Genomic DNA, 72,089 nt, shown 5'->3' with positions numbered 1-72,089 from the left:
CTGCATGATTCTACCTTATGCCCCACTGGTCATAGCGATAGATGAGATCTAACATGTTATTAGATTTATCTTTATTAAACGGTTAAATTGTGTTGAATTGTTTCTTTATATAAAAAGGGGTTTGGTTACTTGTAATCATTGGCTCAGCATAAACCGATCATTGTTGACATCTTATTGCCACTGATTAACATCTGTTTAAATAATGACATTTATCCTAAATGATAACCGATTCTTCTTATACAACCCAATGAGCTTTAACTGATTTATTCTCATGAATATGCTGGAATTGACTATTTAGTCGATCTCCTTTTATATCGGCTCGCATAGCCACACATTCGGGACTGTCTGGCAACACCGGCAAGTTCCGCCCTTAATTACTTATGAACTTTCTCTCCTTGTCAATTATAGGGTCAAATTGACTGGCATGTCTTGGAAGGAGTGCGTAGGATCAACCATCCCTGTGCTGAAGCTAGGCGGATCTATAGCTCCATCGAGCAGACCCTTCCGACTTGTTGCGTGTGTCCTCGGCATGGGATGAAAATTCTAGTGTCGACACATATTTCTAGCATGCTCGGTGGGACCCCACAATCGTCATGGCGGTTCACAACAACAACGACATCCTTATGCTGCATTATGAAGATCTACCTGATGGGGATAAGGATGTCATTAGCAAAGCTATAGAAGAGTTTCAGAACAAATGTTTGTTGTCCTACACCAAAACTCGTGACAACACAATTGTTCAGAAATTTCTACTACCAAGAGTTCTATTACACTGGGCAGATAGAGACAACTGAAGCTGAAGATAGGCATTTCTTTAAGGAAGTTGTAGACAAATCTATTCAGTGATGCCATATCAAGCCATAATGAAGCTTTCGTAGACATATTCCACAAAGCCGTGAGAGAGACGATTCATGGGTTTCCAGTTGGTCAAGGTGGGCCGGCTTATTACAACATTCCAGATCTGTCGACCCAAGGGGCCAATCAAGTCGGTACCAGCCATCAAAAAGCAGCACCAGCTAGTAGTGGTGATGTCCAGACAGTTTAGGGTTCATCTAAACAAACTCAAGGAACTACTGCAAATCAGACATGGTATAATCCTGGACCATCAGTACAGCATGTGCAATAGCTGGCGGGGCAAAGTCAGAACCAGGTGATCAATTTTGGCACATCAGGCCACATACCGTCGTCGGCTCAAAAAATAGCACCATCAATTCAAAGGATCCATAGAGATATAGATCCTTATGTCTATAATTAGAGACTTTAAGCAGCTAGCCAGCAAAGGACCCCGTAGATTGAGATTCCATAAGGGTATCACTATGGCATGGATTATAACACCCTTCACATGATGCCAAATCTAGGATATCAAGGCACACAAGATTTCAATCTACAGATGAGTCAGCAGGTACAGGGAATTCCAAATCCGCAAGCTGATGAATTATTGCTGAGGGTGACCGAGATGATGAAAAATCAGTTCGGTCTGAAGCCAAAAGGACTGACCTTTCCATACAAACGCCCATATCTAGAATGGTATGATTTGGTTGCTCTTCCCACAAATTACAGGCTCCCAGAATTCGCTAAATTCACTGGCCAATACAGTACAAGCACGATAGAACATATCAGTCGGTATCTTACTCAATTGGACGAAGCGTCGGTTGAGGATGCCCATCATGTTCGTTTCTTCTCTCTGTCCTTATCAGGGCCAGCTTTCACTTGGTTTTCATCATTGCCAGTCAATTCCATTGCCAATTAGGGCTGACCTAGAGAAGAAGTTTCATACATATTTTTATACTGGGAATGGAGAAAAGAAGATTACCGATCTGACAACTATAAGATAGAAGACTAATGAATTGGGCACTGAATTTCTTCAGAGGTTCTGAGAAACCAAGAACTTGTGCTTCTTCCTTAAACTTGGCCGATGATCAACTAGCTGCTTTAGCTATTCAAGGAATGATGTCGATGTGGAAAGAAGAGCTGCTAGGGACAAGAATTTGACAACTTGGGACAATTGGCTCAATGAGTAGCAGTGCTCAATAGCCAATTCTAGAGTATGCGCAGAGATACCCGGTTCCAGAAGAGTACCACAGTAGCTGAAGCTTATGGTCCATGCTTAGTCGATGACGGCTATGAAGATGAAGAAGAAGTGGTTGCTACGGCTGAATGGAATTGGGGCAAGAAGACAGTGATGGTGCCAAATCCTGTGGGGAAGTGGAGTTGAGGAGAGCTATGACTTCGATATCACCAAATCAGATAAGCACTTCAATTTCTTGCTAGGAGCAAGGGCAGATCAAGTTGACCGATGGTCATGTCATGTTGCCCCCTGATCAGTTGAAGAATAAGAAGTTATGCAAGTTCCATAATGCTACTTCTCATTCCACTAATGAATGCAGAATCTTCAGGCAACATATACAGAGAGCTATTCAGCAGGGGAGGCTCAAATTTGATACGCCTCGGAACATGAAAGTTGATGATAATCCTTTCCTAGGAGGTCAAAACATGGTTGATGCTGGGCTATTCAAAGGAAAAACTAAGGTCCTAACATCAACCAAATCAAAAAAAGTTGGAACAGTCGATCCCAAGATGCAAATATCGGCTTGACGAGTACAGAGAGATTAGAAGACGTTGTGCCGAGCAAAAGAGCCGATACGAGTAGGGAAAGACGTCAAAAGCAGAGACGACAAAGCCGTGGGTCACATCTTGGATTCTATTGAATAAATGGCAGCGGCAAAAGAAAAAGGATTATCAGCGTTGGTTGAAAGATCAAGCGTACTAGCATCAACTGAAAGAAGAGAGGTATGAAAGGAAACAAGTCGAATCACATTGGAATTGTCCTTTCTTCAGACATTGCTGGAATGAAGATTTGAAGTTGCCTACCAGACATGACTGTCCAGAATGCAGCAATCAATATCGGGAGTATAGACAGTCTCAAACCAACCGCCGGTCTATCCATGCTCAAGATGCATATCATCATAATAACATGGATCGGCGCTTAAAAAATAAAAGTGTTTATGATCGGCTTGGAAAAAGAGTCGTTGATCAGGACTGGGCTGATCATGAAGAGGAAGGCAATGAAAGAAGATATGTGTGGCAGGAAGGCCAGTGGTGCCCAGGAGGTTTAATAAGAAGCCAGAAGAGAAGGGTGCAACACCTAAGGAATAAAGAGATGGAACAGGCTCAGGCATCCGGTAAAACTCAAGTGTGGCGCACCAAGCAAATAGCCGATAGGAAGCAACCATCGGCTAATATCCAAATGGCTTTTTTTGTTGCCATCAGAATTCAGAGCTCCAGCAGATCAAGAAATTTATTCGGATTTCGATGAATCAGATTATGAGGGGATAGTTGCCAAGTTAATAGTTGTACAGCAAGCAATATTTGACAAGCCAGTCAAACATTCGGCACTTAAAAGCTTTATATATGAAAGGTCTTGTTGATGGGAAGCCGATGGACAAGATGTTGGTGGACGGAGGTGCTTCTGTCAATCTTATGCCTTACACTACTTTTCGTAAACTTGGCAATGGACCAGAAGATCTGATGGAGACTGACATGATGCTTAAGGACTTTGGGGGTAATACATCTAAGACCCTGGGGGGCAATAAACGTCGAGCTGACAATCGGAAGCAAGACTCTGCTCACCATATTCTTCGTCATCGATGGAAAAGGGCTGTACAGTTTGCTCCTCGGTCGTGATTGGATTCATGCGAATTGCTGTATACCATCGACCATGCATCAGTGTTTGATTCAATGGCATGGTAGATGATGTCGAACCTGGTTCATGCTGATGAGTCCATAAGTATTGCAACAACCGATCCAGTCTTTTGGGAACTAGGAGACTTCGAATGTTTTTCTAGGCAAATCATGGGAAGGAGGCTTCATTAAAATCAGCAATGAAAGCCAACAGCCGATGCAAGCGATCGGCTTTGAGAGTTTGTTTTAGTAGAAAAAATCAAGGCTTCACATCGGCTATTGGATTAAAGGAAAAATAAGCATTGAGTCTTGGAGATGGGTTTAGGCCGACGTATGTGAATGCTGAGTCAAAGTGTGAGTGCGATTCAGAGTTAATGGATTTCTTAAAGAAGTTTTATTTCGCTTAATAGGACGCTTGACCTGGGTTGATTGATCATTTGACCTTTGATATGAAAAAGTTATGCAGGGAGTTATCCTAACTTTGATCAACACTTGATAGCCGATTCATTCTCGGCTCTAATAGCCGGTACCAGGAGGGTATTGCCTCTAGTTCAAAAAATGAAAATCTTCAAAGACAATAAAAGCCGATACGATATGTATCCCCTATAGAGCAAAAACGAAAGATAAAAACAGTCATACACAGGAGCATTGTACTAAGGTGCATTCATGGAAAGAACAGGAGTCTTTGTTCATCAGATTACACTAAGTACAAACTAATCAAAGATCTTGTTGACCACATCCTGAACGGATGTGATGTCTACTATGGCCTCCGCTGCCATGGCGAATTTTTTCGAGCAGGTCCTCATACTCCTCAAGGCCATCGCCCATTGAGAAACCAGTCTCCATGATGTGGAGCTCGTACCCAGTTCGGACTTGTGCCACGGTTCGCGACACCGCCGCACCATGATGAACACTATGGAGGGCAATCTCCTAAATGTGGACCGGGTTGTCTTGGAAACGAGCGTCGATGGGGGAACCCCATGCATTGACGGCATCCGTGGCCATGTTCGCTTGCCAGTTGGAGAGACTCCAACTGCATCGTCAGGGCTGACAGACACAGGAACAAAAGGCTATCAAGATAAAGATAATGGAAATTGGAATGAGGCATTGCTGGAATCTATCTTACCTACCACCATGGCATCAGACTCGGCTAGCTACGCTCGAATGGTGCTGGCCACCTCCTCAGCCGCGTGAAGAGCGGCCTAAGAGACCCTAAGGCGAATCTACAGTTGGCTGTTCTCCCAAGTCGCCTTGGAATAGTGATTCTGAGCCATCCTCCACTCATGAAGGTAGCGCTGGGCGTTGTCGCCATTGTAGGAGTCGGAAGAATCCGATGACGAGGTCGGCACAGAAGATGCGGCGTTAGAAGGCCCACCGGCCCTAGGAAGAGGACGAAGACTGTCATTCACAACTAACCTATAGGCGAGTCAGAACTGTTCATCATCATAAACAAGAAATGCCAATCTCACCTCATGCGTCGGAGATGCTAGTTCATCGACATATTCTCTTCCGGGATTTCCTCCGCCGCGCGCTTGCCTCAGTTGTCTTTGCCAGCCATGAAGGATGATTGGATCTATGAAAGGGAGAAGGAAAATTGCTATAGGACTTTGGCAGGCGGAGAAGAGCAAAGGAACAGTTGCGGGTGGAGATGTGTTTGAGACCGAAACCACCGACTAGTATTTGAAGACCCAAAGCGAAGAGGCGGACGCCTCAGGATGTGGAAAAGGCAACTGCAATTAATGGAAGGCGAAGCGCCACTTCACTAATGCCGACGGGAGTACGACATTGAGCAACTAAAGGTAGGAAACCGAAGGGTTCTCTTAATAAAAGCCGTGTTTTCAGACTTGATTGGATTAGAAGTCTGAGATCAGGCTGTATCAAATCGGCTCCTTAGCTGAAAAAAGAAGCGTAATTAAGTAATAGAGAGTATGATCAATTCTACACAAGATACGCGTTGACATGCAGATCTCAAGTTTGGAATATCATGGGTCGCTCTCAATATTTCTAACCAAATAAGCATCAGCTCCCGTGACCTATTTGACTTCTTTGGCTAGGTCTAGGGATGCTCTCGAAGACGTACTTATGATGGCCAAAAGTGAGATAGCCGGTATGGTCACCTAATCAGGAGAAACCTTATCGGATCAAGTGTTGTGCACTTGGTACATCTTGGAAACACTAAGAGGAGAAGAAGGATTCGGCAGAGCAATCGAAATGGGGAATATTTGAGGGAACATTACCCTAACAGTTTGGATTAATACTTGACGACCAATTTGCTCGGTTAACCGATACCGGAAGGGTATCGCTTCTGGTGCGAAAATAAACCTAGAAGGGTAAAAGCCGGTACTAATGTGTATCGCCCACAGGAGCAAAGCAAACATGGACAGAGTGATGCATATAGTATGAAGTACGAAATAAAAGGAAAAATCACTCAAGACAGAGGAATTGTTTGCTAATATCACCTATTACAAACTACGGGCTGAAAAACACTTTGGCTATTATATCATCGGCCTAGGACATAAAGGTTGTAGAGTTGGCGGCAGTCGGAGAAATCCTCGACCAGGCGCTCATAATCTCCAGGGTATCCGGTGACTAGAGCTCCACGAGGAAGAAGCCGAAGATCGTAGTCGGAGTGAACTTGCGCGGCAACCAACGCCATGGTAGCACCATGACGAACGCCATGAAGAGCAACTTCTCTAACGTGGTTTGGGATGTCATGCAAACGAGCCACCGAAACGGCGCCCCTGGCATTGATGTATCCTGCCGCATGGTCCTGTAGCCAAACAAAGTCTTTCCAGCTGAGCCGATAGATCTAAAGGATTTGAATAAGAGGTGAGCAGGATCTTGGAGAATAAAATTTGAAGAAGAAATAGAAAATTATGGTAAATGTCTCACCAGCAATTCTGGCTTCAGCCTTGGCCAGCCTCTCCCGCACTGGGTTGGCCTTAGGAGGTGATCGGCCTAGAACTATGGCCAGAGCTGACTCCGCAATAGAGAGGTAGTCGGCAAGTTTCTCGCCGGTTCGGTCAATGGAAGCGATCAGGTCATCGTTATCTCTCGGCCTTCTTGGATAGCAGGGGAGCTGGCGACAAATTGGTGCTGAGGATGACCCCAAAGGCTGAGTAGAGTCAGCCCTCTGCTATGGGACGATAGGAGCATCGCAAGTTGCACCCTCTTGACGGTGGATGTGCTGGCACAATGATGCAGATACATCGAGGGCCTCCTCAGCAGACCTCTTGCTGTCCTCCATGATCTCAAACCTACAAAAAAGCAAAAGCTATACTAAGGGTGCAGAAAGTTTGAGACAAAGCAGGGTTGTTGTTCGATCCATGGCCGTGGCTCGTATATATATAGTCCAGGAAGGCGAGAAGATAGATTTCGCCAGGGGTGTGGATTTGGAATCGAAAACTGGAAGCGGAATGACACTCTGAGAATTCAGGGGACGGATAACGAAGAGATAACAGATTCGAACTTATTGCTTCCCCAAATTACAAAATATCATGAAACTGGATTCAAAGATTTTACATTGACCAGAGATCAACCTATCACGGCTTCTTTGGATTGAAGGGAGTCTAGGGCCCCCACAAGGCCGAAGGTCATCGTGAAATGAATCGACATTGGCCCATTGATAAAATTGTGCCCGGGAACATGAATCCAAGTGCCCGTGAAGCAGTGACGCTCTTATAAAAAGTTTTGAGGCATAGGCTCATGAGTGGACTGTAAGTGGCGACAAATAGTGGACCCCAGATCAAGGTTCTCCACCCATGATTGTGGACCAATCAGGGATACGGACATGATAATTTTGGAATAAAATTACTTTTATCCCAAAATTGGGGGGGCATGTGTTTACACCAAAATTTGGAAGAAGAGTCGTCAGGGACTCGAAAGCTCCCAAGATCATGTCATCAAGGAATCAATTGCTGTGCAGATCAGAACCTAGCTGATTCAGATGTAAAAATTGGAATCGGCTTTCTTCAGATAGTGCCAGCGGATAACGACAAAGGCTACGTTCGGTGCCAGGACGAAACATGTTGGACTCTACAAAAAGGGAAAGATTAGAGTCCAAGATTACCTTAAATTAGGAATGTTTTCTCTAGGGATCAAAATTGTGACGAGTCGTGCTTAGACAGGAGTCATGCGCAGGTCGCGGGTATAAATATCAAGCCCCGGCTATTGTAAAAGAACAACAATCAATCCAATATACAAGTTATTTACTTTTTTGGCTCCGGCCACCCCTTAGGAGTAGGAGTAGAGTAGATCTCAGTGAGTTCTTCAGCAAGTATGGCCTGCATCGATCTGGTCGACCTCCACTACTTGTTGTAAGTACCATCATGGTTTATACCTCTGTTCGTACGGCTGTATCGATCCGGTCGACCTCCACTGCTGACTCTTGTATAAGTTAGTTATCGATTCTTGCCTAGTTCAAGTATGGCTGCATCGATCCGGTCGACCCCCACTGCATGAACTAGATCAAGGTCAAGTTATCGGCTCTACCTTAGAATGGCAGTCTTTGGTAGATTCATTAAGTTACCGATATTGCTTATTGCTTTCATTATTTATCTAATTACAGCAATATCAATCTGCCTAATTGGGATTGATCTAGATCGGCCTTATATCTTGTTTAGCCCATCGTTTGTTAATCTAAAACTGATCTAATCTACACATTAAACGATGAGTTACGTTTTATCGGCTGTTTTACGTCAATCCTGATCGTGCATAGCGTGTGGTTAAAGCATGTTGTGTCTTGAGTAGATTTATTGGCTAGCGAGAACCGTTCCATGGCCCGTTATCATGGCCTATATGATTCTACCTCATACCCCACTATTAGCACCATGGAGTGGGGATCGTTATTTGATAGATCTATTCTGAATAAGGCATGACTTTAACTGTGCGCTATGCCCGAATCAGGCTATTTTAGCCGATATCGAAGTGCTTTCACGAACAGTTCGCATCACGAGACCATTGAAGTAAAGATAGGTTGAAAGATATGTTAGCCCCATGACCTTATTATTATATTATGGCCTGCATGATTCTACCTCATGCCCCACTGATATTAGTAATGAGTTAGGGTCATCGAGTCTATCGTTATTTCTACTGGCCTACATGATTCTACCTCATGCCCCACTAGTCATAGCGATAGATGAGATCTAACATGTTCATTAGATTTATCTTTATTAAATAGTTAAATGGTGTTGAATTGTTTCTTTATATAAAAAGGGGTTCGGTTACTTGTAATCATTGGCTCAGCATAAACTGATCATTGTTGATATCTTATTGCCACTGATTAACATCTGTTTAAATAATGACATTTATCCTAAATGATAACAGATTCTTCTTATACAACCCAATGAGCTTTAACCGATTTATTCTCATGAATATGCTAGAATCGACTATTTAGTCGATCTCCTTTCATATCGGCTCGCATAGCCACACATTCAGGACTGTCTGGCAACACCGGCAAGTTCCGCCCTTAATTACTTATGAACTTTCTCTCCTTGTCAATTATAGGGTCAAATTGACTGGCCTGTCTCGGGAGGAGTGCGCAGGATCGACCATCCATGCGCTGAAGCTAGGCGGATCTATAGCTCCATCGAGCATACCCTTCTAGCTTGTTGCGTGTGTCCTCGGCATGGGACGAAAATTCTATGTCGACAACCACAATCCAATATTTTGTGTATGCTTCAAGTACCTCAATATTCTCTTTGTTGCCTTCAAATGATTTTCTCTTGGTGAGGCTTGAGATCTTGCACACATGCATACACTAAACATGACATCTGGCCTTGATGCGGTGACATAGAGTAGGCTTCCAATCATAGACCTGATATAACTTTTAATCCACCATGTTGCCACTAGTGTCCAAGTCCAAATGACCATTTGTCCCCATTGGTGTATGAATTGCCTTTGCATCATCCAATCCAAATTTCTTGATCATGTCCTTTATGTACTTGCCTTGACTCACAAATGTGCCATTCTTCATTTGCTTGATTTGAAGACCAAGGAAGTAACTAAGATCTCTAATCATGAACATTTCAAATTCACTTGCCATCATGTTTCCAAACTCCTCACAAAAATCTTGATTGGTTGATCCAAATATGATATCATCAACATAGATTTACAACACAAACAAGTCATTGCCTATCTTCTTGATGAAGAGAGTGGTGTCAACCTTGCCCATCTTGAACCTTTAGAGAGTAGAAAGTCCCTCAATCTCTCATACCATGCTCTAGGGCTTGATTCAAGCCATACAACGCTTTTCTTCAACTTGTAGACATAGTTGGGCTTCTTGTCATCTTCAAAACTCGGGGGTTGCTCAACATAAACCAACTCATTGATGTACCCATTCAAGAATGCACTCTTCACATCCATTTGATAAAGCTGGATGTTGTGGGCACAAGCATAAGCTAACAAGATTCTAATTGCTTCCAATCTAGCAACCTAGGGTATATGTTTCACCAAAGTCAAGACCTTCCACTTGAGTATAGTCTTGTGCTACCAATCTTGCTTTGTTCCTTATCACTATCCCATCTTGATCTTACTTGTTTCGAAAGACCCACTTGGTTCCAATCACATTATGATTCTTAGGCCACTCAACTAGTTCCTAAACTTGATTTCTAGTGAAGTTGTTTAGCTCTTCATGCATGGTATTAACCCAATCAACATCCATCAATGCATCTTCAATCTTGGTTGGTTCAAATGATGACACTAAATGAGTAATGCTCACAAAGGGATGCTAATCTTGATCTTGTTTGCACACCACTTCTTATGTCCCCTAACTATTTGATCCAATGGATTATCTCTTGCAATGTGTATTGGTTGGAGAACTTGGGATTGATCATTTGCTTGATTCACTTGAGATGAACTAGCTTGTTGATCTTGCACTTGTTGGACTTGCTCTTGATCATGAGTACCACTAGTACTAGCTTGATTTTCATTGACATGCACACTTGGAGGAGGGAACACTTGATCTTTGTCATCATCAACATCAATCACTTGTTTTGGCCTTATATCACCAATGTCCATATTCTTCATAGCATTGATCAATTGAGTGCCTCTTACATCATCTAAATTTTTTTCTTCATCTTGAGATCCTTTGGTTTTATCAAATTCAACATCATGGACTTCTTCCACTATCTTGGTTGTATTATTCCAAACTCGATATGCTTTGCTTGTAGTGGAGTAACCAAGTAAGAACCCTTCATCACACTTCTTCTCAAACTTGCTTAGTCTAGTACCTTTCTTCAAGATATAGCATTTGCAACCAAACACTCTAAAGTATGTAATATTGAGCTTTCTTCTATTCAATAGCTCATATGGTGTCTTCTCCATCAAAGGGTGACAGTAGAGGCGGTTGCTACAATAGCAAGCCGTGTTGATTGCTTCGGCCCAAAAAGAATCACTCACATTGTACTCACTAAGCATACACCTTGTCATATCAATGAGTGTTCTATTCTTCCTCTCAACAAGGCCATTTGATTGTGGAGTGTACTTGGCCGAGAATTGATGCCTAATTCTAAAATCATCACATAGCTCATCAATTTTTGTGTTCTTGAATTCACTTCCATTGTCACTTCTTACTTTCATGATTGTTACTTCAAACTCATTTTGGCATCTCTTGACAAAAGACTTGAATATATCAAACACTTCACTTTTGTCAACGAGAAAGAAGACCCATGTGTATCTCGTATAATCATCCACTATCACAAAGCCATACTTATTTCTACCAATACTAGTGTATGTTGTTGGTCCAAATAAGTCCATGTGCAACAACTCAAACTCTCTACTTGTGCTCATCATGCTCTTCTTAGGGTTAGTGTTTCCAACTTGTTTCCTAGCTTGACAAGAGCTACATAATCTATCCTTCTCAAATACCACATCCTTCAAACCCTTAACCAAGTCATGCTTGATTAATCTATTCAATTGTTTCATTCCAACATGACCAAGCCTTCAATGCCATAGCCAACCCATACTAGACTTAGTGAACAAACAAGTTGATAGTTAAGTCTCACTAGCATTGAAGTCAATTAGATAAAGGTCCTCATATCTAAATCCTTTAAAGATCAAGTCTGAACCATCCACACTTACGATCTCAACATCATCTACCCCAAAGATGCATTTGAAACCAAGATCACAAAGTTGAGCTACCTGACAATAGATTGAAGTTCAAGCTCTCAACTAGCAACACATTTGATATGCTCATGCCATTGGATATTGTAATCTTACCAAGCCTCTTGACCTTGCCTTTGCCATTGTCACCAAAAGTGATACTATCAAAACTATCATTGCCACTTGTATTGATTGAATTGGACATCCTTGCATCACTGGTCATGCATTGTGTGCACCCACTATCAAGCACCCAATGCCTTCCTCTGGCTTTATAATTGACCTACAAAATTAAATCAATTCCTTTTAGGTACCCAAACCTTTTTGGGTCCTCCAAGGTTAGTGACTAAGGTCTTTGATACCCAAATGACTTTCTTCTTTAAGCCCACAATTGGTGCACCAATGAACTTAGCATACACACCGTTTACACCCTTGGTAAGCATAACAAGAATCAAATTGAATTGAGGATACATTAGTGTTCTTGTTCTTGTTTTTGCAATATTGCTCTAGGTGCCCAACTTGCTTCTATCTATTGCAAAACTGACCATTGTTCTTCACAAAACTAGTCTTGTGAGGAGCAAAGGCCGCCTTGCCATTCTTGAGGGTATAGCTCAATCCCTCTTTGTTGAGAGAAAAGCGTTGGCTACCCAAGCACTTAAGCAAGTGGGCCTCACCACCATAGGCCTTGCCTAAGGCGTGAGTGAGCTCATTGACCTCCTTTTTCAAGGTCTCATTCTCAACCATAAGTGAGGCATCACAAGTGAAACCATCACTCATAGGTGAAGTAGTAGTGGAAGTTGAGCTACAAGAAGGGTTAGTGAGAACAACAACAATAGGCTTATAGAAAGATTCATTAAGTATGTCACAAGTTATGCCTATTGTTGGTGGTCCTTAACTCCCATTTCTAACTGCCAACCCTCACTTAAAATCTGCTCAAATGAACACCAAACTTAGAATTAGGGCTTACAACTGACGAATTCCATGAGTTTTGGTGATTTACCATTTGCAGGGGACATGTCGGAATTACATAGAAAATGAGCCTAAAGTATATATGAAAAAAAATACAAACACCCGACATGAGCCCAAGGGGGAGAAGGCCCACAACCAAGCAAATAAGAGCCCAGACAAGTGGAGAACAAGCCCATAACCGAAGTAAACCACCTCAACTTCATGCCAAACACCCATGGGCCAAGTCCAGAAGATCACAGGTCACCCACCAAAGATAGGCCTGTTTGAGCCCAGCCATGGTGCGACTGCACCCCCCAGCTAGCCCAATCGGCCCCGTCTTGCATGGGCTACCTCTTACCAACATTCCAAAGGCGGTTGCTGAGGAGTGGAACAGATTCAATGTACCTAGATGGCGGTTTGGGCACTTTATGAGGGGATCATGGAATATTCCATGGATCAACCCCCTCCTCTCCACCTATAAAAGGAGGCTCCCCCTCCTCATTTGGAACAACACACCAAGGGAGCAAGTGCAAAGAGCATCACTCCAAGGGCATATGCCCTAGTTAGCTAGCTAGAGTAGTAAGGCAGAGATGTGAGGAAGAGCTCGGGGAAGCACCGAACTCGTCGGTAGTCTTCCCCAACTTGTACCTCAATGAACACCTATGCTATAATTCGTTGGAATCTTCCGCTAAGTGAGTGTTCGTGTTTCTTATGGTAGGAAGTCTTTTGATTAGTTAAGCTTTACTCTTATTTGCTTGCGGGTTCGTCGTCCGCTCCCATAGCGGATACTCTAGTAGAGGGCTCCTGATAGAGACTAATAACCCTGTATGACACGAGTAGTAGTCGATAGCGTAGACGTGGTGTCTAGGCTAGAGGCTACCTTTGTTTGCCTCGTGCCCCACGGTTGAGGGGTAGGCGGCAGGTGGTGATAGCCCTGTCCGTCCCTTGTAATCCCCATGTTTGGGTTCGACGTAGAGCTATAGGCTAGCATTACTTGGCAGACCAGGTGATATGCGGTGCCCGAAGTAAGCAAGTAGAAGTAGAGTTTATCTATCCTTAGACCCTAAAACCATAGGAATCCATCTCAACCTCTACCAACTCTACCCTTGTGTTGTCCTTGGACGAACTAGCTAGAAGAGTACCTTCATTCCTTATGGAAAATACGATACCCTGAATACTTCCGGGTGAAGTGCTACAACGGTAATTCCGTGTGCTTGTGGATTATTTCTGTTTACATTAAGAAATACCAACACCTATGTTGGATGTTGCAATAGGTTCCTTCTTCTCTAGAGCAAGAAGAGAGGAGTGAGCCTTCTCAAGCTTCTCATGGGCTTACTTTAGCCTCTCATGAGTGCCATTGAGCTCATCAAGGGATTGCTCAAGAAATTTGTTTTTCTTGCGCAACTCCTTGCAACATCTCGAGGAGCTCCCCGTTGGAGTACTTTTCCTTGTCCTCACTATCACTATCATTCTCATCATTGGATTGCACCTTTGTGGCCTTAGCCATGAAGCATGTTGATGATGGTGTGTCGAATTGGGAGGGCTTGTCATGAATAGTAATGCTTGCATGACCCTTCTTCTTGGATATCTTCTTCTCATCATCACTAGAGTCATCATCATCATCACTAGAAGAAGCATCACTATCCCATGTGGCACAATAAGTGACCCTTCTTCTTGAAGGTCATTTTCTTCTCCTTCTTGTCCTTCTTCTCCTTCTTCTCATCTTCATCATTGTCACTATTGTTAGGACAATCGGCTATGAGATGATCCTTGCTCTTGCACTTGTAGCATCCTCTTGGTTCATCCTTGCTCTTGGTCTTGTCCTTTCTTCTTCTAGCACCATAGCCCTTCTTCATGAACTTGTCAAATCTTCTCACAAAGAGGGCCATCTCTTCATCTTCATCCATAGAGCCTTCCTTTTCATCTTCACTTGATTCTTCTTTCTTAGCTTTGCCCTTGCTCTTTGATGATGAAGTGCCGGCCTTGAATGCCACACTCTTCTTCTTCTTTTCTTCCTCTTGAATGCCCCCATCCCTTTCCACACGGTATGTGTCTTGAGTGACCACATCACCTAGTACTTGGTTTGGAGTCATTGTCTCCAATATCTCTCACAAGGATAGTGACCAAAGTATTAAATCTTGGTGGCAAGCATCTCAAGAACTTATGTGAGAAGTCCTTGTCTTCCACCTTCTCTCCCAAACTCTTCAAGTCATTCACTATCACTTTCAACCGATGGAACGCTCTGGTATGCTCTCATTCTCTTACATCTTGAAGCTTGATAATTTTTCTTTGAGAATGTAGAGCTTGGCACTCTTGACCGCCTTGGTGCCCTCATAGGATTCTTCCAATCTTGTCCACACATCATGAGCTCTCTCAAGATCCTTAATTTGTTCAAACACCTTTACATCCAATGCATCATACAAAGTGTTGATGGCTATATCATTGAATTGGAGCTTCTCTTCTTCATTTGCGGTGGGATTGTTTGGATTGATCACCGTGAAATAATTCTCCACAACATCCCATATCTTCCAATTCATTGATTTCAAGTGAGCACTCATCTTTCAAGTGTGGTGGCTTCCCCATATGGTTGATTTGAGCCATTTTAACACCGAATGTTGTTAAGCCTTAAATTAATGGTGACCACGGCTCCGATACCACTTGAAAGGTCCTAAATGGCTAGAGGGGGGTGAATAGCCTAATAAAATTCTACAAAATCACTAGAGCTAGCCGGTAAGTAAAACAAATGGCGCAAAGCGAATTTTGCTCTAGCTCTACAAGGGTTGCAAGCCACCTACTACAATTCTAGTATCCTATCAATTCTATGGCACACAAATTAACTAGAGAGCTAACAAAGAGCTAGTTACAACTAAGTACAAAGCTACTCTAGCTAACAAGCTACTACTAACTACCTCTAAAAAGAATACTACAAATGTAAATACAAGAGAGGGTAGAGTGGAGTATACCGAGTCGGCAAGCGATGTGTCAAACAATAAGAATACCAAGAAGACCAAATTGACACACAATTTATCCCGAGGTTCACTTGCTTGCCGGCAAGCTACGTCCTCATTGTGGCGACTCACTCACTTGGTGGCTCACGTGCTAATAGGCATCACATGCCTAGCCTTACACAAAGGCGTCGTAAGAACTACTCAGGATGAGGGTAACACAAGCCACGATCAATCCACTAGAGTGCCTTTTGGCACTCCGCGAGGAATAAGCCCAAGCACTCCTCACAAGAATGCCGGAGATGGCCACAACCAATCACCAACTCATGCCAAAGATCCTCCACTGCTCCAAGCCATTTAGATGGCGGCAACCACCAAAAGTAACAAGAAAAACATAGCAACAATGATCCCCAAGTGCCACTAGATGCAATCACTCAAGCAAATGCACTTGGAATCACTTTGGATGCACAATCAAGCAAGGAGATGAGTGGGAGAGGGTTGGCTTAGCTCAAAGGATGCTATCACATGTAAAAATATCCAAGAGAGTGATCCAAGCCTGGCCAAGCTCTATTTATAGAGCCCCAAAGGCTCACTAGTCGTTATGCCCATGAAGGGCCATCGGACATGACTTCCGAACCCTGCGTCGGACCACGCCACCAGGGTCTGATGCCTCCTCACAGTCAATCTCACGCTACCACGTGTCCTCACAGCCATTGGAGATGGCCAGACTGAGCTCCGGACCATGGAGCACAGCGGCTCTGGACCAAAGACTCTCAGTCCGGTTCACAGCCGCGTCCAACAAGCAATTGCCACGCGTCCCAATTGAATCAATCGACCGTTGCTGCACGGCAATGGCTACTGACACATGTTCGAACCCAAACTCCAGATGATGCACAGTACATGGCAGGACCAAGGAGACCTGGAGTCCAGAGACTTCCAAAGAGCTCCCGAGAGCTCAAAATGGCTCCAGACCCAGTCCGGCGCCGCCGTCCAGACCAACCTCCAGAGTCTGGAGCTCCCGCGCCAACTCTCGCTGCTTCTCCTCGCGCCATGTGTCACCATCGGACCGAGACCTCAAGGTCTGGACCTCTGCCCAGGCAGAGTTTGGAGCCTGCGCCACTACAGCTCAAGGCTAGGGTTGGGTACCGGACCCATGCACCATGGTCCGGACCCTTCCCACGCCTGAGTCCAACACCCTGAAACGCCTCCTTTTCAACTCCTTTCTTCCACCCTTGCTTTCATGTGCTAACACCAATGTGTTCCACCACTAGTGCATGTGTGTTAGCATTTTTCAAGGGTCAAGTTAGCACACACTAGGTCCTAATGCATATACATGAATGACATCACCTAGTGGCACTTGATAACCGCAATTACCATGATTCTCCCCTCTTCATAGTACGGCTATCTATTCTGAACCCGGTCACACTCTCTATAGTGTCTTGACTAGCAAAACAAAATGGCCGTATCAAGTATACCTTTGCCTTGAGCCCATTTTGTTTTTCTCTTTCTTCTTTTCCAAGTTGGAGCACTTGATCACTATCACTAGGCCAATTCCATCACTTGAGTGCCATTTGGCTCCACCACTTGGAGTGTACCAACCTATCTCATGTAACACTTAGAGCAAAAGGTTAGTACACTAAGGTTTCATCAATTATCTAAAACCAAACTAGGGCTTTCACCCCCACGGGCGGCGGCGCTTCCAGCCTTCCAGGGTGCGGCCGCGTGGAGGTGAGGAGCCCCTGGCGGGCGGCGGCGCTTCTAGGAAGCGGCCGTGTGGAGGTGAGGATCTCCCAACGGTAGCGGCACATAGTAGGGCGACCACGAGCGCGAGGGAAGCGAGTCCGCGACTCTGTGAGTGTGGCGCGAGTACAGGGAGGGGGCTACTCCTGCGCATGGGCAGGGGAGTTAGGGTTAGGGGCGATGGGCCTTTAGCAGGCCATGGCTTGCACCGGACCGACACTGAGCCTCTCGCTAAATTGCGGGCCAGGCCGTGCCGCCCACCGTGCCTGAGTAGCGGCCGTGCCAGCCCGGGCCCATGAAACATTGGGCCGTGCCGTGCTCGTGCCGGGCCAAAAATGCGGGCTTCGTGCCAGGCCAACGGGCCACGGGCTGCATGGACATCTATAGGTACCTACCTAAACAGAGAAGTAGTGGTGTGTTTTAGGTAATATTGCTAGAGAAGTTCTTATAGTTTCTGGGTTAAGACTGATTTTAGAGCAGCTGCAGTGTATACTATATATTCATCCCAAAAAAATTTTAAAACAGGACACCTCATCTAGATGTTGTTTGCAAGAAAACGGTCCAGTATATAGTGCAGCATCCAAAACCAATCCTTCACTCCTTTCCAATAAAAAATAATGTTTTTCTTTTCTTCCCAAAGTACAAAGGCTGATACAACAGAACAAACAGGATTTTTTTTTTACTCTTTGCACCCGGGTGCAATTCCAGCACCTATTGCTAACGCTTGCTAACAAGCACTTAGCACCACTCCAGCGGCGTGTGGCACCACCTCTGACGTTTTCTCTTAGAGCCTATTTAGCACGGCTCCGGCTCCTGCAACAGTTTCTGCGAAGGAGGCGTAGAACTGTACCAAACATTTTAGGAGGAGCCACCGTTTTCTTGTGAACAGTAGCGAAGCCAGAACTATTTTGTGATCAAGAGCTAGAGCCGCAAAAAATGGCACCCCCTCAGATGCTCTGGCTCTTTCGGAGGAGTACTCGAGGAGGATCCCTAGCAAAACAGAGTCTTACTTTGCTATCACCACCAAAAACCAAACTCTCTGGCTGCTCTTAGACACCCATATTACGGAAACCACATATTTCCTCCGTTTCAAATTATACGATGTTTTGACTTTTGTTTTTATTATATGTGTAGACATAGTGTATATCTAAGTGTGTATTATAATTTAAAAGGGAGAATGTACTGCCTAAGCAACCACAGTACTCAATTATTATAGGCCACAAAGCTTTAACTTTCTCTGCAAAGAAAACAATAGGACTATAGGAGTACCGTTGCAATAATTGGTTTGCATGATGCCGTATCAGGTCATCTTCCGCTACATCCGTATACAGTTAATGCTCACCAAAAAATATCTTGTTAGGTTTTCTGAACTATTAGTAGCCGTACGAAAATAATTCTTCTGCTAGGTTTGGAAACTGTTAAAATTGTTGAACCAGACTTTTAGGAATGAAAAATACATATAGCACCTCGGTGATTCTCACAGAACAGTGTCGGAGTCGGCGTTCAGTATAAATTGAGGAAAGGTACTCTGTTATCTCGCAGCCGTCTGCCCCTTGCCATTTGCTTCCTTCTGCTTCTATCGGCTTGCAGCTTTGCGCCAAGCCGCCATTGGACGACTTCTTCGAGTGCTGCAGAGTGGTAAGAGCATCTTATCATGCCCTTGTTCGTCTCATATCTGTCTGGATTTCATCTTTTCTCCATAACATGCAACACAACTGATGGGAAACTGTTTGTAACCAGAGCTTCTAATAGTGCACAGAAATAAAACTTTAAGTCATAAATTTCTCCATGTACTTTTGCCAAAAATTTATCTGAACTTATTGCTCTTTGTTCTGACATGTGCATATAATCAAGAGCGAAGTTTGACAAGTGATCAGACCTAGGCATGATGCCGCTTCCTACAATTGGACAGTTCATGGTGCTCATGGCGTTCTGTACACAAGTTGTCATCTGCTCCTTCAGTGGAAACTACACGGATAAGGTATCACTATTGGAGTTCAAGAACACCATCAGTGATCCACGACAGGCCTTGATATCTTGGAATGAGAGCACACACTTGTGCAGTTGGGAAGGCGTCCAGTGTAGTGTGAAGCACCCACTTCGGGTCACTTCACTTCGTCTTATCAATCAAGGTTTGGTTGGCCCAATATCTCCTTCACTTGGAAACCTGACATTCCTAAAAGCCCTAATACTATTGGCCAATTCATTCGTCGGTGAGATCCCTGCATCCCTCGGTCATCTGCATCGCCTCCGGATCCTTAATTTAAATAATAACACGCTTCAAGGAACAATACCCAGTCTTTTAAATTGTTCAAATCTCAAGAAGCTATTCTTGGAGAATAATCAGCTAGCTGGACAGATTCCTGAAGATTTCCCTTTTGGCCTTCAAACGCTGGCACTTGCCGTTAATAACCTTACTGGAAACATTCCCTCTTCTCTTGCCAATATCACAACGCTGAATGCACTTACTTGTATGGGTAATAATATTCAGGGAAACATCCCAAATGAGTTCACAAAATTGTCAGCGCTGCGAATCCTGTACGTTGGCGTCAATAAGTTGTCAGGTCCATTTCCGCAGCCTGTCCTGAATCTGTCCAATCTACTTAAATTTAGCGCCGCTAGCAATGATTTCAGTGGAGAGGTACCACCCAATCTAGGCAATTCTTTACCCAACCTCCAATTGCTACAACTAGATGTCAACTTCTTTCATGGCCATATACCATCTTCATTGACAAACGCCTCCAAGTTAACTGAAATTGACATATCACGGAATAGTTTCAGTGGTGTGGTGCCTGGCTCTATCGGCAAACTTTCTCAACTATCTTGGCTTAACCTCGAGGTAAATAAACTCCGTGCAAAAAACAAGCAAGATTTGGAGTTTATAAAGAACTTAGCTAATTGCACTGGGCTACGGATGTTCTCGGCAGTAGACAATCGTCTAGAAGGCAATTTGCAAATGTCATTAGGAAACCTTTCCAGTGAGCTCCAGCATCTACACTTGTCAGTAAACCAACTATCAGGGGATTTTCCTTCCAGTATAGCAAACCTTGGTAACTTGTTCATTGTAGAATTGGCATGGAATCAGTTTACAGGTGAGGTTCCGGCATGGCTTGGGGCTATGAAAAATCTGCAGAAAGTGTCATTAGAAAACAATTTCTTCACAGGGATCGTTCCATCATCCCTTTCAAATCTGTCTCAACTAGTAAAGCTCTATCTGCAATCGAACCAACTGAAGGGGCACATACCCCAAAGTTTGAGCAACCTCCAGATGCTTGAAGTACTAAGCATTTCCGACAACAGCCTTCAAGGCAGCATACCCCAAAGCTTGAGCAACCTCCAGATGCTTGAAGTAGTAACCATTTCCGACAACAGTCTTCATGGCAGCATACCAAAGGAGCTCTTCAATATTCCGACATTAATGCAGATTAGCTTTTCTTTCAACAACCTAGATGGAGCACTTCATCCTGACATTGGCAATGCAAAGCAACTCACCTTTTTGCATCTTTCAAGAAACAATCTGTCTGGAGAAATTCCAAGAACATTGGGAAACTGTGAAAGCTTGATAGATATGGAACTGGGCCACAATAGTGTTGTAACACGGCTTCCGAGAGTGGCGGAGACCTACGCGGCCAGCAGTTCGCAGAGACGTCTCCGACCAACTACCTAACCAATGCCCCAGCTACCACGCCTCCAGACCCAGAAAGATGACGGTTTCTCAGACTGCTTGCAGGACGCTGCCGGTAACCCTGACGCAGCCTCCGCTCGGCTAGCTCGTAGGCGTCTCCGGGCGGAGGGGGCAGAGGCTGCCCCGCTGCAAGGCTAATCAAGTGCCAACGTTACCTACGTGTGTGTGCAGGTAACCAGAGGAAGGCGCTCGTGGACGGCGCGGGTGCGCCGGTTCGGCCTTTGCTCCTAGGGGTAGAGACCCAAGCAGGAGGACGGCAATACTGGGCGTCGGGGGTCTGTGGCCTCGGCGTCCCAGGGGCGGAGACTAACGGCGGAGGCCCAAAGGCCCATCACCGAATCCTGAGGCCTGATGGGCTGGCTGATCGCGCAGGCCCAGTACCTGAGGGCGACATGACAAGATTACCCCCAAGAGGAAAGGCGAGTGGTGGAATATACCGAGAATGTACTGTAGCAGTTGAAGGGTACTATTGTAAACTCTGTAAAAGTGGTAGTTGAGCCCTATAAATAGGGAACACTTATAACAGTACGGGAGGTTGGTGAATGGATTAATGAAACCCTAGCTTTACATGCCATTTCCCTACACGCCCGCTTATAGTGTCTGTTTCCCGAGCCTCCGCCTGAGGGCAGCGCTTGGCGGGCGGAGGCCTCTACCTCCACCACATTGTCTGAGACCGCAAGTCTCAACATTGGTGCCCACCGTGGTTTGGCCAAGGCAAACCAACGATGGCTGGGAAAAGAAAAACCACCACCAGAGCAGCAACGACCACGGGTCAGAGAGGGAGGCCTAGGCGCACCACCCGTAGCACCTACACAACCTCGCCAGCGGAGGATGACACCAGAGCAGATGCTCAGGGTCAACCACCGGAACCCCAAAATCCAGAGATTCAAGATGCAGAGGCCCAACCAAACTCAGCCACAACACTCGAGCAAGAACTGCAACAGCTGCAAGAACAGTTGCAAAGAGCGCAACAAGAGAGGGACAGAATGGCAGCAGCATTCGTAGCTAATCAGCAAGCTATTCAAGCTTCAGCACAAGCAGCAGAAATAAGGCAGCAGTTGGCAGTCCTACATGCTGAGATGCTAAGTATGCAACATGTAGTACCAGCGTCAACCTCCGCAATCCCGGCCTCCACAGCAACACCAACTGCAACCATACCACAAGGGCCTCCGCCAGTGATCAGCCAGCCCACGATGCCATCTCAGGTGATGCGGAGGCCTATCGATCCCAAGTCCCCACTCTCTGAAGGCATACAACAGTCACCATGGCCAACGACGTACAAGCCAATCACACTACCAAAGTTCAACGAAAAGACAGACCCCCATCAGTTCATTATGAGTTACGAGGAAGCAGTAGCCTCCGCTGGCGGAGACAACACCATCTTGGCAAAGTCATTTGTCATTGCAGCCGAAGGCGATGCGTTGGCTTGGTATTCTATGCTCAAACCAAGCACAGTCTATTCCTGGGAGAACCTCCGGGACAAGATATTGGCAAACTGGCTAACAGCACAGTCGCTGACTTCCACAGATCTGTTCTAGTGCAAGCAAATGCAGGGAGAGACACTACACGACTACTTCCGGAAATTCGTGCAACTAAAGGTGAAGGCACCAGACGTCCCAGACGATATCGCCATTAAAGCAGCGATCAAAGGCCTCCGAATCGGGCCTTTCGCAGCACACCTAGCAAGAAAGAAACCAACTTCCATACAGCAGTTGTATGACGAGTTCGAGAAATACTACAGATCAGACAATGACCTCCGGAAAAGGCTGGAGGAGCAGGGTCAAAACAGACAGCAAAACAGCAGCAAAAACTCCTAGAAAAGCTATACGAACCAGAATGCATCAAATCAGAAACCAGGCCAGGGGCAAGTGCTCAGCATCGAGGGTCAACCTTACCACGAACAAGGGCAACTGGCAGCACCAGCAAGGCCGGAGACCCAGACCAGGAACCAAGGTCGGTAAGGTTACCAAGGCAAAAACTGGAACAAAAACCACAACCAGAAACAACGCAGGTCATATTGTGTTTTTCACGGAGAAAGCGCAGGGCACAGCACCAAAGATTGTCCGGAGACAAAAGAGACACAAGAAAGGATGAAGAACAAACAGACTGCCCAACCTCCGACACAGCAGAGCGCAAGAGAGGTCAACACCACCTACACAAATGGCCACCAGCAGTACTGCCCAATCTACCTAGCGCTAAACGCAAACCAAATACACCCCTCCACACTAGCCTCTGCCTATTACCCAAACTTCCTACTAGCATGGTGGTCAGTGCCTTCGCAGCAGCCTCCGGCGGGTAACTACAGGTCGGAGGGAAGCCTGACCTACATAAACCCAAAATCTCCCCACATAACCTACCTCGAAACAAACCCACCGCCGCCGCAACAGCAGCACATGCAGCAACTGCCTCCGCCGCCACCTCACAATCAACCACCAACACCAAAAAATGAGCCAAACCTAGAAAACCAAGTCAACCCCCACAGACCACTCCCCACAATAGGCATGATACTACCAATTGTCGGAGGATCATCAATGGAGTTTCAAACAAAAAAGCAGAAAAAGGATCACCTCCGCCTGGTAAACAACGTAGCAGTCCAAGGACCAGCAAAATACACAGATTGGTCCAGAGTCCCAATCACCTTCACAGAAGAATATCTCTAGCTAGAAAGCTACCCACACATAGACGCAATGGTAATCAAGACCAACATAGCAGCATGGGAGATAAGCAGAGTACTGATTGACACTAGCAGTTCAGCAGATATCATCTTCGCAAATACCTTAGAAGGCAAAACAACCAAAGAAGATGAAGCAAAAGCAGCAAGAATACAGGCCAGGGAAAGAAATTACATAATCATAGATGGTGTACTGTACAAGAAAGGAGTAGTCCAGCCTCTCCTCAAATGCATATCGCAGAGCGAAGGCATAGAGTTGCTTCAAGAAATACACTCAGGAATTTGCAGGTCGCACATTGGCTCTAGAGCATTATCAGCAAAGGCAATAAGGCAAGGCTTTTATTGGCCAACACACATACAAGACGTAGAGCAGACAGTCAGAACATGCAAAGCATGCTAAACATTCTCTCCCGGGTAGTCAAAACCATCGTCGGAGACCTAGCTTATACCTCCGACATGGCCGCTACAAAGATGGGGTATGGACCTGGTCGGCCCATTACCACCATCCCAAGGAGGAAACAGATTCACAGTAGTGGCAGTAGAATATTTTACAAGATGGATAGAAGCAAGGCCGCTAGTGAAGATAACCTTAGAAACTATCAGAAAATTCTTCTGGCAAAACATCATTTGCAGATTCGGTGTACCGAGGATTCTGACAGTAGACAATGGAAAATAATTCGATTCAGAGAATTTCAAATAATTCTGCAAAAGCATCGGGACAAAACTAGCCTTCGCCTCAGTATACCACCCAGAGTCCAATGGTGCTGTGGAAAGAGCAAATAAAATAGTATTTTCAGCAATATCAAAACACTGCTGGGCCTACGCAAAGGAAATGGGTAGATGAATTACCCAGAGTGATTTGGTCACACAATACATCTATCTCAAGAACAATAGGATTCACACCATTCAAACTGTTTTATGGAGAAGAGGCTATGATGCCAGAAGAAATCAAGCACGAAAGCCTCCGCACAACGAGACAGCTAATGTTGCAAGATGAAGAATATGCAAAATAAACAATAGAGGCCATAAGACTGGAAGCAGTCGAAAACATTGCAAAATATCAGTTCCAAACCAAGAAGTGGAGAGACTCTCAGGTGGTAAGGAAAGACATAAAACACGGAGACCTCGTACTCAGAAAAAACCCAACGCACAACTTGCTGGCAAACTGCAGCCGAAATGGGAAGGCCCATATACAGCAACGGCAGTAGGCCGCCCGAGCTCTTTCCACTTGACCGACAGCGAAGGTGTCACGACAACCCACACCTGGAATATTGATAGCCTCCGTAGATACTACATCTAGGCAATGTACCAAAGGGCAACCTCCGCAAATAATAAGCAAAGGCCCCTCCGTTCATTTACCTTTCAGCTCTTTTTTCTTCAACCCAAAAAATGTAAAAGAGCTTGTACTCTTTTCCTCACAGGGGAACTCCAAGCGGGGGTGAGGTTTTTAACGAGGCAGGCTCAATGTAAAAATCCTCTAGAAGTATAAAGAGGTAATTCCCCAAAAGAACGCTTGAAAAGTTCAAAACCGAAAGCGGCCAGCTCTGGCGCCGCAATATTCGGTGAACAAAAATAAGCACAGGTCCTTTCAAAGCACCGGCCACAGGCATTGGCAATTTGAAATGACCTCTATGGCCAAACAGGCCTTCGACCTTGACAAAGACCTGAACAAATTCAGGCATCAAGGCGAAACAACCATGGCCAAACAGGCCTTCGACCTTGACAAAGACCTGAACAAATTCAGGCATCAAGGCGAAAACAACCATGGCCAAACAGGCCTTTGACCTTGACAAAGACCTATCCAAATTCAGGCATCAAGGCAAAAACAACCTTGGCCAAATAGGCCTCCGACCTTGACGAAGACCTGAAGAAATTCAGGCATCAAGGCAAAACCAACCTTGGCCAAACAGGCCTCCGACCTTGACAAAGACCTGAACAAATTCAGGCATCAAGGCAAAACCAACCTCGGCCAAACAGGCCTCAGACCTTAACAAAAAACCACCCCAAGCATCAGGGGCAACACCATTATGGCGCTAGAACCAGGAAGAAGGTCTCCGCCATCGAAAAAAGCAAAACGACGAAAAGGTCTGACAAAACCCTATCACTTAGGCACTAGGCCTATTTACTTCAAAAGATCTCAAAAGGCAAGAATAATTCAAGCAAGATATAGGCCATTAAAGCCAAGATACGTTCCAACAAACAACGTACCAAAAATTTAACAACCAAAAGCCACCACCCCGCTATAAAACGGGTTCTCCCCACGCCCTTGAAACCTCAGTCAGCAGAAGGCGCAAGGGGGGAAGAAGGCAGAGCACAAGCACAAGCCACAGCAACGGCCATGGAGGCAGGGGTCTCCTTAGACATCCAAGTCGGCCGTAGATATTGTACGAAAACTTGTAAAATCGGAGGCACCAGAAAACGGTCGGAGGCAGTGGGAAAAGAGACAGGAACTACGGCACGGTGATGAACAGCGCAGGCCTACGAAAGAAGGGAGATATCGCACGAAGTCTTATAACATCCCCCTGACGCCGGAGACCTTACCTGCCATCTCCACAAATGAAACATGTCCCACGGGTGTGCAGCGTCAGAGGCCTATACTACCAGACAGCTAAAACACCCAGCCAAACAAATACCAAAAGTCTCTACCGTTTGCACAAGCTGCGCCAAACCTCCTATCGGATCACACACTGATTCAACAAGCCTCGCCAGGCGGACTTCAAGTATGCCCCCGCTGGCTAAAAAACTGCCAACACTTCTAGCCCGGCCATCAAGCAAGCACAGAGAAGGAGAGAACATGGGGCGGAGGTCCTGGCCACCACCTCTGTATCGCGCACGTTCACCCAAGCAAACAACCACGGTGTGCAAGCTTGGGACTAGATGAGATATGTAAACAAGCACAACAAACATAAGCTCCCGCACAAACAATCAAGAAAGTGAACCTGTTTTGTATTCCATAAAACGTCAAGTAGCATTCTTACAGGAAACAAACTTACAATAAAATCCAAACTATTATGGCAGAGGTCCGCACCAAGCAAGCACGCGAGTAAACCCAGCGCGCTCATCATCTATGTCAAACTTAACTGACTCAAACACGTCGTGCGCAATGCTGTGGGGAAAGGCCGAACACCAATACTCCCAAAGCTCTCCGCTCACATAAATACCGTCGTTGTAGAGAATCAAAGGCGCAACATCTTGCGCAGGCTCCCGATTCAGAACCTGCGCAAGGTTAAAATTTTCCACAAAACTATTCAGAACAAAAGAAACTTTATTTACAAGAGTCCAACTGGACTACAATATACAAGTCAAAACAACTAAGTCCTACAAAGAGCCTAGACCTCCGGCGCATCGGCCGCAGCAGAAGTCCCTGGAACGGAGCTCGCATCAACTGTGGGCGGGGACGGCGCCTACAGCCTCTGACCATCACCGTCGCCGATCGTAGCACCCACCAGAGCGCCAGCGGTGGCGGAGGCGTCGCCCGCGGTCGCCGAGCACGGAAACGACAGAAGCCTGCCCGCAAAAATCTTCTGCGCATCCTATAGCACAGGTTAAAATATCAGTGGCATAGGCAATGAAAGCCTTCGCAGCTTCACATAAAGCAAGGAGAGAAAAATAGTGGCTACAAAGACTAGAAATACCTTCACCCTCTTTTCCTCCGCCAGCTTCCGGGCAGCAGGTCTTCCAAACGAAGCCCAAAAGTACCCAATGAAATTTCTCAAGGTTTTTCGCAAACCAAGAGAAGTCTCACCAAGCTCCTCCGGACCTAGCAACGCTTCCTCCGGAATACTTTCGGTATGCGTACACCCGCCACGCACCAAAAGCTTGGCGTAATTAGCTACTCCCGCCAGCGCCCCGTAGTCCGAGCAGCCATTGATCAGACCGGGGAGCTTCGCAAGGTGACGCTTTAGCCAGGAGGCGAGGGCGTAGACGCTGTCTTCCTCCGGAGGGGCGGAGGTTTCGCCTCCGAACTCGGCGATGATGGCCCGATAATGGCCAACGGTTGCAGCAAGGACCCCCTTGACCGAGTCCAAACGCCTCGTCGTCAAAGACAGCTGCTCCCCCACCGCAGCCGCGGATTCCTTCTCACAGGCCAGCTCTCGTCGGAGACCCTCGGCCAACTCATGTGCCCCGCGGGCCTGCTCGGTGGATAAAACTTCTGCATCCCGGGCCTTGGCGAGATCGGCCCTCAAAGTGTCCTTTTCTTGTTCCTTCTCCGCCAGAGAAAGGCGGAGAGATGCAAGGGAATTGGATAAACCCCCTTTTCACCTTCTAGGCGCTCGTTCTCCGCCTTGAGCGCTTCAATCGTAGTATCTCGGTCGCAGACCTCGCGAGTGCAGCGCTCTTCCATAACAACAGCCGTATGATACCCCTGCGATCAGAAAGAAGAAGACCAAGGCAATCAGCAACATAAACAAAAACAAGTCTAAAGGCGAACATACACCAAAAAAGGCAAATCGCCGAAGACGCACCAAGCTCTGGTGTTCTAGATGAACACGGAGAAGTTGGAAGAAGTCCATGTCCCTCAGACGCTGTTTGAAGCGATCTGTTCAAAGAAGAACAAACAAACAAAAACAATAAGGTGGGAAAAGCAAATCTCACAATAAATACACCAACCGCCAGAGACCACCTCCGACGTCTCCAAGAACCCCAAGATAGCACTCTTCCCAACCTGAGATAGAAGCATCGGAGGAGCCTACGCAGCAAAAAAAAACACAACAACAACAACAACTCGGGTCAGAGGGCTGATCAGAAATAGGCAATAACAACATACCAAAAGACGAGTAAGATAAAAACACTATACTGACTCAGACCCGGCGCCATCAGCCCTGGCTGCCCCGGACCAAACCTGACGCTAGCAGCAGCCGCTCGCTCCTCCGGGGTGTGGAGTCCAGCCATGACATCACCTACAAAGCAACAAGTACACGGTATTAGCACTTGGTTCAATACATAAACAAATAAACCGGGCGAAGATAGTAAACACAAAAATGTGCGCCAAACAAACTTACTTATAAAAAGCCCAGGATGGGCTGCCTGCCGAGCCCCCTAGGTAGAAGTCTCCGCCATATCATGCGACGAAGGCCCAAAGGGCCGGCTCTCCTCAGCCAGCGGCTTGGCGGGTGGAGGGCTCAAAGAAGACTGAGCCGCCGGGGCCTGCTCAGCAAGCACAGCCTCCGACTGCCCGACGGCGGCCGCTGGCGCAGAGGAAGGCGCAACAACGGCGGGAGATGAAGGAGCGTGCTGCAAGGCGACCTCCGCGCCCTCTTCAAAACTTGAATATAGCCCGCCAAAAATGTCGGGCATAGGATTGGCGGCGCTAGCCTCCGGCTGTTCGGCAACACTCGTAGCACCGTGCAAGGTGCGCACCGGAGCAGCGCTGGCCTCCGGACGGCCAGCACCGCTCACAGCTCCGCTCACAGGGCGCACCGGAGCTCCAGGAGAGCCGCGATCCTCGCCGCTCGTGACCCGCATGGCCACTGATGGGACGGAGGAGCTTTGAACGTCTTCACTGCTGGCGGAGGCAACGCCAGCACTACCGGCCGAAGATGCGGCCGGCACGATCACTAGAGCACCGCTCTTCTTCTTCTTTTTCACAGGCGCCCGAGCAACAGAGGCGCCCTTCCTCTTCTTTGACTCGGCCTCTGCCGTAACATTCTTCGTGGAGGTCTTCTTCTTCTTGTCAATCGAAGCCAGGACCTCCGCGGGAACCGTGCGCTCCCGGTAGACGATCCCGAGTTCCTCAAAAACTCGATTGAGCCACGGCATGATGCCTGCCATGGCTCTCCGAGATGTGTACTCACGCTTGGAATTTTTGCCGACCAACCCGACAGCGACTTCCTCAACCTCGGAGACGAAACTGTCCTCCGTCACCCCCTCCCCCAAAGACTGGCCGAAGCGGAGGAACGGGATCCCAGCCTCCGGCCCAAAAATGGGAACTGCCACCATTTCAAACCGAAAGGATGAATTGTCTCTTTTCAGGGGCCAATAGTCAGAGGCCATAATCTCCTCCACCAGATCGTGGCCCCCGGAGTATCAGCACGCCAACGCAAAGGCCCGGTCACAAGCCTCCCTTGCTGGTGACACCGCCGCCGACGGTTCCACGCGTGTATGCGGCGCCATCACCTCCATTCTTGAGGACAACGGATACTCCGCGACCTCCGCACCATCCTCTGTGGTGCTACGGACCCCGTAGGTCTTCACGTAAAACCACTCCTCAAGCCAGCCGTGGTCCCATTTGCCTTTCTGGCAAAAAGAAATCTCCAGGCGGTCTACGCCTTGGTTCCTCTTCGACATGAAGGTGCAACTACCGTACTGGTAGATCACCTCCACCTCCTTGCCCTCCCGCATCTCCTTCTTCTTCGGCTGCTTCTGTAGCTCGTAGTAAGCGCAGAAGGTGTCCACATCTGGCTCGGTGCCATAAGAAACACACGCCCAGCAGAATTTGCTGAGCGTGAGGAAGGCAGTAGGAGTTAGATGATGGAGCTGGACATTGAAGGTCTCCAATACCCCGTGGAGGAAGGGGATGTAAGGAAGGCGAAGGCCGCAGGTGAAGAAGTCCCGAAACACCACCGCATATCCCTCCTCTGGTTCTAGAACAGTCTGGCCAGGCGGAGGGATTTTTACCCTCGAAGAAGGAAAATACGATTCCTTCAATATCTCCGTGATCGTCTCTTCAGTAATGGAGGAGGGGCTGAAATCCTAGGACTTTATCGCCATGTCTCTGGAATCCACAGCGATCAGGTCTCCGATAGACGCAGAGACACTACCCAAATCCTCCTCCACTTGCTGTTCAAATTCCAACGCGGAGGCGGAGGCAAGCATGCACTCCTCAAAGCGCGCACTCCAGCCGGCGGCCCTAACGCTGAGAAGGTGGCGATAGGGTCCGAAGAATGCGGGCCGGCGAGTATGGGCGGAGGCGGAAAAGAAAGCCACCACGGCGGCAGCCTAGGCGGAAGACGCAAGCGGAAAGACAGAACGCGCGAAGGCAGCTCAGGCGAAAGCGAAGAGAGCAGAGAGCGACTTCTCAAAGGCAAGGAAAGAGAATGAGCATTGCGAGGGGGGCCCCGCCACCAACCCCGCAGTTATATAGGCCACGGGCGAGCGGTTCAGCTCCCGCCGCACAACGGTCATCTCCGGAGAATTCGCCTGCCGCCCAACGGTCATATCCGAAGAAGTCGCAAGGTATACAACGGAAAGCAATACGACGTAAACGGCCACAACGTAGGACAACAGCTAGTTTTGCAGCCTAACGGCTACTATGAGAAGACCAGCGGCCGCGCCAGAGCGGGCCAGGGGGGAACCTGCGGGGATCGGTCGGAGACGTGACTACGCGCAGTCCCCGCCCCCGCGAACGTCCTTGCTTTGGGCGTTTTTGAGCTCACGACACGCTCGGGCGGACCGTGGTCTCAAAAGGGGGGAACTGTTGTAACACGGCTTCCGAGAGTGGCGGAGACCTACACGGCCAGCAGTTCGTAGAGACGTCTCCGACCAACTACCTAACCAAAGGCCTAGCTACCACGCCTCCAGACCCAGAAAGATGACGGTTTCTCAGACTGCTTGCAGGACGCTGCCGGTAACCCTGACGCAGCCTCCGCCCGGCTAGCTCGTAGGAGTCTCCGGGCGGAGGGGGCGAAGGCCGCCCCGTTGCAAGGCTAATCAAGTGCCAACGTTACCTATGTGTGTGTGCAGGTAACCAGAGGAAGGCGCTCGTGGACGGAGCGGGCGCGCCGGTTCGGCCTCCGCTCCTAGGGGCAGAGACCCAAGCAGGAGGACGGCAATACTGGCCGTCGGGGGTCTGCGGCCTCGGCGTCATAGGGGCGGAGACCAACGGAGGAGGCCCAAAGGCCCATCGCCGAATCCTGAGGCCTGATGGGCTGGCTGATCGCGCAGGCCCAGTACCTGAGGGCGACATGACAAGATTACCCCCGAGAGGAAAGGCGAGTGGTGGAATATACCGAGAATGTACTGTAGCAGTTGAAGGGTACTATTGTAAACTCTGTAAAAGTGGTAGTTGAGCCCTATAAATAGGGAATACTTGTAACAGTACGGGAGGTTGGTGAATGGATTAATAAACCCTAGCTTTACGTGCCATTTCCCTACACGCCCGCTTATAGTGCCTGTTTCCCGAGCCTCCGCCTGAGGGCAGCGCTTGGCAGGCGGAGGCCTCTACCTCCACCACATTGTCTGAGACCGCAAGTCTCAACAAATAGTTTCAATGGAAGCATCCCAACTTCATTAGGATCAATACCAGTGTCTCTTGGCAGCCTACAACTTCTTCAGCTACTAAATTTGTCATTCAATCACCTAGAGGGTGAGGTCCCGACAAACGGGATCTTCAGTAATGTAACAGCTGTGCAGATTGATGGTAACTCAGGGCTTTGTGGTGGGGAACCAAAGATGCACCTACTCGCATGTCCTATCAAGCCTTTGGATTCAAGAAAGCACAAGCATTCCATTGTGCAAAAGTTGGTGATCATTTTAGCCAGCATGATGTCACTTGCCATAGTCTTAAGTGTAGTGTTACTCTGGAGAGGTAAACAGAAGAGAAAATCTCTATCCTTGCCATCAATTAATAACCAATTTCCCAAAGTTTCATACAACGATCTTGCAAGAGCAACTGATGGATTCTCCACATCGAAGTTAATTGGGAAAGGAAGATATTCTTCCGTATATCAAGGAGAACTGTTCCCAGATAGAATCGTGGTTGCTATCAAAGTTTTCAGCCTAGACACAAGAGGAGCACAGAAGAGTTTCATTGCAGAGTGTAATGCTCTAAGAAATGTGCGCCATCGAAATCTAGTTCCAATCTTAACAGCATGCTCAAGTATTGATTCCAGGGGAAATGATTTCAAAGCCTTAGTCCATAAGTTCATGCAACGAGGGGATTTGCATGCATTCTTATACTTGACTGGAGGTGATGCAAACACCTCAAACTCCTAGCTGCATTACACTGGCCCAAAGGTTAAACATTGTGACAGATGTTGCAGATGCATTGGAATACCTCCACCATAACAACCAAGGAACCATTGTTCATTGTGATCTGAAGCCTAGCAATATTCTTTTGGACGAAAATATGACAGCACATATTGGAGACTTTGTCTTGGAAGATTCAAGGTTGGCTCAGGAACACCATACTCTGGTGACTCAATCTCGACTTCTTCGGTTGCGATAAAGGGAACAATTGGATACGTCGCCCCAGGTAACTCATATTTGCATACTACCTAATTAGTCTCATGTACTGTTATCTTTTTTGAACTAAACAATTCTATTATGCAATCTACAGAGTGCGCGGGAGGAGGTGAAGTTTCGAGTGCTGGAGACGTTTACAGCTTTGGAATTGTTCTACTTGAGATATTTATGCGGAAGAGGCCTACTGACGATATGTTCAAAGATGGGGTCAATATTGCAAGATTCGTTGAGATGAACTTCCCTGACAGGATTGCACAAATTGTAGATCCTGAACTACTTGAAGAGCATGATGATGTATCGCAACAAACTTCATCACCCATGACGCAGAGAAAATTGGAAATTTTATTTCAGTGCGAAACAATGGACTTGCTGTTGCTAACTGGGCTAACACATCCCCAAATGAGCGCATGGACATGCTAGTGGCTGCAAAGGCTGCCGGAATCAGATGGGTACTGATGGAAATGGATGAGTAGTTAAGCATCTGGCCTTAACCAGTTCTTGAATAATTTTATCATATTATTATAATTCTTTATAATAGTTACATATTTGTATCTTTCTTATTTGTCTTGCAGGCTTAATTTTATATTCCTACCGTTGATGAATATACCAGCTCTAGGGCATATATAAACAACTAAACAAGGTAGCAATGTTATGAGGAGGCTTTCTACTTGCAGAGATTCCTGGCAGTAATATTATCACAGAAGCCTAGTGGCCTAACCAGCTTAGGCTAGCTTTGTCACTACAAATAGAGCTCCAAATCATGGCGAAATCAGCCTTGAAGACACATGAACTGCAAGTGTGGAACATAGCCTACGTTTTCTGTATTTTTACTGGGTCACATTTTGAAATTGCCGGACTTGCTTTCGGTTTCACATTTTGTCGTCCTTAAAAAAAATAAAGCATGTCTTGTCACCTTAAACAGGATAGCGCTCATGTGGAAAGCCAAAAGTCAGGTAAGCTGGTGACTGCCGTCGTTTTCACCTTTATCCTCGATGACTTCGAAAGTTCTCTGGCATTCTGCGCCTTGTCTTGTGGGAATTGGGGTCGCCATGGCAGCGTGGATGCCTTCTTTGATGGTCGAAATTGTCTAAGCTTAGTCTCCACTCTCCACCCTAGCTCGTTTTGGACCTGGTAGGCTGGTACTCCGAAATACTATCACACAGTGCGACTGACTGAACCCCACCGTCCCATCCAAATGAGCGAGCTTGTGCGGATGGAATTTTTTTTTAATTTTAACACTTTTTAAATCTAGCACTACCTGTTTTTTTTAAACTAACACTTTGGCCACGCTATTGCCCTGGCGTGGCCAAATGCCAGTGCCACGCCATGTATGATGGCGCGGAGAGGGCTGACGTGGCGGCGACCGGAATCGCGATCGTTGATGTGGTAGGGCTCTACCGCACCACCGATCTTGGCGGCAGTGCCGCACCACCGATCTTGCGCGGCGCATGGCACGGCAGGGCCAAATAAATATCGCGAGCGAGCCCGCCTGCCCGCACACACGCCTACCCGCTCGCCCGCCAGCCGCACGCCCCCGCCGCCGCACAGCGCCCGCACGCCCCGCGCCGGCCGCGCCCGCCCGCCCACGCCGCGCTCGCCCACTCCCTAAACACGACCGCGCGCGCGCCGCGTCACGAACGCTGGCACGTCAAGGCCGCTCGCTTCTAAGATACCTCCCTCTGATTTCATGTTATTTTGATTATTAGTGATTTAAGATAGTTAGGGTTTTATGATTGTTATTGATTATGATAGTTAGTGATTTAGGATAGTTAGGTTAGTGAATTTATTTGTGATTTACGTAGGTAGTTTTTAGGTTTGAGGTTGTGTGTTCTAGTATAGTTACGATTTTGGGTTTAGGGATTGATTAGATATTTATTATTTAGTTTATAGTTAGTTATTTAGTTAGGGATTTTGGGTATAGATACTAGTTTACATATGTCAGTACTTACTAGTGCGTGATACGTCGATTTTGATGACTTCATGAAGTTTCGTCAAATGCTTATATTTCTAGTGAAGTTGTTTATGTTACTAGTGCGTGATATGTCTGTTAATGTTACTTTGAATATATGAATATATACATGTGCTTTTATATTGTTCGTATTGCAAACAAGTAGTGCAAATTTTACAATGCTATATAATGTTAAATTGAATTTTGCTAATTTGAATACTCTAACGCTTTGTTTATCAATTTATAACAAGATAGCCCCTCCCACGCAGCAGCCGTTGTACCCCATTCTTGAGGTGGAGTACGACGACCAGCACCGAGCACACATCTTGAGTGACAATGACGCAGAGGTGGCCTTGCCTACTTTGAGGCCCCGCACGCACACCAGGGCGCACTAGTGGGATGAGCGTTACGCGCCGTACATACGGCGTGGCTTCCTCGAGCTTGTCCGTGTTGTCAACCACGGTCTTTCACCCCTTGACCCAGCACTACTTACTGCAGTTGTAGACAGGTGCGAGTGCATTCTTTGTACGCAAACTTTCTTGTAACAAATTTGAGGCAACTAATGGTCGTTCTATTCTTATAACAGGTGGAGGCCTGAGACCCACATGTTTCACCTACCTTGTGGAGAGATGACCTTGACATGCAGGACATGAATGCTATTTTTGGCCTTCGGTTGGGGGGACTTCTAGTAACAGGGATAGTTGACAACGATCACTAGAGGGAGCTGGTGGCTCAGTTTACTAGCTTTCTTCCACCGGACGACGAGGCTTTCAAGAAAAATAAGTGAGAAATTTAAGCATATTTAATACTTACATTGCTTTCCTGCAGCCATCGGCCCCCACTGCATGAACTAGAATCAAGGTCAGTTATCGGCTCTACCTTAGAATGGCAGTCTTTGGTAGATTCATTAAGTTACCGATATTGCTTATTGCTTTCATTATTTATCTAATTACATCAATATCACTCTGCCTGATTGGATTGATCTAGATCGGCCTTATATCTTGTTTAGCCCATCGTTTGTTAATCTAAAACTGATCTAATCTACACATTAAACGATGAGTTACGTTTTATCGGCTGTTTACGTCAATCCTGATTATGCATAGCGTGTGGTTAAAGCATGTGCGTCTTGAGTAGATTTATTGGCTAGCGAGAACCGTTCCATGGCCCGTTATCATGGCCTATGTGATTCTACCTCATACCCCACTATTAGCACCGTAGAGTGGGGATCGTTATTTGATAGATCTATTCCTGATAAGGCATGACTTTAACTGTGCGCTATGCACCCGAATCAGCTGTTTTAGCCGATAATCGAGTGCTTTCACGAACAGTTCGCATCACGAGACCATTGAAGTAAAGATAGGTTGAAAGATATGTTAGCCCCATGACCTTATTATTGTATTATGGCCTGCATGATTCTACCTCATGCCCCACTGATATTAGTAATGAGTTAGGGTCATCAAGTCTATCGTTATTTCTATGGCCTGCATGATTCTACCTCATGCCCCACTAGTCATAGCGATAGATGAGATCTAACATGTTCATTAGATTTATCTTTATTAAACAGTTAAATGGTGTTTGAATTGTTTCTTTATATAAAAGGGGTTCGGTTACTTGTAATCATTGGCTCAGCATAAACGGATCATTGTTGATATCTTATTGCCACTGATTAACATCTGTTTAAATAATGACATTTATCCTAAATGATAACAGATTCTTCTTATACAACCCAATGAGCTTTAACCGATTTATTCTCATAAATATGCTAGAATCGACTATTTAGTCGATCTCCTTTCATATCGGCTCGCATAGCCACACATTCGGGACTGTGTGGCAACACCGGCAAGTTCCCCGCCCTTAATTACTTATGAACTTTCTCTCCTTGTCAATTATAGGGTCAAATTGACTGGCACGTCTCGGGAGGAGTGCGCAGGATCGACCATCCCTGCGCTGAAGCTAGGCGGATCTATAGCTCCATCGAGCAGACCCTTCTGGCTTGCTGCGTGTCCTCGGCATGGGACAAAAATTCTATGTCGACAACCATAATCCAACATTTTGTGTATGCTTCAAGTACCTCAATATTCTCTTTGTTGCCTTCAAATGATTTTCTCTTGGTGAGGCTTGAGATCTTGCACACATGCATACACTAACATGACATCCGGCCTTGATGCGGTGACATAGAGTAGGCTTCCAATCATAGACCGATATAACTTTTGATCCACCATGTTGCCACTAGTGTCCAAGTCCAAATGACCATTTGTCCCCATTGGTGTATGAATTGCCTTTGCATCATCCAATCCAAATTTCTTGATCATGTCCTTTATGTACTTGCCTTGACTCACAAATGTGCCATTCCTTTATTTGCTTGATTTGAAGACCAAGGAAGTAACTAAGATCTCTAATCATGAACATTTCAAATTCACTTGCCATCATGTTTCCAAACTCCTCACAAAAATCTTGATTGGTTGATCCAAATATGATATCATCAACATAGATTTACAACACAAATAAGTCATTGCCTATCTTCTTGATGAAGAGAGTGGTGTCAACCTTGCCCATCTTGAACCCTTTAGAGAGTAGAAAGTCCCTCAATCTCTCATACCATGCTCTAGGGCTTGATTCAAGCCATACAACGCTTTCTTCAACTTGTAGACATAGTTGGGCTTCTTGTCATCTTCAAAACCCGGGGGTTGCTCAACATAAACCAACTCATTGATGTACCCATTCAAGAATACACTCTTCACATCCATTTGATAAAGCTGGATGTTGTGGGCACAAGCATAAGCTAACAAGATTCTAATTGCTTCCAATCTAGTAACTAGGGCATATGTTTCACCAAAGTCAAGACCTTCCACTTGAGTATAGTCTTGTGCTACCAATCTTGCTTTGTTCCTTATCACTATCCCATCTTGATCTTACTTGTTTCGAAAGACCCACTTGGTTCCAATCACATTATGATTCTTAGGCCACTCAACTAGTTCCTAAACTTGGTTTCTAGTAAAGTTGTTTAGCTCTTCATGCATGGTATTAACCCAATCAACATCCATCAATGCATCTTCAATCTTGGTTGGTTCAAATGATGACATAAATGAGTAATGCTCACAAAGGGATGCTAATCTTGATCTTGTTTGCACACCACTTCTTATGTCCCTAACTATTTGATCCAATGGATTATCTCTTGCAATGTGTATTGGTTGGAGAACTTGGGATTGATCATTTGCTTGATTCGCTTGAGATGAAACTAGCTTGTTGATCTTGCACTTGTTGGACTTGCTCTTGATCATGAGTACCACTAGTACTAGCTTGATTTTCATTGACATGCACACTTGGAGGAGGGAACACTTGATCTTTGTCATCATCAACATCAATCACTTGTTTTGGCCTTATATCACCAATGTCCATATTCTTCATAGCATTGATCAATTGAGTGCCTCTTACATCATCTAAATTTTTTTCTTCATCTTGAGATCCTTTGGTTTTATCAAATTCAACATCATGGACTTCTTCCACTATCTTGGTTGTATTATTCCAAACTCGATATGCTTTGCTTGTAGTGGAGTAACCAAGTAAGAACCCTTCATCACACTTCTTCTCAAACTTGCTTAGTCTAGTACCTTTCTTCAAGATATAGCATTTGCAACTAAACACTCTAAAGTATGTAATATTGAGCTTTCTTCTATTCAATAGCTCATATGGTGTCTTCTCCATCAAAGGGTGACAGTAGAGGGGCGGTTGCTACAATAGCAAGTCGTGTTGATTGCTTCGGCCCAAAAAGAATCACTCACATTGTACTCACTAAGCATACACCTTGTCATATCAATGAGTGTTCTATTCTTCCTCTCAACAAGGCCATTTGATTGTGGAGTGTACTTGGCCAAGAATTGATGCCTAATTCTAAAATCATCACATAGCTCATCAATTTTTGTGTTCTTGAATTCACTTCCATTGTCACTTCTTACTTTCATGATTGTTACTTCAAACTCATTTTGGCATCTCTTGACAAAAGACTTGAATATATCAAACACGTCACTTTTGTCAACGAGAAAGAAGACCCATGTGTATCTTGTATAATCATCCACTATCACAAAGCCATACTTATTTCCACCAATACTAGTGTATGTTGTTGGTCCAAATAAGTCCATGTGCAACAACTCAAACTCTCTACTTGTGCTCATCATGCTCTTCTTAGGGTTAGTGTTTCCAACTTGTTTCCTAGCTTGACAAGAGCTACATAATCTATCCTTCTCAAATACCACATCCTTCAAACCCTTAACCAAGTCATGCTTAATTAATCTATTCAATTGTTTCATTCCAACATGACCAAGCCTTCAATGCCATAGCCAACCCATACTAGACTTAGTGAACAAACAAGTTGATAGTTAAGTCTCACTAGCATTGAAGTCAATTAGATAAAGGTCCTCATATCTAAATCCTTTAAAGATCAAGTCCGAACCATCCACACTTACGATCTCAACATCATCTACCCCAAAGATGCATTTGAAACCAAGATCACAAAGTTGAGCTACTGACAATAGATTGAAGTTCAAGCTCTCAACTAGCAACACATTTGATATGCTCATGCCATTGGATATTGTAATCTTACCAAGCCTCTTGACCTTGCCTTTGCCATTGTCACCAAAAGTGATACTATCAAAACTATCATTGCCACTTGTATTGATTGAATTGGACATCCTTGCATCACCGGTCATGTGTTGTGTGCACCCACTATCAAGCACCCAATACCTTCCTCCGGCTTTATAATTGACCTACAAAATTAAATCAATTCCTTTTAGGTACTCAAACCTTTTTGGGTCCTCCAAGGTTAGTGACTAAGGTCTTTGATACCCAAATGGCTTTCTTCTTTGAGCCCACAATTGGTGCACCAATGAAGTTAGCATACACACCATTTACACCCTTGGTAAGCACAACAAGAATCAAATTGAATTGAGGATACATTAGTGTTCTTGTTCTTGTTTTTGCAATATTGCTCTAGGTGCCCAACTTGCTTCCATCTATTGCAAAACCGATCATTGTTCTTCACAAAACTAGTCTTGTGAGGAGCAAAGGCCGCCTTGCCATTCTTGAGGGTATATCTCAATCCCTCTTTGTTGAGAGAAAAGTGTTGGCTACCCAAGCACTTAAGCAAGTGGGCCTCACCACCGTAGGCCTCGCCTAAGGTGTGAGTGAGCTCATTGACCTCCTTTTTTAAGGTCTCATTCTCAACCATAAGTGAGGCATCACAAGTGAAACCATCACTCATAGGTGAAGAAGTAGTGGAAGTTGAGCTACAAGAAGGGTTAGTGGGAACAACAACAATAGGCTTATAGAAAGATTCATTAAGTATGTCACAAGTTATGCCTATTGTTGGTGGTCCTTAACTCCCATTTCTAACTGCCAACCCTCACTTAAAATCTGCTCAAATGAACACCAAACTTAGAATTAGGGCTTACAACTGACGAATTCCATGAGTTTTGGTGATTTACCATTTGCAGGGGGACATGTCGGAATTACATAGAAAATGAGCCTAAAGTATACATGAAAAAAAATACAAACACCTGACATGAGCCCAAGGGGGAGAAGGCCCACAACCAAGCAAATAAGAGCCTAGACAAGTGGAGAACAAGCCCATAACCAAAGTAAACCACCTCAACTTCGCGCCAAACACCCATGGGCCAAGTCTAGAAGATCACAGGTCACCCACCGAAGATGGGCCTGTTTGAGCCCAGCCATGGTGCGGCTGCACCCCCCAGCTAGCCCAATCAGCCCCGTCTTGCATGGGCTGCCTCTTACCGACATTCCAAAGGCGATTGCTGAGGAGTGGAACAGATTCAATGTACCTAGATGGCGGTTTGGGCACTTTATGAGGGGATCATGGAATATTCCATGGATCAACCCCCTCCTCTCCACCTATAAAAGGAGGCTCCCCCTCCTCATTTGGACCAACACACCAAGGGAGCAAGTGCAAAGAGCATCACTCCAAGGGCATATGCCCTAGTTAGCTAGCTAGAGTAGTAAGGCAGAGATGTGAGGAAGAGCTCGGGGAAGCACCGAACTCGTCGATAGTCTTCCCCAACTTGTACCTCAATGAACACCTATGCTATACTTCATTGGAATCTTCCGCTAAGTGAGTGTTCGTGTTTCTTATGGTAGAAAGTCTTTTGATTAGTTAAGCTTTACTCTTATTTGCTTGTGGGTTCATCGTCCGCTCCCATAGCGAATACTCTAGTAGAGGGCTCCTGATAGAGACTAATAACCCTATACGACACTAGAGTAGTAGTCGATAGCGTAGACGTGGTGTCTAGGCTAGAGGCTACCTTTGTTTGCCTCGTGCCCCATGGTTGAGGGGTAGGCGACAGGTGGTGACAGCCCTGTCCGTCCCTTGTAATCCCCATGTTTGGGTTCGATGTAGAGCTATAGGCTAGCATTACTTGGCAGACCAGGTGATATGCGGTGCCCGAAGTAAGCAAGTAGAAGTAGAGTTTATCTATCCTTATACCCTAAAACCATAGGAATCCATCTCAACCTCTACCAACTCTACCCTTGTGTTGTCCTTGGACAAACTAGCTAGAAGAGTACCTTCGTTCCTTATGGAAAATACGATACCCTGAATACTTCTGGGTGAAGTGCTACAACGGTAATTCCGTGTGCTTGTGGATTATTTCTGTTTACGTTAAGAAATACCAACACCTATGTTGGATGTTGCAATAGGTTCCTTCTTCTCTAGAGCAAGAAGAGAGGAGTGAGCCTTCTCAAGCTTCTCATGGGCTTACTTTAGCCTCTCATGAGTGCCATTGAGCTCATCAAGGGATTGCTCAAGAAATTTGTTTTTCTTGCGCAACTCCTTGCAACATCTCGAGGAGCTCCCCATTGGAGTACTTTTCCTTGTCCTCACTATCACTATCACTCTCATCATTGGATTGCACCTTTGTGGCCTTAGCCATGAAGCATGTCGATGATGGTGTGTCGAATAGGGAGGGCTTGTCATGAATAGTAATGCTTGCATGACCCTTCTTCTTGGATGTCTTCTTCTCATCATCATTAGAGTCATCATCATCATCACTAGAAGAAGCATCACTATCCCATGTGGCACAATAAGTGACCCTTCTTCTTCTTGAAGGTCATTTTCTTCTCCTTCTTGTCCTTCTTGTCCTTCTTCTCATCTTCATCATTGTCACTATTGTTAGGACAATTGGCTATGAGATGATCCTTGCTCTTGCACTTGTAGCATCCTCTTGGTTCATCCTTGCTCTTGGTCTTGTCCTTTCTTCTTCTAGCAACATAGCCCTTCTTCATGAACTTGTCAAATCTTCTCACAAAGAGGGCCATCTCTTCATCTTCATCCATAGAGCCTTCCTTTTCATCTTCACTTGATTCTTCTTTCTTAGCTTTGCCCTTGCTCTTTGATGATGAAGTGCCGGCCTTGAATGCCACACTCTTCTTCTTCTTTTCTTCCTCTTGAATGCCCCCATCCCTTTCCACACGGTATGTGTCTTGAGTGACCACATCACCTAGTACTTGGTTTGGAGTCATTGTCTCCAATATCTCTCACAAGGATAGTGACCAAAGTATCAAATCTTGGTGGCAAGCATCTCAAGAACTTATGTGAGAAGTCCTTGTCTTCCACCTTCTCTCCCAAACTCTTCAAGTCATTCACTATCACATTCAACCGATGGAACGCTCTGGTATGCTCTCATTCTCTTACATCTTGAAGCTTGATAATTTTTCTTTGAGAATGTAGAGCTTGGCACTCTTGACCGCCTTGGTGCCCTCATAGGATTCTTCCAATCTTGTCCACACATCATGAGCTCTCTCAAGATCCTTAATTTGCTCAAACACCTTTACATCCAATGCATCATACAAAGTGTTGATGGCTATATCATTGAATTGGAGCTTCTCTTCTTCATTTGCTGTGGGATTGTTTGGATTGATCACCGTGAAATAATTCTCCACAACATCCCATATCTTCCGATTCATTGATTTCAAGTGAGCACTCATCTTCCTCTTCCAATAGTCATAGCATGTCCCATCAAAGTGTGGTGGCTTCCCCATATGGTTGATTTGAGCCATTTTAACACCAAAGGTTGTTAAGCCTTAAATTAACGGTGACCACGGCTCCGATACCACTTGAAAGGTCCTAAATGGCTAGAGGGGGGTGAATAGCCTAATAAAATTCTACAAAATCACTAGAGCTAGCCGGTAAGTAAAACAAATGGCGCAAAGTGAATTTTGCTCTAGCTCTACAAGGGTTGCAAGCCACCTACTATAATTCTAGTATCCTATCAATTCTATGGCACACAAATTAACTAGAGAGCTAACAAAGAGCTAGTTACAACTAAGTACAAAGCTACTCTAGCTAACAAGCTACTACTAACTACCTCTACAAAAGAATACTACAAATGTAAATACAAGAGAGGGTAGAGTGGAGTATACCGAGTCAGCAAGCGATGTGTCAAACAATAAGAATACCAAGAAGACCAAATTGACACACAATTTATCCCGAGGTTCACTTGCTTGCCGACAAGCTACGTCCTCATTGTGGCGACTCACTCACTTGGTGGTGAAAGGTCCTTGTTTGGTTTTGGTAATTGAGTGACAACCTAGGTGGACTAATTGTGTTTATGTGAGATACACAGGTGATTAGTCCACAGGTACATGTGTGTGAGCAACATATGCCATGAAGGTGAAAATGGCTTAGAAATGTTGCAAAGCTCACACATGTGATGATGAAGGAGCTTAAATGCACATGAGACATGACATTGAGTCATGTGATCAAGGTGGAGAAGATCAAGACAAGACTTGGCTTGATGGACCGGTTGCAAGCGTGAAGGGCAAGTCAAAGGCTTTGGAGTGATGGACCGCGTGGCAGTGAAGCTTGAGCAAGAATTGGCGCCGATGGACGATGGCAACGGTGAAGAGCAAGTAAAGTCAAGATCGATGAACCAATATGATCATGTGATGATATGAAGTGGATCATATCATTGTTGATCGTGTTGGTGCATGTGTTGCATCGACATTGGAGGAGATGGAATGGAATGCACAAGGCAAAGGTATAACCTAGGGCATTTCATTTCACCGGTCATAGGTGTGTAGAGAAGTTTATGACCGGGTTTAGGATAGATGGCCGTACTATCAAGAGGGGCAAACTTGTTTGCATATCGGTCATCTAGTGCCACTCGAGTGATCTAACTTTGCATCGTCGCTAGGATCGAGCGGCGTGGCAAGTTGAGTGGCTAACATCCTTTGGGAAATGATTGTGAAAAGCTAACACACATACACATGGTGGTGTACACTTAGTGGTGTTAGCACATTTACAAAGGTGTTGGTGTTTGCAGGGTTGAGATGGGTTGAGATGGATTCGGCGCTTTCGGGAAAATGGAATGCCTATTTTCTATTGCGCCGGATGCAAATTCTTATGGTTGGATCATTGGAGCAAGGGTGAAGTAGTTAGAAGTGAAAACGAGTTGATCGCAAAGACGCTGGCGTCGGTCAACTGACTGGATGCTGGGTCTAAAAGCACCGAATGCTGGCAGGCTGCCCCTGGTCAGGCTGACGTACGGTGACGCAGAAGCTGGAGTGTGACCGGACGCTGGGCTGCGTCCGATCAAGTGTGACCGGACGCGTCCGGTCGAGGTCGGTACCTTACTGGAAACGACTGGACGCTGGTGGTTCAGCGTCCGGTCAGCTGAAGCTGCTACGTCCAATCAGGTCAAGTGACCATTGGAATCAGGACACGTGGTCGTCTACGGGCGACCGGACGCTGAGGTCCAGCGTCCGGTCAACACGACCGGAGCGTCCGGTCGGCCCGACTTTTGCCCAGTGAAGGGGTAACGGCTAGTTTAGCCCTTGGGGCTATAAATAGAAGTGGCCTTCGGCCATGGCTGGCGTGGAGCACCTTGGGGGACTTTGTGTCCATGCTTGAGAGTGCTTAGGAGCCCTCTATCTCACACATACTTGATAGCTATCATCCGATTGTGTGAGTGAGCGATTCTAGTGCGATTGCATTGTGAGGTTGCATCGAGTGGCACTAGGTGATCGAGTTGCAAGCCAGTGGTGCTTGTTACTCTTGGAGGTTGCCACCTCCTAGACGGCTTGGTGGTGGTCTCCGTTGAAGCGCGCAAGAAGCTTGTGCGGCGCTCCGGAGAAGTGCTTGTGAGGGGTATTGTGCTTGCCCCGTGGGAGCCGCGAAGAGCAACTCTAGTAAAGCGTGTCATTGAGCTACCCTCACTTCTGGGGTAGGTTCTTGCGGCGCCCGACGTGCGGGCTTAGCGGGTGATGCTAATTAGCCGCCGAACCACCAAGTGAGCGGTCGACACAACGGGGACTAGCGTGTTGGCAAACACGTGAACCTCGGGAGAAAAATCATCGTGTCAACCTTGTTCTTCCCATTGGTTTGCATCCCCATTACACAAGCTTGCTATTACTTTTATACATATTAAGCTTGTGTAGTTGCTCTTGTAATTAGATAGCTTGTGTAGCTTGCTAATTACCTTCTTGCTTGTGTAGCATAGAAGTAGCTCCCTTGCGTGGCTAATTTGGTTTTAGTAACCTTATTAGTCACATTGCTTAGTTTGTGTAGCTAAGTATTTGCGCTCTCTAATTAGGCATTGGTTGCCTTATTATTGAGCATTGCTAGTGAGCTTAGTTAGCTTTGTGCTTTTGCTTACTAGCATGTGTAGGAGCTCCCTTGTTGCTTAAAGTACTAGTGGCATAGGTTTATGTAACCTTGCTCCTAGAATTGTTTAGGAGAGCTCTAGCTAGCCCGGCACCTTAGTTGCATAATTAGTATCTTTGCAAGGTGCTAGAGAACATAGATAGAGGGGTGTAGTCTTGGCTAGACCAATAGTTATAATTCCGCACTTGTTTCGGTTAGCCGACGCGATTAATTTTAGAAAAGACTATTCACCCCCCCTCTAGTCCGCCATCTCGACCCTTTAGGTGGCTCACGTGCTAATAGGCATCACATGCCTAGCCTTACACAAAGGCGTCGTAAGAACTACTCAGGATGAGGGTAACACAAGCCACGATCAATCTACTAGAGTGCCTTTTGGCACTCCGCGGGGAATAAGCCCAAGCACTCCTCACAAGAATGCCGGAGATGGCCACAACCAATCACCAACTCATGCCAAAGCTCCTCCACTGCTCCAAGCCGTTTAGATGGCGGCAACCACCAAAAGTAACAAGAAAAACGTAGCAACAACGATCCCCAAGTGCCACTAGATGCAATCACTCAAGCAAATGCACTTGGAATCACTTTGGATGCACAATCAAGCAAGGAGATGAGTGGGAGAGGGTTGGCTCAGCTCAAAGGATGCTATCACATGTAAAAATGTCCAAGAGAGTGATCCAAGCCCGGCCAAGCTCTATTTATAGAGCCCCAAAGGCTCACTAGTCGTTATGCTCGTGAAGGGCCATCGGACATGACTTCCGAATCCTGCGTCGGGGGCTCTGGACCACGCCACCAGGGTCCGATGCCTCCTCACAGTCAATCTCACGCTACCACGTGTCCTCACAGCCATTGGAGATGGCCAGACTGAGCTCCAGACCACGGAGCACAGCGGCTCTGGACCAAAGACTGTCAGTCTGGTTCACAGCCGCGTCCAACAAGCGATCGCCACGCGTCCCAGTTGAATCAATCGACCGTTGCTGCACGGCAATGGCTACTGACACACGTCCGAACCCAAACTCCAGATGATGCACAGTACATGGCAGGACCAAGGAGACCTGGAGTCCGGAGACTTCCAGAGAGCTCCTGAGAGCTCAAAATGGCTCCAGACCCAGTCCGACGCCGCCGTCCAGACCAACCTCCAGAGTCCGGAGCTCCCGCGCCAACTCTCGCTGCTTCTCCTCGCGCCATGTGTCACCATCGGACCGAGACCTCAAGGTCTGGACCTCTGCCCAGGCAGAGTTTGGAGCCTGCGCCACTATAGCTCAAGGCTAGGGTTGGGTACCGGACCCATGCACCATGGTCCGGACCCTTCCCACGCCTGGGTCCAACACCCTGAAACGCCTCCTTTTCAACTCCTTTCTTCCACCCTTGCTTTCATGTGCTAACACCAATGTGTTCCACCACTAGTGCATGTGTGTTAGCATTTTTCAAGGGTCAAGTTAGCACACACTAGGTCCTAATGCATATACATGAATGACATCACCTAGTGGCACTTGATAACCGCAATTACCATGATTCTCCCCTCTTCATAGTACGGCTATCTATCCTGAACCCGGTCACACTCTCTATAGTGTCTTGACTAGAAAAATAAAATGGCCGTATCAAGTATACCTTTGCCTTGAGCCCATTTTGTTTTTCTCTTTCTTCTTTTCTAAGTTGGAGCACTTGATCACTATCACTAGGCCAATTCCATCACTTGAGTGCCATTTGGCTCCACCACTTGGAGTGTACCAACCTATCTCATGTAACACTTAGAGCAAAAGGTTAGTACACTAAGGTTTCATCAATTATCTAAAACCAAACTAGGGCTTTCACCCCCACGGGCGGCGGCGCTTCCAGCCTTCCAGGGCGCGGCCGCGTGGAGGTGAGGAGCCCCTGGCGGGCGGCGGCGCTTCTAGGAAGCGGCCGCGTGGAGGTGAGGATCTCCCAACGGTAGCGGCACATAGTAGGGCGACCACGAGCGCGAGGGAAGCGAGTCCACGACTCTGTGAGTGTGGCGCGAGTACAGGGAGGGGGCTACTCCTACGCATGGGCAGGGGAGTTAGGGTTAGGGGCGATGGGCCTTTAGCAGGCCATGGCTTGCACCGGACCGACACTGAGCCTCTCGCTAAATTGCGGGTCAGGCCGTGCCGCCCACCGTGCCTGAGTAGCGGCCGTGCCAGCCCGGGCCCGTGAAACATTGGGCCATGCCATGCTCGTGCCGGGCAAAAAATGCGGGCTTCGTGCCAGGCCAACGGGCCACGGGCTGCATGGACATCTATAGGTACCTACCTAAACAGAGAAGTAGTGGTGTGTTTTAGGTAATATTGCTAGAGAAGCTCTTATAGTTTCTGGGTTAAGACTGATTTTAGAGCAGCTGCACTGTATACTATATATTCATCCCAAAAAAAATTTAAAACAGGACACCTCATCTAGATGTTGTTTGCAAGAAAACGGTCCAGTATATAGTGCAGCATCCAAAACCAATCCTTCACTCCTTTCCAATAAAAAATAATGTTTTTCTTTTCTTCCCAAAGTACAATGGCTGATACAACAGAACAAACAGGGGTTTTTTTTTTACTCTTTGCACCCGGGTGCAAATTCCAGCACCTATTGCTAACGCTTGCTAACAAGCACTTAGCACCACTCCAGCGGCGTGTGGCACCACCTCTGACGTTTTCTCTTAGAGCCTATTTAGCACGGCTCCGGCTCCTGCAACAGTTTCTGCGAAGGAGCCGTAGAAACTGTACCAAACATTTTAGAAGGAGCCACCGTTTTCTTGTGAACAGTAGCGAAGCCAGAACTATTTTGTGATCAAGAGCTAGAGCCGCAAAAAATGGCACCCCCTCAGATGCTCTGGCTCTTTCGGAGGAGTACTCGAGGAGGATCCCTAGCAAAACAGAGTCTTACTTTGCTATCACCACCAAAAACCAAACTCTCTGGCTGCTCTTAGACACCCATATTACGGAAACCACGTACTTTCTCCGTTTCAAATTATACGACGTTTTGACTTTTGTTTTTATTATGTATGTAAACATAGTGTATATCTAAGTATATATTATAATTTAAAAGGGAGAATGTACTGCCTAAGCAACCACAGTACTCAATTATTATAGGCCACAAAGCTTTAACTTTCTCTGCAAAGAAAACAATAGGACTATAGGAGTACCGTTGCAATAATTGGTTTGCATGATGCCGTATCAGGTCATCTTCCGCTACATCCGTATACAGTTAATGCTCACCAAAAAATATCTTGTTAGGTTTTCTGAACTATTAGTAGCCGTACGAAAATGATTCTTCTGCTAGGTTTGGAAACTGTTAAAATTGTTGAACCAGACTTTTAGGAATGAAAAATACATATAGCACCTCGGTGATTCTCACAGAACAGTGTCGGAGTCGGCGTTCAGTATAAATTGAGGAAAGGTACTCTGTTATCTCGCAGCCGTCTGCCCCTTGCCATTTGCTTCCTTCTGCTTCTATCGGCTTGCAGCTTTGCGCCAAGCCGCCATTGGACGACTTCTTCGAGTGCTGCAGAGTGGTAAGAGCATCTTATCATGCCCTTGTTCGTCTCATATCTGTCTGGATTTCATCTTTTCTCCATAACATGCAACACAACTGATGGGAAACTGTTTGTAACCAGAGCTTCTAATAGTGCACAGAAATAAAACTTTAAGTCATAAATTTCTCCATGTACTTTTGCCAAAAATTTATCTGAACTTATTGCTCTTTGTTCTGACATGTGCATATAATCAAGAGCGAAGTTTGACAAGTGATCAGACCTAGGCATGATGCCGCTTCCTACAATTGGACAGTTCATGGTGCTCATGGCGTTCTGTACACAAGTTGTCATCTGCTCCTTCAGTGGAAACTACACGGATAAGGTATCACTATTGGAGTTCAAGAACACCATCAGTGATCCACGACAGGCCTTGATATCTTGGAATGAGAGCACACACTTGTGCAGTTGGGAAGGCGTCCAGTGTAGTGTGAAGCACCCACTTCGGGTCACTTCACTTCGTCTTAACAATCAAGGTTTGGTTGGTCCAATATCTCCTTCACTTGGAAACCTGACATTCCTAAAAGCCCTAATACTATTGGCCAATTCATTCGTCGGTGAGATCCCTGCATCCCTCGGTCATCTGCATCGCCTCCGGATCCTTAATTTAAATAATAACACGCTTCAAGGTACAATACCCAGTCTTTTCAATTGTTCAAATCTCAAGAAGCTATTCTTGGAGAATAATCAGCTAGCTGGACAGATTCCTGAAGATTTCCCTTTTGGCCTTCAAACGCTGGCACTTGCCGTTAATAACCTTACTGGAAACATTCCCTCTTCTCTTGCCAATATCACAACGCTGAATGTATTTACTTGTATGGGTAATAATATTCAGGGAAACATCCCAAATGAGTTCACAAAATTGTCAGCGCTGCGAATCCTGTACGTTGGCACCAATAAGTTGTCAGGTCAATTTCCGCAGCCTGTCCTGAATCTGTCCAATCTACTTAAATTTAGCGCCGCTAGCAATGATTTTAGTGGAGAGGTACCACCCAATCTAGGCAATTCTTTACCCAATCTCCAAATGCTAGAACTGGGTGCCAACTTCTTTCATGGCCATATACCATCTTCATTGACAAACGCCTCCATGTTAACTGAAATTGACATATCACAGAATAGTTTCAGTGGTGTGGTGCCTGGCTCCATCGGCAAACTTTCTCAACTATCTTGGCTTAACCTCGAGACAAATAAACTCCATGCAAAGAACAAGCAAGATTTGGAGTTTATGAAGAACTTAGCTAATTGCACTGGGCTACAGATGTTCTCGGCAGCAGACAATCGTCTAGAAGGCAATTTGCAAATGTCATTAGGAAACCTTTCCAGTGAGCTCCAGTATCTACACTTGTCAGTAAACCAACTATCAGGGGATGTTCCTTCCAGTATAGCAAACCTTGGTAACTTGTTGATTGTAGAATTAGCCTGGAATCGGTTTACAGGTGTGGTTCCGGCATGGCTTGGGGCTATGAAAAATCTGCAGAAAGTGTCATTAGGCAACAATTTCTTCACAGGGATCGTTCCATCATCCCTTTCAAATCTGTCTCAACTAGTAGAGCTCTATCTGCAATCGAACCAATTGAAGGGGCACATACCCCAAAGCTTGAGCAACCTCCAGATGCTTCAAGTACTAAGCATTTCCGACAACAGTCTTCATGGCAGCGTACCCCAAAGCTTGAGCAACCTCCAGATGCTTGAAGTACTAAGCATTTCCAACAACAGTCTTCATGGCAGCATACCAAAGGAGCTCTTCAATATTCCGACATTAATGCAGATTAGCTTTTCTTTCAACAACCTAGATGGACCACTTGATCCTGACATTGGCAATGCAAAGCAACTCACCTTTCTACATCTTTCAAGAAACAATCTATCTGGAGAAATTCCAAGAACATTGGGAAACTGTGAAAGTTTGATAGATATGAAACTGGGCCACAATAGTTTCAATGGAAGCATCCCAACTTCATTAGGCAATATAAGTAGCCTACAAGTTCTCAACTTGTCACACAATAACTTGACTGGATCAATACCAGTGTCTCTTGGCAGCCTACAACTTCTTCAGCTACTAGATTTGTCATTCAATCACCTAGAGGGTGAGGTCCCGACAAACGGGATCTTCAGTAATGTAACAGCTGTGCAGATTGATGGTAACTCAGGGCTTTGTGGTGGGGAACCAAAGATGCACCTACTCGCATGTCCTATCAAGCCTTTGGATTCAAGAAAGCACAAGCATTCCATTGTGCAAAAGTTGGTGATCATTTTAGCCAGCATGATGTCACTTGCCATAGTCTTAAGTGTAGTGTTACTTTGGAGAGGTAAACAGAAGAGAAAATCTCTATCCTTGCCATCAATTAATAACCAATTTCCCAAAGTTTCATACAACGATCTTGCAAGAGCAACTGATGGATTCTCCACATCGAAGTTAATTGGGAAAGGAAGATATTCTTCCGTATATCAAGGAGAACTGTTCCCAGATAGAATCGTGGTTGCTGTCAAAGTTTTCAGCCTAGACACAAGAGGAGCACAGAAGAGTTTCATTGCAGAGTGTAATGCTCTAAGAAATGTGCGCCATCGAAATCTAGTTCCAATCTTAACAGCATGCTCAAGTATTGATTCCAGGGGAAATGATTTCAAAGCCTTAGTCTATAAGTTCATGCAACGAGGGGATTTGCATGCATTGTTATACTTGACTGGAGGTGATGCCAACACCTCAACTCCTAGCTGCATTACACTGGCCCAAAGGTTAAACATTGTGACAGATGTTGCAGATGCATTGGAATACCTCCACCATAACAACCAAGGAACCATTGTTCATTGTGATCTGAAGCCTAGCAATATTCTTTTGGACGAAAATATGACAGCACATATTGGAGACTTTGGTCTTGCAAGATTCAAGGTTGGCTCAGGAACACCATACTCTGGTGACTCAATCTCGACTTCTTCAGTTGCGATAAAGGGAACAATTGGATACGTCGCCCCAGGTAACTCATATTTGCATACTACCTAATTAGTCTCATGTACTGTTATCTTTTTTGAACTAAACAATTCTATTATGCAATCTACAGAGTGCGCGGAAGGAGGCGAAGTTTCGAGTGCTGGAGACGTTTACAGCTTTGGAATTGTTCTACTTGAGATATTTATGCGGAAGAGGCCTACTGACGATATGTTCAAAGATGGGGTCAATATTGCAAGATTCGTTGAGATGAACTTCCCTGACAGGATTGCACAAATTGTAGATCCTGAACTACTTGAAGAGCATGATGATGTATCGCAATCGCAACAAACTTCATCAGCCATGACGCAGAAAAAATTGGAATGTTTAATTTCAGTGCTAAACAATGGACTTCGCTGTGCTAATCCATCCCCAAATGAGCGCATGGACATGCAGGAGGTGGCTGCAAGGCTTCACGGAATCAAGGATGCGTATCTGAATGGAAACTGAGGTATGTAGCACTGCACTAATAACCAGTTCGTTGTGTACTATTTGTACCTTTCTAGATCCTTTTTATTTGTCTTGCAGGCTGTAACTTTATTCCTACCGTTGATGAAATATAGCAGCTCTAGAGCATATATAAACAAGGTATACTTCGTAAACAAATAAGCTGCAAGAGGAGGCTTTCTCTGCAGAAGATTCCTGGCAGTAATATTATCAGCAGGAGAGCCTAGTGGCCTAACCGCCTAGGCTAGGCTTGTCGACGACGAAATAGAGCTCTCAGAATCAGGCTAGACAACATGAAGATGCAAGTGTGGAACATAGCCTATGTTTTCTGTATTTTTACTGGGTCAGATTTTGAAATTGCCAGTACTTGCTTTCGGTTTTCGTTATTGTTTGCACAAGTAATTTTTATGTATATGCACACTCAAGTTAGTTCTTCATTGACAATTCGAGAAACAAAGAACCAATAGCTATTTATCTTACTTTTTACTAATTTTCATAGGAATTTTGGAGTTTTTCATTCCTTTGGAAAGAAAGCCTGTGACTGTGTTTGGAACGTAGGATTTGTAGTTTCCGTTCCGGAGGAAAGGTAGCAAGCTATGTGTGTTTCACGGAAAATAAAACATCCACCATGACTCAAGGGAAAACATCTTTCTCATTCTTTTCTCCCGTCGCCTCTCTCTCACTCCTCCTTCCCGTCATGGTGATCGAACCTAGAGAAATTGGCGTGAACAGGCGGAGATGGCAAACCACCACCAGCAAAACGGTCCATCCCCACAAAATCCCCCTCTCCCCGCTTTGTCCACCAATCTGGAGGAAGTCAAGAAATCCACGAAGAACCAAGTAGGATTTGACAATAACATGATTTTTCTCTGTTTTAAATTCCTACGGTTTTTTGCTTTACTACAACATATTCCTGTGTTTTTTCCTATTCCTGCGTTTTCCATTCCTGCGTTCCAAACAGGCCCGAAGGTCCCAGTTGATCCTCATGTTAATCCTCATGATACAGCAAAAGCTTGGGAAATACCTCAGATGGCCAAATGGTCCAATCCAACAATCGGAGGAGGCAGATTGCTGAGGGGCGGTACGGCTGCACGAAATCACAAGATCCCTAACACTCATAAGTCAACAATGCTTAAACAATTACATACGTACAAAATACAAACAAACAAACAAAAATTTAGAAAAAGCTTTGAAGAGCAAAAAAAAGAAAGCAAATACAAAATAAAAAAAGGCTACAGTCAAAAGTTCAGCAATGTTAAACAATTACATACATACAAAATACAAAGAAACAAAAATAAAAAAAAAGCAAACAAACAAAAAAAAAAAGCTTTGAAGAGCAAACAAAAAAACAAAAAAAGCAAACAAACAAAAATTTAAAAAAAAGCATTGAAGAGAAAAAGAAGCAAACAAACAAAATAAAAAACAAAAGCTTTGAAGAACACATCATGTAGTGTGCTCTATTTGCAAGTAGTCACCAGCAGGAGAGCGGTGGGACATAATAAGACCGATTATATATATATAAGACCGATTATATATGAAGAATAATTCGAGGATAATGGCTTACCACGATTGCCACGCGGTGATAAGCCCGTGAGCACCACCTCAGGTAAGCCGTGTGGTAAGATAAAAAAAAAAGGTAAGCCGTGTGGTATTATTATTAGTAAATTAGCGAAAATAAAAAAAAAAAGAATAAAGATCGGACGCACGGACGGGCTCCTCCAACAGACTTTGGCCCAAGAACAAAACTTCCCCAGGCCCAATCAAAAGTCCCGTGCCGTGCCGCTTACTTAGCCACTCGCAATCTCCTCTCGTTTAGTCGTTTGCCCATTGGGGCTTGGCCTGCGCGTTCGTTCTCCTTCGCCTTGGTTGTTGCGTTGCGCCACGGCTGCTGGCCCGCCTCCGTCCGTCGCCGACCTGAGCCGTGCGGCCAGAGGCCATTTTCACAATAAAAGCAGGCACGTCGAACAGAATTTTGTTCCTCCATGAATCTATTGCCTGATCACTAGGCCTGTACTATTGTTAGAAAAAAACTCTGTCAGGGCACACAACGTGCAAAGTTCGAGGCATTAGCCCGAAACGGCACGGCTAATAGCCTATAGTAATGTGCCTGGGCCGGGATGCCGGCCCGTTTGGCAATGTCGCTGTGGGGGCGGCGGTGGCTTCGAGCAAGTGACTCACAGGGTTTTATTTCCAAAGGGAAAAGGGAGTATATGACAAGTCATGATGTCATGGTGCCATTATCATCAAGCTAGCAACAGAGTAGAGCACGCAGCGGCCGTGGCTCAGTCGCGCTCGGCCCGGCGCCGGGCGGCGTGCTGAGCGCACGTGCGTGCGGGGAGGCGGCGCAGGAGCTCACACGCGCCTGGCCGGGTCCGGGACTCGGAGGTCGTCGGAGCCACCGGCGGCGAAGCATATGGTGGCGGCAGCCGGATTTTTTTTGTACAGCCCAATCAGTCTCCGTTGGGCATGATTGAAGGGTCTGGGTGGTCTGCGGGCACACGACGGAGGGCTGCGCCGCCGTGCTGCAGCTGCCCGCGCCCGCGCCGATGCGGCGGCGTTGGAGCCTGCCCTGAGGCTGCGCACACCCACGCCGCGCCTCGGCTCGAGCAGAGGCGGCTCCGGCTAGGGGAAGAGCAGCCGGCGACGGCTTGGGATCGCAGAGGTTTCAGCTCGTGCGCTAGGGTGCGAGTTGTGCGACGATTGGATCTGAAGGGAAACTCTCTCTTCTGGTCGGAACTCCCGAGAGAATTCACGAAGGTTTTGCAACCGGGTTTTAGTACGAACCCACGTGAAGTGCCTGATGCCGTTGGTTTGAGATCTGACGGTTGAGAGAGAAGCAGGCGACTTGGCCCAATGGGAAGCCCTATGTTCCACTGTTCCACACTGTCGTGTGCACAGGTGGTGCCTTTTTGAATTAATTTTATTGCTACATATAAAACTGTTGTGCTCCGAAAAACTAGATAGGAGTATTATTTTATATAAAAAAAACATATCCTCAAACTCATTAAAATAAACTTGATAAATCAATAATTATGCTAAATGAACAAAATCTATATCTATATCTATATACCTAATATTAAAGAGGTAAAATTTCTACCACATATATTTTTTCGTCCAACTAAGACATCGACTCGGTTACGCCACATATTTATTTCTAACCGTCTTGGGGTCGCGAACATAAGGCCCACAACGCTCGGCCTCTATGAAATTTGTCCATGGTGTAAGGCACACGGTGAACTCCAAACCTTATCCCAATCCGAAATCAAATAGCTTTCCTCCCGTCCACCAAATTCGGCAAGCGAGGTGCAGGTAGTACCAAATCGAGACTAAAACAAAACCAATACGAGCGATCCAAATCCAAATCAGATTAAGTCGCTGTTTCATATATCTGCTGACATGGGCTCGGCCAGCGGCACGCGGCCAGCTCGGATCCCTCACCCAAAATCAAATGCAACCATGCACAGATTAGAACCATAACAACCACAAAAAATTCAGAGAAACAATCTCCACTTCACCGCATTGAGCCCAATCCTGAATCCGAGGCTGAAGAAAAGGTAAAATTTCTCCCGGCTCTGCAGCCTCCGTGCTCACCTGCTTGAGCGAGTAGGGGAAGGTGACCTTCATGCAGGGCCGGTCCTGTCAATTTATGGGCCTGGAGCTTGGCCAGAAAGATGGGCCCTTCATTTACGACAACGCGCAAGAACGACGCCGGACGCGAAGACGCAGCTATGAAGCGACGAAGAGAGCGGCCGTGGCGGAAGGGAAATCGACGGACTCTTCCTCACACGCTCCAGTATTTTTAGGCCACATATATGATTTTCTATTGGACCAGAGTATACCAGCCATAGCTTATAGTGTGTACATACCTGGGATTAGGCCCCTTGGCTTCGAGGGCCCTGTGCCAATGCACAGCTCGCACCCCCCAGGGCCGGGCCTGCCTTCATGACTCCATAGTCACGGCCACACAGCGGCGAAGCGACCTCGTACCACGCTAGTGTAAAGCCGATATGAGACAACCCGCTCAGCTGCTGTCTGCCGGTTCAATACAGCAATAATCATTCATAGACACAGATGGAACCCATTTATCATCCACCTGAGTGTCATCATAATCAAGGAGTCAATCTTTCCAGTGTTATTTTTACAATTTTTCCCTTGAGACACCGTGTTCACCCTCCCCGTGCTCACACCAGCCACCAGTAGCGCCGCCAACGTAATAATAAATAGGCAAAATTTATCTCCACCTATTTTTTTTATCCAGCCATCCCTTAACTAACTTTGTGAATATGGAAAACCGCATATAGTCCTTCTCTTTATATAACTAAGAATCATAATCCAATTATATATCTTTCCAATTTTGGGTGAATAGGAATCTTAATCCAAATAGAAAAAAATATAATAATATGAACAATTAGGAATCTTAATCCAATTAGATCTCTCCAACTCCGAATAACCGGAATAAGAATCTTAATCCATGCAAAAATATAAGAATAGAAATATAATAAAGAGGAAAGAAGGGTAGAATTTCTTTGTTTAGTTTCTTTTCTGTTCTTTTTCACTTTTTCTGGTTTGTCCTTTTTTACTTGCTCCGAGTACGTGTTGGTTTACGTTCATTTGGACGCTTTTCACTTGGCTCCGAATATATTCTGGTTTTTTTTCGTGGCTATTTTTTAGAGTACATTCTAATTTTTGTCATGACTGTTTTCTACTTGGCTTCAAGTATGCTCAATTTTTTTTCTCGTGCATGATTTTGACACTAGCTCAACTTTTCTGATCTTGTTTTCATTGTTTTATCCAACTGGTTTTTTCGTGTTCTAATAATATAATAAGAGTAAAAACAAACAATAAATAAGATATCACATCTATTTTAATCTTTGACTCCTTAAGAAACAAAGATTTTTACTACTAAGTTAATTTAATTTTTGACTCAAACTCATGACCCGTGCTACAACTCACTACGTATTGGATCCCATTGCAACACACGGACATGTTTGCTAGTAAATATAAATCTCCTTTTGTCACTTCTCTTATATCTTAGGTGCCAGATTTTTTTTGTTCTTGTTCAGTCAACATGTTTTTTATCCAGTGGTGGAGCTAGAGAAATATGGAGGGAGTGCGGCCTTACAGGCTTACTTCATAGCAATTACTTAGATATATATAATATTCACATAAAAGTGTACCTTAATAGCACTACAGACAATATTTTAGCATTAATGAGACAATAACAATGTACATCAACAATGAGGTAGTGGTAATAGTGCTTACCATTTACCAAAATATAGTTAGAGAATGCCACAATTACAAACAAAAGATTGTCGGCACTGGCAAAAGTGCAATATCCTCAACTACTAGATCTTCACTGACCAAAACAATTTTATCATTGCTTGGCTATAGAAAAAACTATGAATGGTATTTTTTGAGTTTTCTTATTAATTGTAGTATTTGATCGTCTAAGGGCCTGTTTGGCTCCCCATGCTAAAGTTTATAGTCAATTTAGCTACTAAACTACCAAACAAACTGACTAAAAAGGGATTAAAATGGTTTAGTCACATTAGTCATCCAGGAGTAGCTAAAAGTGGGCTATAAAGTGCTCAGTGGACCAGTGTTGCCCCTCATTGTTGCTGGCCCCCACCTGATTTGGGCATTCATTAGGGGTAGTTTGATCTTTGATGAACCGCTTTAATGGTCTTTAGTCACTTTTAGTCACTAGAACCAAACAGGAGTGACTAAAGTTTAGTCATTGATTTTAGTAGATAAATTTTAGTCATGTGAAACCAAACAGGCCCTAAGATTATTGCCTGAAATTTTTTAAAAATTCAGACACCTAAAATATAACAACTCGCTTTTGTTTGTCTTTCATCGATTAGCTTTCTAAAGTTAAATCTACATTGGAAACTGCGTGGGAGAAGGAGAGGAACCAACAGGTGCACTACAAGAGAGGTGTCATTTTTAGACATTTCATTTTGTATATGGAATTTATGTCATAGTTTACAATTTATGACATGTGTGTGACGAAAATGCTCACGTAAAAAAATGTGTGTCGCAAATGATATTTTTTTTATATTTGTACCGTGTCATCTATGAGATCATGCCGCAAATAAATATGACACTTGTTTTAATTTCACAAATAATTAGACCCTGCCACGTAGGAAAGTACCACATAGGATCGAATGTTGACGTGGTGCAAGAGTGAAATAGACACACTATCTTTAGTTTTTGAGTCGATGAACAGATCTACAAGTGTTTGTTTTTTAGGAGTTGAGATACAAAACTGATAGAGAACACCACCCCCCCCCCCCCCCCCCCCCCCCCCCCTTTCAAAAGAACAAACTAGTTGTTTTAAGTAGCTTTTCACAAATGCTCTAAGAGAAGCTCAATTAAATTAACAAACATAAAACCGCGGTCGTCCTTGGCGTTGGATTACAGGGGACGGCAGATCGCTGCATTATGCATTTACTACGCGTGCGGCCACTGCTGCTCTGGTAAGTTCCGTTGACGCGACCAGGTCGGACCTGACAATTTTTCCTCTATGTCCATACGTGTGTGGCCACTCCTGTCTGTCCATACGTGTTCTAGCCGTCCGCGGAGCCTGCAGTGGAACGCAATTGCAAACCGGAGATTCGACGCGTGGAAGCGCGCAGCTAGTGTCTGTCCATACGTGTTCTAGCCGTCCGCGGAGCCTGCAGTGGAACGCAATTGCAAACCGGAGATTCGACGCGTGGAAGCGCGCAGCTAGTCCAAATGAGATTGAGATGAATCCGCGTCGTTCTCCTCCATGTCTTTCGTCCTGCTTACTAGTACTGTCAATCGCTTTGCTCGCTTCTCTCTCTCTCTATATATACAGGGACCATTGCATTTGCTCTGTTCACCACTAGATTCCTTGAAACTACAGTTGCGCTCAACTCTCAAGGGTGGATTCTTCTCACCCCCCGCCCGCCGGCAAGTCATCATCATTGGTTCCATCGGTGAGCCCAATACTCTCTCCGTCCCAGAAATAAGTTGTTTTGACATGATTTAAGATACCATGAAGTAATTACGAAGGATCTATTTTTTCCGATTTATCCTTATTAAATATATCTGGTGAATCCATTCGACATGTACCCGTTGTTCGTCCTACTGGGTACGGAGGCGAGCTCTTGCAAGCGGGCGTCGGTTCGATCCCTCGCTTCCTTGTTTTTGTTGCGTTTTTTGAGCCTGCATGCAGCGCTCGCGTTAATGGCCGCATGCAGCAGAAACGAAGAGGCAGGGGCACTCCAAACGAACTGCTTTTTGAAAACCTCCGACACCTCCAGAACGAACTTAATTAAGGGATGGAGGGAGTATGATTTATGGTTAAGTCGTTCGAACATCTACGTACTAGTTATTATTATGAAAGTAGTATAGGACACCAGCTATTTATTTACTAGAGTAGCATCTAGTGATAGAGCAAACAGCTTTTGTGAGATACCATGATTATTCGTCCTTTTTCAATGATATGTTATTTCTATAGGTGGCAGGTTAGGTCACCCGCAACTATACTAGCGCTTGGTTAAGGCACCGTCACTAAAAATAGATCTTCCGTGGCGGTTTTAACCCTTGAGCCCACAAGCTGCCTTGTAATGACGCATAAGCCAAGGCCCTAGGTCTAACTCAATACAAAAGATTAACTTGATAGGTAAGGGCCTTATACGTTGTATTTCTCCAATATCTCAATTACTGACGTAGGACTAAATCAAGCGTGCGTCACTTATTTTTTGCATTGGCTTTCCCAATGAAGATTGGCCACCTTCATGCTCAGACTAACTCCATGCAGCAGTTATCATTGATAAAAACGAAATCCAAAAGGAACTTGAGTTTTTGGTGCGGTTGCCAAATTAAAGAATTGAATGTTACAAAAAATAGTTTCATTAGCTCCTGAAGTATTATAAATACCAGTAGATGAGATATAGATCAAAGAGAAAAATTAGTAGATTGTGTCTTGTGTTATTAGTAAAAAAAAGGGTCCTTTTCCTCGGTTAAGCGAAAATGATGTCGATCTATGCTTCTTTAGGGCAGTCCCAATGAAAAAAACTAATAGTTTCTATAACATAGGATACCGCATAAAAAAGTATTGCTTTCCAACCCATGGTTTCTATGAGTAATAATTATTTTCTCTTTCTCTCTCCCAACTCTATCTTCTTTCTCCAATGAGAGTGCGACACGAGCTCTCTAGAAACTGGTGGTTTCTCCCCAATGGCAATTTCATGATTTCTTGGTGCATTGGGTCAAGAGTAACCTGATTTCTTCATGAAGAAACCATTTCTATGATTTTTGCTCTCTTTCTTCATTAATTACGTTGCCATGTCAGCGTTTTGTCTACGTGGCAAGTCATTTAATGAGGATAGAAACCATCATCAATGCACCATTGGGACTGCCCTTACATATCCAGATTGATCAATTTCTCAGGTTAAGGTAAAAACTGTTCGTTGGATAGATGGATTTGAAACATCGTACTTTTCGGTTGTGAAAACCGTCCTCCATTTCCATCGAAAAAAGTGAGCAAAACAGGGGGGGGGGGGGCAAAGAAATGAGAAATGTTATGCTTTTCATTCGTCTCATTATTCATACTTGAATTTTGATTAGCTGTTAGCCCTATGTGTATCTTTTAATTTCTAACATTTATCTCTTAAAAATTACTAGCTTTTGCAGAAGGATTGGTTGTGTTGTGTGGACTAGTTAATCCTAATGGCGGATAAGTTAAGGACAGCGGTTGTCCAGGAGACAGTAAGCCAGATTGTATCAGGTGTTTTTCAGAAATACAAGGAACACTCAAATGACAAGGAACGCATAGAGAGGTTAGAGATGGTGCAGATCAAGTTGGAGGCTGCACTTAGAGCTATCTTACAAGTGGCAGATCACTGACGAAACAGCGCTGCAGCGTTGGCAGAAGAAGCTGAAGCGTGTTTCTCAAGAGTGCGATGCCACGCTGCGTGAATGCGCGCAAGCGCCGGATTGTACAAGAACAAGAGGAAGAAAGGACGACAGAACATGGGGCAAGAGCTTACACCTTTGCTAAGCGGGTTGCTCGTGCTGCCACGTCAATCATATCAGTCTTTAGCCACGACCAAACCGGTAACTCGAGTGCCTCCCCCTCCATTGTTCGGAGATTCGAGCGGTTTGCAGACGGTGCCAGCGAATTTTTGTGGTTTGTCGAGCTTGGTGGCACGTCATGCCAATACATGTTCTTTGACCCTCTTATCAGACACCTCTTTGCTGGCAGAAAGCTTGAGCACAGGATCGACAGAGGAGACAGGCGTCATTTCCTGTTCCTGATACGGCCCTTCAGCAGCAGCATTGAGCACACCGGTGTAGAGGCCAGGCTCCTCCTCATCCAAGATGCCAGCTCAGTAGAGGAGAACTTTGTCCTAGGTGTGATGCTGCAGCTTTCAGAGAGTACCGACATAGTAGGCACTGCAGTTAGGAGCTTGGAGCTTGTCTGGATCAGGTCATCCAAGTGTACTTGCAGCACCACGTACTCACGTAGTCGTATCTGATTCTGATCATTGCAGCAGGAACTGCAACAGATCAGCCGTCATGAAGCACGGGGTGCTCTTCTCGTCCCACTGCTCACCAGAAGACAGTAAGCAGGTGCCGGCATCTGGGACTGGGAGTTCATCGGCGTCGGCAGCACAAGTGATTAACGTTGAACAGCTGGAAAATATAATGTTCCCGACGGCGACGGATTGCCTTTCCCTAAGTGCCCAGGCTACGGTGTATCAGATGCTTTGGAAGACTACGCACGGTGGTGCGTATCTGCTGGTCGGTAGAGCAGGTACAGCCCTGCGGCGAAGCACGCGAAGAGCCCGGCAGAATAGCACTAGTAGTAGAGCGGTGGACACGAAGCGAGAGAGGACACAGGTGGTCGCTGACTTGCTGAGAGCGTGGCTCGCTTAGAGCAACTTGAACCGATCCTTCAAATTTTGCCCTCCTATTTCTGTAAATAAGAGTTTCTCATCTATATTTCATCCCCTACTCCTTAGGGTACTCCAACCGATCTTCTAAATTTTTCCTATTTTTACACTGTATTGTCATGGACCTTGTTTATTGGTCCCACTTGTCAGCTTTATAGAAAAGATAAAGCAGGATGAGGGAGAGGATAAGGGACTCCTACATCTAGGGGTTTAGGAGAGAGAAATAGGAGTCCCTCTGTTGAACATTTGGTCAATTTACGACTTATATTAATCCATTAATATGACTTAAACAATAGTAACAGTACCACTAACCATACTATAACACCACCACTACTGCAGATAGTCTTTAACAGTGCAGCAACCAAGTATGCTAAAAATGCTAACATAATAGCATATGAACAATAGCGCACAGTGGGATTAGATTTATACCCTAGGGTGGGACTGCCGGTACCCGCGGATAGTGAGCCACCATCTTCTCCGTCGTTGGTGTTGGTGCGGCCACCAGTCCTCCTCGTGTCCACCATGTTGCAGAGGAGGTCGCGCCGGGAGACTCCTGCACAGTGGCACGGGAAGCTTCGAGGAGGTCGCGCCGGGAGACTCCTGCAGGTGCGGTGTCGAAGCAGTAGCACGGGAAGCTCCTGCAGGTGCGGTGTCGGAGCAGTAGAACGAGACTCTCCCGTCAGGAAGCAGAAGCCCCCGAATAGGAAACTGCAGACGGGGCAGCAGTCGCACCGGGAAGCCGGCGCTCCCCAAAAACTTGATTCCCCGCCTACCCGTGCAGGTACGCTAGACCCGAAGCTCCCTGTGCGCGCAGGGAACTCTGGTCGGAGATGCAAACGAACAGCTCAGCGCTCAGATGTTGCGGAGAGGAGGAAGAGGAAGAGTCGGGTCTCGCGCAGTCGGAACAGGGGCGCCCCCCCTCATTATAGCCGCGCAGTTCCCCATCTGTCCGTTAGGCCCTGTCGGGGGAATGAACCTGGACAGGGTGGTTGGGCGTTGGGAGTTGGCTGCGGCGGCTAGGGTTTCGGTTGGGCCAGGCCAAACCAAGCCAGGCCATGGCCCACGGCCACGCCCACGCCCACGCCCACGGCCCGGCCCGGCCCGGCGCGTCGCGGCGCGCGCGCGCGGGCGGGCGGGCGGGCGGGCGGGTGGCTCGGCCCGGCTCGGCGGCGGCGGCGGCGGCGCGCGTGTGGCCTCCCGGTTCTCCCTCTCAACTTGTCTATGTGAGAGTCCTAAGACTCACTATTTAAGTTGATAACATTTTTAGTGAATTTTCCATATGGTACTAATCACTTTTCCACTTAACAATAATTGTGGGCCTTTGAAGTTTATTTGATTAATTAGAATAAATAATGGGCCTGGCCCAAATTAATCTAACAATCCCCACCAAACTTCAGAAGTCCACAGTTAATGTCTTCAGTTCTGAGCTTGTTTGATATACCAGTGTTTCGATGGAGACTGTTAAGTTGAACATCCATCTAGAAAAGGAGTTTACACTCATTTACAACTAACCAATGGACTATGCCTTGAATTGACAGTTTTGTGCAAAGTGAGGCTCACTCAATTCCTTTACTGATACTAGGCTGCCTATAGCATCCCCTCTGGTTGGAGCATATAAGTCATACTCCTGGCCTATTCATGAGTATCTAGAGATCACCCAAATCTCATAGATTGCGACTATCAATCGAACTCACATAGGTGTGTTCCTTTAAGATGCCCTGTAGGCCGACATCTTTGCTTCTCATTAAGCCACTCGGATCACATTGAGGTATTTACCAACCTGCCATACAGATAGGAAGAGAAGTGCATTACTCAAGAGATTGACCTTTATTAAAAAGGGTCTCTTCCCCCAGTCTACCCATAGCTTGTTTCACCATCCTAATTCACGGGATCTCCGATCACATAGGACAGGTTGCCACCACGATAGAACTTCATGTGGGTCTCAGTCCCATCTCACTCGATGCACTATCTATCACATTACGTGATAGTCCCTTAGTAAATTGATCTGCCAGATTTTTAGACGTATGGACATAATCCAATGCTATTACTCTGGAGTTTCTCAATTTTCTGACAGATTTTAACCGCCGCTTTACATGCCTAGTGGTCTTCATGTTGTCCTTTGAACTGTTTATCTTGATAATTACTGTTTGGTTATCACAGTTCATAGAAATTACGGGCACAGGTTTTTCAACCATCGGCAAATCCATAAGGAGCTCACGGAGCCATTCAGCCTCACCAGTAGCGGTATCAAGTGCTGCAAGTTCTGCTTCCATTGTTGACCTTGTTAAGATGGTCTGCTTGCAAGACTTCCAGGAAATAGCGCCACCTCCAAGTGTGAATGTATATCCACTTGTGGCTTTTAACTCATCAGCATCAGATATCCAATTTGCATCACAATAGCCCTCGAGTACCTTCGGGTACCCAGTATAGTGAATGCCAAAGCTCGACGTTCCCTTTAGATAGCGCAATATTCTTTCAAGAGCACGCCAGTGATCATCTCCCGGATTTGAAACAAATCGGCTTAATTTGCTCACAGCAAATGAGATGTCAGGCCTCGTTGCACTAGCCAAGTACATTAGCGAGCTGATGATTTGGGAGTATCTCAACTGATCCCTCATTATTCTTCGATTCTTTCTCAGGATCACGCTTGGATCATAGGGAGTGGACATGGGCTTGTAGTCACTATAACCAAAGCGACTCAGTATCTTTTCCACATAGTGAGTTTGTACAAGTATTACCCCACCATTTTCTCCCCTTAGTAGTTTGATGTTTAGTATCACATCAGCCACTCCCAAATCCTTCATGTCAAAGCTCTTTGACAGAAAGTCCTTGACTTCCTCAATCATATTGAGGCTTGTCCCAAAGATTAGTATGTCATCCACATACAAGCACAGGATTACTCCTTCTCCTCCACCATAGCGGTAGTACACACATTTGTCGGCTTCATTCGCAACAAAGCCAGCAGATGTCATAGTTTTATCAAACTTTTCATGCCATTGCTTAGGTGCTTGTTTTAGGCCATACAAAGACTTCAATAATTTACACACCTTTCCTTCTTGACCTTCTACTACGAAGCCATCAGGCTGATCCATGTAGATCTCATCTAGCTCCCCATTTAGGAAAGCCGTCTTAACATCCATCTGATGAACGAAAAGACCATGAGACGCAGCCAGGGCAAGCAGTACTCGGATTGTGGTCAATCGGGCCACTGGTGAATAAGTATCAAAGAAGTCCTCACCTTCTTTCTGGGTATAACCCTTAGCTACAAGCCTTGCCTTGTACTTTTCAATCGTACCATCAGGCCTAAGCTTTTTCTTGAACACCCATTTACATCCTACAGGCTTGCACCTGTAAGGACGATCAACAATCTCCCAAGTTCCATTGGTCATAATTGAATCCATCTCACTTCGCACTGCTTCCTTCCAGTAGTCAGCGTCAGGAGAGGAAAATGCCTCAGCAATGGTGCTTGGAGTGTCATCCACGAGGTATATAGTGAAATCATCACCAAAAGACTTTACAGTCCTCTGTCTCTTACTCTTTCGAGTAGCTCCACTATTATCCTCCTCAGGATTCTCAACACATGTTTGTTCAAGATGTTCTGTTGGCGTCACGGGGGAATCAACAGGTTTTTGACTAGATGTGCTAGGTTCATTTCCTCTCATAGGAAATTCATTCTCAAAGAATGTAGCATCTCTGGACTCAATCACTGCACCAACACGCATGTCAGGTACTCCAGAGCTTACAACTAGGAATCTATAGCCGATGCTGTGTAAAGCGTAACCGAGGAACACACAATCTACAGTTTTTTTGGTCCAAGTTTGCGCTTTTTGATGATTGGCACATTCACCTTGGCCAAGCATCCCCAAGTGCATAGGTATGAGAGAGTCAACCTTTTCTTTTTCCATTCCTCGAATGGTGTTACTTCTTTATTCTTTGTAGGAACTCTATTCAGGACATGACATGCCGTCAATATAGCCTCACCCCACCATTCGTTGGAAAGTCCCACAGTGTCTAACATGGCGTTAACCAAATCAGTTAGAGTGCGATTCTTTCGTTCGGCAATCCCATTGGATTGGGGGGAGTATAGAGGCATCCTCTCATGAATAATTCTATGTTCCTCGCAGAATGAATCAAACTCATGTGAAAAGTATTCTTCCCCACGATCAGACCTCAACCGTTTGATTTTTCTTTCCAATTGGTTCTCTACTTCAGCTTTATAGATTTTAAAATAATGCATTGCTTCATCCTTTGTTTTTAGCAAGTACACATAGCAAAATCTAGTGCTATCATCAATAAGAGTCATGAAATATTTCTTTCCTCCTTTGGTCAACACACCATTCATCTCGCACAGATCAGAATGAATGAGATCTAGTGGTGCCAAATTTCTCGCCTCTTTCACAGCCTTGTGAGGCTTGCGAGGTTGCTTCGCTTGAACACAAGCATGGCACTTAGACCCTTTGACCAGATCGATTTTAGGGATTAATTTTAAACTAGCTAAGCGCGTCATACAACCAACATTGATGTGACAGAGTCGGGAATGCCAAACATTAGACTCATCATCATTTCTCACATGGTTCATAATTTTATCACAAGAATCCATCAAAGAGAAGCGGAACAAGCCTCTGCTTTCATAGCCTTTTTCAACAAAGGTTCCATACTTGGATACAACACATTTATTGGACTCAAATACAAGTCTAAAGCCATCTCTACATAATAGAGATCCACTAACGAGATTCTTCTTGATGGAGGGGACATGCTGCACGTTCTTTAGCTACACGATCTTTCCCGAAGTAAACTTCAGATTGATCGTACCAACACCAAGTACAGCAGCATGCGTACCGTTTCCCATCAGCAAGGAGCAACCTCTTTGTTCCTGATAAGAAGAAAACAAAGAAACATCAGAACAAACATGAATGTTAGCACCCGTGTCAACCCACCACTCAGGCGAGAGACAAACTGAAAAAACTGTAGGTAGATGATTACCGTACCTAGATCCTCCAGATTCGCTAACAACCATGTTTGCGGACTTCTTCTGCTTGTCCTTGCGGTCAGGGCACTCTTTTGCCCAATGGTCAGATGCACCGCAGACAAAGCAAAGGCCCTTTTCTTTTTCCTTGCCCTTCATCTTAAAAGTTGTAGCTTTAGGCTTGACTGCAGGCTTGTTTTTCTTCTTCCTCTGTGCAGCATGAAAGTTCTTCTTTTGCACCAGATTGGCGCTAGAACTTTCCTCATGCGCTTTCTTGCCATGAGTGTCCTTTGCCCTAGCATTCTCCTCCACACCAAGAGTAACAATGAGATCAGTCACACTGAACACTTGCCTCTTGTGCTTTAGAGTAGTGGCAAAGCTCGACCAAGTAGGTGGCAGCTTAGCGATGATACCGCCGGCCACAAACTTGTCAGGCAACTCACACTCATTGTTCTGAAGTTCCTTTGCCAGCATCTGTATCTCATGAGCCTGCTCTACTACAGATCGGTCATCGATCATCTTGTAGTCATAGAACTTCTCCATGATGTACAACTCAGTGCTAGCATCGGCAACACCGAACTTGGCCTCAAGTGCATCCCACATATCCTTGCCAGTGTCCATATCCATGTATACTTGCACCATGCTTTCAGCTAATATGCTGATGAGACCCCCCTTGAACAAGTTATCTGCCTCATTGAACTTAATCTCCTCCTCGTGAGAGAAAGGAGGTTCAATGCGCTTTCCCTTGATCACGTGCTCACAACGCATACTAGTGAACCACAGCTTGGAGCGGACACGCCACACTTTATAGTTGGATCCATCATCTTTCAATGGTGGTGGTTTTAGTGACGCAACAAAACTAGCAGCCGAAAATGACCTATCAAGTTTTTGGATTGTTGAACATTTGGTCAATTTACGACTTATATTAATCCATAAATACGACTTAAACAATAGTAAGAGTACCACTAACCATACTATAACACCACCACTACTGCAGATAGTCTTTAACAGTGCAGCAACCAAGTACGCTAAAAATGCTAACAGAATAGCATATGAACAATAGCGCACAGTGGGATTAGATTTATACCCTAGGGTGGGACTGCCGGTACCCGCGGACAGTGAGCCACCATCTTCTCCGTCGTTGGTGTTGGTGCGGCCACCAGTCCTCCTCGTGTCCACCATGTTGCAGAGGAGGTCACGCCGGGAGACTCCTGCACAGTGGCACGGGAAGCTCCGAGGAGGTCGCGCCGGGAGACTCCTGCAGGTGCGGTGTCGAAGCAGTAGCACGGGAAGCTCCTGCAGGTGCGGTGTCGGAGTAGTAGAACGAGACTCTCCCGTCAGGAAGCAGAAGCCCCCGAACAGGAAACTGCAGACGGGGCAGCAGTCGCACCGGGAAGCCGGCGCTCCCCAAAAACTTGATTCCCCGCCTACCCGTGCAGGTACGCTTGACGGGGGAAGTTCCGGAGGCCTGCTACCGAAGCTCCCTGTGCGCGCAGGGAACTCCGGTCGGAGATGCAAACGAACAGCTCAGCGCTCAGATGTTGCGGAGAGGAGGAAGAGGAAGAGTCGGGTCTTGCGCAGCCGGAACAGGGGCGCCCCCCCCCCCCCCTCCTCATTATAGCCGCGCAGTTCCCCATCTGTCCGTTAGGCCCTGTCGGGGGAATGAACCTGGACAGGGTGGTTGGGCGTTGGGAGTTGGCTGCGGCGGCTAGGGTTTCGGTTGGGCCAAGCGACAAAACTAGGCCAAACCACGCCAGGCCCACGGCCCACGCCCGGCCCGTCGCGCGCGCGGGCGGCGCGGCTCGGCTCGGCGGCGCGCGCGTGTGGCCTCCCGGTTCTCCCTCTCAACTTGTCTATGTGAGAGTCCTAAGACTCACTATTTAAGTTGATAACCTTTTTAGTAAATTTCCCATATGGTACTAATCACTTTTCCACTTAACAATAATTGTGGGCCTTTGAAGTTTATTTGATTAATTAGAATAAATAATGGGCCTGGCCCAAATTAATCTAACACCCTCATCCATCGAAGCTTGAATAGGGATTCGGTTGGAGATATTTTTGATGTGTCTGAACTCTCAAAATAAGATGAGGGCAAGTAAGACTTCGGTTGGAGTTGCTCTAAGGCTGGCAGGCTGCAGGGTTCGTTCCTGGATTGGATCAAGGAGGATAAAGAAATGCACTTTGCGCGCCTGGGCGATTGCCGTCCTCGATACTATTGATGCCTGGCCGATAATGATAATGTCCATATACAGACTCAGACATTTGTATAGAAATAGTAGAATGGAAGCTCCCTCTTGTGAGCCCTTTGACTACAGACACTGATTTTAGATGTATATAAACTTATTTGAGCATTATGTGTTGGAAGATCCTTCACATGATGTTCGTACTTTGTACACTATATGTTAGAATTGGCGATCACCACCGGATCAAAATTACTGACGGCAGATGATACGGCCGGTTTGCCGAACCGGCAGTAATAAAACACTATGACTGCCGGGTCAAAGCCACTACCGGAAACCGACACTTTGCCGAGTGTATTTTATTGAGTACTCGGCAAAGATGGCTTTGCCGAGTGTTTTTTTTCGGCACTCGACAAAGATGTATTTTGCTGAGTGTCATTTTTTGGCACTCGGCAAAATGCGTCTTTGCCGAGTGCTTTTTTTCTGTCACTCGGCAAAGATGTATTTTGCCGAGTGCCATTTTTTGGCACTCGGCAAAATACGTCTTTGCCGAGTGCCTTTTTTTGGCACTCGGCAAAGAGGCATTTTGCCGAGTGCCAAAAAATGGCACTCGGCAAAATGCGTCTTTGCCGAGTGCCTTTTTTTTGCACTCGGCAAAGAGACATTTTGTCGTGTGCATTTTTTTTTGACCCTCGGCAAATCATTTTTTCAAAGCAATTTTTGAGGCCCTAAATGAATTCAAATGAAAAACTTTTTAACTACAAAGTTGTATAACTTCTTAAGATCTACAAAGTTTATTTTGATCATTTCTTCATTTGACAAAGCGACAATAACGTTGTTCATAAAATCTACATCTCTCATATCTCTCGTATTAGTTTCATGAAAGTAGAAGAGAGATATATAAGATTTGTGAATAATGTTACTACCACTATGTCGGATGAACAAATAACCAAAATAAACTTTGTAGATCTTGAGAAGTTATGAAATTTTGTAGTTGGCAACATTTTGATTTTAAATCATCTTGTCATGCAAAAACGACGTTTGAATTTGAAAATTTTAAAATTTGAATTTTTCAAAAGACTTTGGATGGAAAAACTTCCTAAATGAAAATTGTAGATCTCCAAAAGTTATGAAACTATGTAGTTGACAACTTTTTGATTTGAAATCATCTTATCATGCAAAACTACGTTTGAATCTCTCAAATTTGAAATTCGAATTTTTCAAACGACCTCAGATGGAAAAACTTCCTAAATGAAAATTGTAGATCTCGAAAAGTTATGAAACTTTGTAGTTGACCACTTTTTTATTTGAATTCGTTTAGGGCCTCCAACAAGCAATTTACTCTCAGTTTAGTATAATATATGAGGATAGATAACGGAATCTAGACACAAGTGACAGTGTAGTGCAGTGGTAGAGGAGCAGACACACGAGGGAGAGGTCGTAAGTTCGAATCCCGCCGGCCGCGTTAGCCGCGAATTTTGCGCAAAAAATATAGCGACTTTGATGGCCGGTGGCGCTGGACGGACGGACGCTGGCCGGTGGCGGCCTCCCCCGAAAAAAAATTTTGCTATTATTTTTTAGTTTTTTCGCATTTTCATTTTGCCGAGTATAAATCTTTGCCGAGTGCTTTTCCGGCACTCGGCAAAGGCTTCTTTGCCGATTAATTCTTTGTCGAGTGCCCTTTGCCGAGTGCGGCACTCGGCAAAGCGCCGATTTCCAGTAGTGAGCATGGATCTCGATTATGAGTATCACTATCGGTTCATGCTCTAGCCAGGCAATGACACTTATGGCATCATTGTCGGATCATTGCAAGCCCGGTATTGAACTGTTGTGTCACTGCCAGCTAAATACCATACCCAAAAGTTATTATTATAACACACCAGACAATCATAACGCTAATGCTATGGTCAGGGTGACCGTCCAGGCGTGTCCATCCGAACGCCCTGTTCTAGGCCTACACAGTGACCAGGCCCAACAGGCAACGAGCATGTTCCATCTACGCTCTCTGCTCCATATCTACACCGCAATAGCTGAGAAATCCCCAACTCCCCACTCGCTTCGCTCATCGCGGCTCACCGTGCCGTCCGTCCGCCCCAAGCCGTCTCGCTGCTGCGCGGCGCCCCTGTGTCGCGTCGCGCCGTGCCGTGCCCCATCCCTGCACCTGAGCGCCGTGCTCCATCCCCCGTCGCTGTGTGCCATGCCCCGTCCCCCGCCGCGTTGAGGTGCTGCTGACACTGCCATTCCCCTGGCCGATGGAGGAGCTTTGTGTAACGTCGCCCCGCTGACGAGTTGCCCACGTCATTGCCGCACCAAGCGAGCTCCATGCGCCGCCATTGACCTCCGTGCCAGCATCAAGCTCCGCAATGATGAGCCTCCATTCCTCCAAGCTACAAGGTGACATTGCGATGAAAGCACATGTTGCAAGCGTATGTTTCATATGTTTCATCTGGATGTTGCAAAAGTAGATCGGGATATTGCACATGTTGCAATG

At 45.7% G+C, this 72,089-nt stretch overlaps 3 protein-coding genes and 1 pseudogene across 4 annotated transcripts; 2 read left to right on the top strand and 2 right to left on the bottom strand.

Moving 5' to 3' along the window:
* Positions 1-14,366: 14,366 nt before the first annotated feature.
* Positions 14,367-14,819, bottom strand: LOC136488330 (uncharacterized). The gene has a single exon (XM_066485301.1). The coding sequence runs from the start codon at positions 14,817-14,819 to the stop codon at positions 14,367-14,369; it is 453 nt and encodes a 150-aa protein (XP_066341398.1).
* A 4,144-nt stretch (positions 14,820-18,963) lies between these two features.
* On the top strand, positions 18,964-33,528 carry LOC136488329 (putative receptor-like protein kinase At3g47110; annotated as a pseudogene).
* An 8,441-nt stretch (positions 33,529-41,969) lies between these two features.
* Positions 41,970-42,425, bottom strand: LOC136488328 (uncharacterized). Its single transcript, XM_066485300.1, has one exon. The coding sequence runs from the start codon at positions 42,423-42,425 to the stop codon at positions 41,970-41,972; it is 456 nt and encodes a 151-aa protein (XP_066341397.1).
* Positions 42,426-48,992: 6,567 nt separating this feature from the next.
* On the top strand, positions 48,993-52,978 carry LOC136489927 (putative receptor-like protein kinase At3g47110). 2 transcript variants are annotated; one of them, XM_066486439.1, is made up of 4 exons: positions 48,993-49,078; positions 49,295-52,068; positions 52,153-52,530; positions 52,643-52,978. In XM_066486439.1, exons 2-3 carry the CDS (start codon positions 49,326-49,328, stop codon positions 52,527-52,529), a joined length of 3,120 nt encoding a protein of 1,039 aa, XP_066342536.1. In that variant the 5' UTR covers positions 48,993-49,078; positions 49,295-49,325; the 3' UTR covers position 52,530; positions 52,643-52,978. The 2 variants fall into 2 exon arrangements, with proteins under 2 accessions (XP_066342536.1, XP_066342535.1); XM_066486438.1 differs by having other exon boundaries at positions 52,608-52,978.
* Positions 52,979-72,089: the final 19,111 nt, after the last annotated feature.

The sequence above is a fragment of the Miscanthus floridulus genome, chromosome 10 (assembly GCF_019320115.1).
Source record: "Miscanthus floridulus cultivar M001 chromosome 10, ASM1932011v1, whole genome shotgun sequence".
Lineage (NCBI taxonomy): Eukaryota > Viridiplantae > Streptophyta > Magnoliopsida > Poales > Poaceae > Miscanthus > Miscanthus floridulus.
Note: the sequence above shows the minus strand (reverse complement) of the source record. Positions and strands in the feature narration are given on the sequence as shown.

Excerpts from the sequence above, each read along its gene's own strand:
- LOC136488328 (XM_066485300.1), bottom strand. The coding sequence starts at position 42,425 with ATGACTCCAAACCAAGTACTAGGTGATGTGGTCACTCAAGACACATAC.
- LOC136489927 (XM_066486439.1), top strand. The coding sequence starts at position 49,326 with ATGATGCCGCTTCCTACAATTGGACAGTTCATGGTGCTCATGGCGTTC. Across the intron at positions 52,069-52,152 it reads AATTGGATACGTCGCCCCAG|AGTGCGCGGAAGGAGGCGAA; the intron begins GTAACTCATATT and ends TGCAATCTACAG.
- LOC136488330 (XM_066485301.1), bottom strand. The coding sequence starts at position 14,819 with ATGACTCCAAACCAAGTACTAGGTGATGTGGTCACTCAAGACACATAC.